The sequence below is a fragment of the Tauraco erythrolophus genome, chromosome 11 (assembly GCF_009769465.1).
Source record: "Tauraco erythrolophus isolate bTauEry1 chromosome 11, bTauEry1.pri, whole genome shotgun sequence".
Classification (NCBI taxonomy): Eukaryota; Metazoa; Chordata; class Aves; order Musophagiformes; family Musophagidae; genus Tauraco; species Tauraco erythrolophus.
In genome coordinates this window covers 5,339,364-5,399,917 of record NC_141475.1, presented here as the reverse complement: position 1 = coordinate 5,399,917, position 60,554 = coordinate 5,339,364, and the positions used below count along the sequence as shown (strand labels likewise).

General features: G+C 42.8%; 2 protein-coding genes across 2 annotated transcripts; one reads left to right on the top strand and one right to left on the bottom strand.

Annotated features, from left to right (window-relative positions):
- Positions 1-5,787: 5,787 nt before the first annotated feature.
- On the bottom strand, positions 5,788-6,894 carry GPR148 (G protein-coupled receptor 148). The gene has a single exon (XM_009984540.2). It carries the CDS (start codon positions 6,892-6,894, stop codon positions 5,788-5,790), a length of 1,107 nt encoding a protein of 368 aa, XP_009982842.1.
- Positions 6,895-37,516: 30,622 nt separating this feature from the next.
- Positions 37,517-40,511, top strand: AMER3 (APC membrane recruitment protein 3). The gene is given in 2 exon segments (XM_009984538.2): positions 37,517-40,437; positions 40,439-40,511. Coding segments are annotated over 2 exon segments (2,994 nt in total).
- The last annotated feature ends 20,043 nt before the right edge of the window (positions 40,512-60,554 follow it).

Here is a 60,554-nt window from a genome sequence, read left to right as displayed (position 1 = left end):
GGACCATCACGCGCTGTACCAGAAGGGGCAAATGTTCAACAGGCCAGGAGGGCCCGAGTCTCAAGTCCCAGCATCTGGGTCAGCTGTAGAGAATGAAAAATAAACATTGAAGAGGTCACGCCCGGGACGCTCTGGGACACTCTTGGCCAAAGGCTGGGAACATATTCCTGTCCCTCCTCCCCTGCCTAGTTGCTGGAAAGAACCAACCCACCATTAAATCAAGACAGAAAACACTATGCAAAACAAATCTGTCCAAGCAGAGAGCAGTGACTCCTTCCAGCCTCTCTCTCTCTCTGTAATGTCTCTGTTTGCCTTATACAGTATTACAAATAAAATTTCTCTGATGTTGGGCTGAGAAAAAAATGTGGGTTTCTCAATTTCAGCATACGAATGTGAGAGCGCTCAGCGGTACGGCAGAGCCCCGGCCTGTGCTGGTGCGTCTGCTGCAACCGCATGGGCTGAGCAGGGCAGGCGCAGCCCGCGGGTGGGTGCATGCCCCCAGCAGGTCTCCACTGGGCCCTCCCCTCAGAAAGCCTGCAAGAAATCCTGTCTCTTCTGCAACTGGCCCCATGCCTTGAAACTCACTTCTGTAATCCCAGTCAATTCCCACATTTTCTACTCTAATCTTCCTGCAGTCGGTCTTTCCATTTTCAACTATTTTTTTAACTGGTTGTCTTTCTTCTTAATGCTCCTGTTGTTCTGCACGGTGCAACACTCCTCACCCTTCCACACTGGCCCAGATTGTCCCATCCTGCTCTACTTTTCAAAGGGTATAAAGAAATGGCCTCTAAAAAAGGGTGTTTCATTTCAAAAGGTTTTTGAGAAGAACAGTTACCACCTTTGACTTGGCTAGCAGTACTGGCTGGTCTACAGGGACAGAGAAGGTGGATGAATGGGGATTCTCCCTTTCTCCTTGAGGAGATGCACATCTGTGTCTTCACCTGTTGCCAAAACTAATGACAGTGGCTGTTGAAGCTGGCCAGTTCTTCCTGCTGGGAATCACCCTAAAAACCAGTAGCCCTCAGGAATTGGTTGCTGACTTTCTCGCCGTGATGTCAGTAGCAAAACTTGTATTTTCTCACTTAAATAACCCACTGAGTTGGAAAAAAGTTGTCCAAATAAACTTCCAAATACAAATTCTTAACTCTACATAGCAGAGACAGAAAACAGCCTCTTGTCTCTCCTGTGGCGGTTCCCCAGCCACACCTGCAGGCCTTGGGCAAGCAGGAGCCAGACCGTCCCTCGCTGACAAACACGAGACAGCAGAACCACAGTTTGGCTCCTTTCCCTCTCCTAACTCATGGAGTCTTTCAAAAATTCTGATGTTTTAACAGCAGTTCATGAAGAGTTGTTTTTGTTTGCTTCCCTGCTCTTTGTACCTTTAAGATTCGTGTTGCAATCCAAAGGACTAGAAGCATATCGAAAAACAAAAACATCCAGGATCGACAGTTTTACGAAGATGTCAAAAATCACGAGGCTTGTGACAAAGTGGCAAGAACTAGCAGTGCTGTGCCCTCAGTTAGGAGCAGCGAGGTGGGGGTGGAGACAGGAGACAACAGAAAACAAGCTTCAAGGAAACTTGTAATTTCCTTTTCCTATCACAGGCTCTCTCTCATCTGTCACACATACCCACCTCCCACAGGGAACGGCCACAATCATGGTTTCTGTCCAAAGGACAGGCAGTATCTCAGTGTACAGAAGCAGTGACCAGCGAAGCAAAGAGCAGACGAGTCCCCGCGGGAGCTGCGTGACCTGTCCCAGGGGCAGCCCGTGCTGTTCCCCAGCGCTGGGACACAGCCCTGAGCTTCTCGGAGATGTTTCGAGTGCAACCAGGAAAATGCCAGTTTCCTCTGACCTATTACTATATTAAACTTCCCCTAGAAAACGACACAGCCAACTGATGGAGCAAGAGTAGACACTCTAATGTTAATTACTAAAACTGCAGGAGGTTAATTAGTTTTACTGAATAATTACTCAAATCGCTGCAAATGAACTAAACCCCAAACCCAAAGCTGTGTGCTTGTTTACCTGCCTGGAGAGTCTCAGTATCTTGTGACACTGAAACTGATCTCATTTGAGGCACAGACCTAACTGCAGATGGAATTATTTCTCCAGTGCTGTATGGCACAGCCCCAGCCCCTGGATGAGGTCTGACTCCCTTCAGTCTGCAGGTTACAGACAGCAGCCAACCACACTGCAAATCCAACCGACGGGGGGAAGAGAGCAGTGGTAAGCGAAGTGACAACGCTGGCACACGAAAAGAGGGGAAAAACTGACCAGGAATATATTTAGACTATAAATTCGAATACCTTGGTGATTCATGCTATTGCAATTTATTAAAGGATTACTGCCCCCAGCTGCCAAATCACATGGTAAAGTCAACTGCTCTCCATCTCACTTTAAATTAAAATGCTGGGCAGGCACAGTGACATCCAAGAAGTTCACTTGCATGACCTGGGAGAGGTCGATAGCTGGGCTCTGGTAAATAGTCTGTTTGAATTTCCAGAGCTTATCTGGAGACATCCTTACAAGGTTGCTAATCACTACAGCCACGAGGTTCTGGAAAAAAAGGAAGCCTAACAATCTTTAAGACAAAACTCAAGACGTTTATGAAAAGAAATATAGGAACCTAGTGCTTGTGATATTGCCCTGGTGACTCCTTGGTCCTGTTCAGATAGATGGAGGAAATCCCAAAAGTGAATGATTCAGGTGTATGGTGTGTTTCTTCTACGCGTACTGTAACATACTGCTTCTGTACCAAACAGCATAGTAATATGACATGGCAAGAAGTTGCCTACAAATGGCCACTTAAGAAAATCTTATCCAACTTATGTTAAACCAACATAAAGAGGATTAATAAAACATCATCAACTCACAATGCAGATGACCTTTTTAGAATTCCATTTGACTCCACGATTTCAGTTCAACTAAAATTTTTCTAGGTGAACACGCATTTTAGGGAATAATTTCAAGGATGGGAATAAAATTATTTAATTCATCTTTCTTAGAAGGTCATTTCCACAAAGCCAGGGTGTTTTTGGCTTGGTCCTTACGACATTGCTGTACATAGATTTCATACACACATAAACTTGCCACAATCATCAATTCATTTTCCTTCACCATAAAGCAGTGCCCTTCTTTATGTTACCAAACTTCTAATTGTCTCTAAATACATCCAGGGTATGTGTATGTAAGAAAAAGTTACAGAATTGGCAATATAATCCTATCCAAGTCTCTGTCCTGGAGACTAACTTAATAATTGACAAAGGTCAGCAGGAAGATCAAGTACTATCAACCTGCAGCTATTCAAAGTCACCTATGGCTTTATATAGAACTACCTTACTTTATACTACTTACACAGTTATATTTACTATTTAGTATGAAAATTTACAATATAGGCAAACTTCAGATAATAAAGTTTGAAAGAATCTCACATAGACCAAAAACCCTATAAGTTATCAGCATCTTTGCCAACAGGCATTGGCATAAAGATATGGCCCAGGATACGAGTGGCCTGGGGAGTCACAGGTACCTCTTCCACTCTTGATCATACCACATGCTAAAGGAATTTAGCAGAAAGCACATGATCTCACATACAGACATTTTCCCCAGCCCTCCTCGTGTTAGGGAAGAGCCCTGCTGTAGGCTGAAACTCAAGTCTTCATACAAACGTAGCTTGTGTGCTGAATGTCTGCGGTACATTCGTCTTGGAGAAAAACAAAAGCAGCCAGGAAAAAGCAAGTTTTAGGTCTTAATGCTTTTATTGAAGAGGATTGAGATGAAATGTGGGTTTTTTTCTTGAAAACAGTTACTCAGGAATTTAATGTTCCTTTGTGTCAAAATAGAGGAAGCACAGCACCATGGTTAAAGCAAGTACACAATAATACAGTTTATTCACCTGCAACAACTTTACCTTAAAGATGCTTTTACACAAGAAATGTCCCTTAGCAGCAAAGCCTCTAAGGTGCCCCCTGCTCATTCCCACCTCTGAACTGGAATTTGTTGCCCCCTCAATTGTGCTGACACAGCTATATGTCATGAACAGGCTATAAAACAGATCACTGAGATTATCTCGGTCAAAATGAAAACAACACCGCTTCTCTCTGGAGAGATATTTTTAACTTGCAACCCCAGAAGCAGTTGTATCAGCAAAGTGGCGAGACCAGACACTGCAATGTGAGGAGAGTAGCAAGCAGTTTGGGAATGAGGAGAGAAAGAGATAAGCAGGAACTTCTCAAACAAGCTTCACTGCCAAAAAACATCTCATGCAACCAGACACCCATCTCCTCCTGGCTCACACTTAGTGGAATTCTTCACATGAGAGTGAAATACCCAAAAGCCACATTCAGCACTTTCTGTGTATTGCTTTAAGCAAACAGAAGGTGGAGAGAGTCTGCATACAATCAAAATACTGCACAGAGTGAAATCAAGCGCTGTTTTCTAATGCCTTTTTTTTTTAAAGCCCAATGTATTTTCATGTAAAAAGTAACAAATTCTAAAAATATTCTCTTCAGAAATACAAAACCTCTGTTCTCAAGTCTGAGGAACGGCACTGCAATTTAAATTTCCAACATTGACATTTACATCTAATGAAATTTTGGGTTTTTTAAAGATCAAAACCACATTTCACTCATCTTCCATAGGTAGGTGGCTGATGGGAAAAACCTAGAAGGCTCTTACAAGGTATCACCTTTCCTGTCCCCGAGTACATCAGCAGGCTCTGCAGCCTCTGCTCCTGATCTTCCTAGGGGTTTGGTGGCAGGTACCCAGCACCAGCTCTGATACGGTGCAGCCATAACCCGGGATCAGGATGCTGAAGATCTATGGGAGACAGGTCTGGGAAACGCTCAGAAGCAGCGTTCGCACTTAGTCCTTTGCTCTGGTTCATGTCAGAGCCATGCTATGAGTACACCTGTGCCCAGCCTCACGCCTCACTGCTCCCACTCTGCTGCCGGGCTCAGCCTTGGCCTGGTCACATCAGTATGGACCCAGCAGGGGATCGGGGCTCTGGGCTGCCCCTGGCTCCCTGCGGCCACCCGCTCGGCTCACCCGGCCTGGGCGCAGCGGGACGGCACCCTGCAAGGGAGGCACGGCCACCCGCTGATCCCGGCTCGCTCTCCATCAGCGAGCAGTCCATCTCTGTTACTCCCTGATGGCACCATGTGCTGGGCTGCCCAACAGACGCTGATGAAAGGTGACTTCCCGTCAGACTGAGATTTTATAAAAATTCCGTGTTTTGCAGATTATCCGACAGAATCCATAGGGCAGCTAATATGCTACCACACTGCACACGACGAAGCACAGCCTTTCACTGAGTACAGCAGTTTCCAGAACCACCTGTGTGTGTTCTAAAGAACAGGGCAGTGGCTACCAGCCTTGCAAGAATACACTGTGAGTGACAGAAATAGCTGTTGCGTTCGCAGCACCTTTGTTTAAGGATCCTCTCTGCTGTACGTGATGCTGTCAAGAGACCTGTGGTTAACCCCTTTGCTTTGCACCATCTATTTTTTATTTTCTATTTTCCAGAAAAGCTTCTGCCACAGATGGGTGAAAATGATCTTGATTCAATATCTCCAGAAGATTCTGCCCTCCCACGTCAGAACAAAGCTTAGAACTTCATCCAGGGTAGCAAACACTGTATTTCCAGCTGTGATGTAATGAAAGATTGATGGTCTTCTGGCACCAAGGAGACGGATCAATCAACCCATGTCTCCTCTGACATGAGCTGATCAATTCTTCTTCAGATCACTTCTTCAGAAGGTGAGCGATTTCCATCAGGCTTGCATGCTAATGAGGTAAGGACAACTCCTTTGCTGCGGCTGTGCTCTGAGTTGGCTCAGGATGGTGATGGGCAAATGACACCAGATGAATATGCTTCCCTCTGACAATAGATTTGAGAGATGCTGAGATCTCTCTGTATCGAAGCCCATATAGAAAAGGGAACAAAACTTTAGGGAGAATCAGCAGGAAATTGCAGACTGCCAGGGAGATCCAGATTCCTGTCTGCTGTCTGATGGCAACTTTAATGCACAAGAATGATTCTACAAAAAGGGCCAAGAGCGGAAAGAAGTGAAAAAGTAACACAGTGTTGTGCATTAAGAATGTTACACTAGCTCTGGAGCAGATGCTCTTCCATATACCCGATTGTTTGGTTTTAAAATACAGAATAGCATAGCAACAAAATATTAGAGACAGGAAGAGAAAGATAACCGTGGTAGAAAGCCAGAAACAGAGTTTCACAGAATTAGTCCCATTCAGAGTCAACATTAGTATTACTGGCACCGAGCACATTTCCAGGACACAGGGTGCAAAGCTGTGGATGCTCAACAGCACCAAGAAGAAAATCCCAGGGAAAGCCCCAGCACACATCCACAGTAATAGGATAATTTTTCTGGTTCGTGAAGGAGGCAAAATAGCAACGTAGCGCAAAGGAAACAAAATAGCTACATATGCGTCCAAGACTATGGCAGCAGCCGTGAACAATCCTCCACAGTACACCACTAACAGCAAAAACAACAGGAGGACACAAGCTTCCTTTGGGAGATGTACATGTGCTGCATTGAGAGCACTTAACAGGGCATAGAACAAAAGGTAGATCAGATCAGAAAGTAGAGCATTTCCCAGCAGCATGTACCTTGTTTCCTGACGGATGCTAAAGCTAGAGAAGATCACAAACAAGATGGTAGGAATGATGAGGACACCTGCCACGATGCAGACAATTGGAGGAATTAAAAACATCTTCATATTTGTGACTGATAGGTCGAGAGCCCATTCCTCCAGCAAATAGTACAATGAAGTGTCATTCAAACGCGAGGAACAGTTGAACTCTGCCGCCCTGTGCCTGTAAGCAGTTGCATTCACTCTATGTACTAAAGCACAGCCAGAGGAGTCCATTTCCTTAGGGTTTTGGGATGAGTGTCTGACTTGGAGAAAGCAAGATCTTCCACTGAGTCCTTAGAAAGGCCAATGAAGCAGAGGATGCAAAAAGCCTGTGGAAGAAAAGCGATTTCCGTAGCCAGTTCCACCAGCTCTTCTCAAGGACAGAAAGTTGAAACTTCTAAGTGAATTCTGTGGTGCTAAAGATGCCTGAAGGTGCCTAAAGCAGAGCTTTTCTTTTCCTTCTGCAAAATCTAATGTTTAGAATAGAGAATGAATCTTTAAAAAAAGTCTAAATCCCTCAGCTAGCTCTTTGATCAGGAATGAGCAGGTTGATAATTTTCAGCGATTTGAGTTTGTCCTCCTCACATTATCAGTGCAACAAGGCAGATGAAACATTAGCTTGATTAAACAAAGACACAATGATATAGAACGACATTCCACGTGTACTGATGCAGGAGAGTCATAAACGTGATTGGGTGATGTTTTGTATCAGTTTGTACGCAACAGCACAATCGATTTGAAGTGATCCATAAAATTGACTCTCGATCTTGTTGTAAAATTGTATTGCAATGGCTCTAGTGAATGAAATGATCTTATTTACAGACAACAAACATTTTTGATTAGTGAATCAGATTGTGCTATTTATAGATGACAAGCCTTCCCCTGCCTTTTTTAATGCATGATATACAAATACTGAATTCTCATCTATTGCAGACTCACAGTCAATCGGTGAATTGTCTGGGATGAGTGACACATGCTATAATGTACCAGCGCACCCTACAGCAGACTTGGTATTTCCATGTCCATTTGGAGGCTAATTCTTGGCTTGCTGGCCAGCTGTCCAGGTATAACCCCAGACAGTGGCTAAGCCCCACACAGCTGCTTGCTCACTCTGCCCTACTGGGACGGGAGAGAATCAGAAGAGTAAAAGTGAGAAAACTCATAGGTTGAGATAAAGACAGTTTAACAGATAAAGCAAAAGCCGTGTGTGCAAAGCAAAGTGAAACAAGGAATTCATTCACCACTTCCCATTGGCAGGCAGGTGTTCAGCCATCTTCAGGAAATTAGGGTGCCATCACATGTAACAGTTACTTGGGCAGACAAACACCCTCACTCGAAACGTCCTCCCCTTCCTTTTCCCCCCAACTTTATATGCTGAGCATGACGTCATATGGTCTGGAATATCCCTTTGGTCAGTTGGTGTCAGCTGTCCCAGCTGTGTCCCCCCCCAGCTTCTTGTGCACTCCCAGCCTACTCACTGGTGGGTGGTCTGAGAAGCAGAAAAGGCCTTGACTCTGCGTGAGCACTGCTCAGCAACAGCTAAACCATCGCTGTGTTATCAACACTGTTTCCAGCACAAGTCCCAAACATCGCCCCATGCCAGCTGCTATGAAGAAAATTAACTCTATCCCAGCCAAAGCCAGTATTGCAGCTGCTGCACTGCACTGCTTTTACTATCAGATCTCATTGTCAGAGCTGGGGGTGCAACAAGACAATTGTGAAGGTTCTGGACCGTGGAGAAGGAACTCTTCAAGTTCTTCCAGGCATGGTCTGATCAGAAGAAATGCTATTTTTTTTTTTTTTATTAGGCTGAGCACTGGCTAATAATGCTTTAGTTTTACTCAAAAAGACTGTATTGATGCAGTTGTTCATCATCTTGCGTGATGCAAAGTGGGCATAGCAACACTATTTTATTTCATGGTCTATGTCTCCTGCAGTTGCTTACCCCTATGTACGCTGCACAAAGCAGCACATCACTGCTACATCACATTACTGTGCTATTTACATGGGGCATAAGTAGCAAAGACAAAAGCTCTGCAGAATATGCAGCTTTGTCAACTCCCAGCTTTAGCTGGCCTTCTCACTAAGGCATATCTTGGAGATTTTAAGTAATTGTAAACATCAAAGGATTACTCCCAGTATTTGAAAAATAGCGTACGCACAAGCCAAAGGTCTAATAAAAAGTAGTGAATGAAATCTGCTGGCTGCTCAGCTCTTTTGAAGTTATATTATTTATTTAGGCACCTAAAAACGTCTAAGCTCAGATAACCTTTTTGGCAGTCCTGGCAAGCCTACCAGGACCTCCCACATTCACCAGCATGGTCAAATCTTTAACTATTGTTTCAAGCATGATCTCCCTTCCCAAGTAATATGGATTCTATTACTGATGGAATAAGAGCAGGGGGAACGTGGCTCCTTACTTAGCATGGCATGACCGTATTCATTATTTCCCCAGCACTACCAGCATATAGCAATGCAGCATGCTTCTGTCCGTGGGAGACAGTGCACAGTCTCACCTCACAGAAAGCCGTGCTGTGCCATGGACATGCTGTCTCGGGGCATGCCAAGTAACAAAGCAGACAGCTTATGAGACTCAGCATCAGTCATCAAATCTTGTGCACATTTCATTTCCATACACACTGATAGTTGGCATCCATGGAGCTGCATGTTAAGACAGTTTGACAGGCTGCACCATATGGAACAAAGGGATAGGAGGAAAAATCAATGATAATTTTAAGCACAGCATTTCAGTTGCTATGATGCCTGGGTAGGCAAAACAGAAGGTGATTATTTTTGCTCACTCAATCCTGCATCCACTGTAAAGTGTGTAAACAACATTGATGCAATTATACATTTGGCTTCAGGATCATGCCCTGCATCTATCAATGAGTCACAACACAGCTAATATCTTAAGCAGACAGTAGCACTCAACCACCCAAACTGCTGAATTACACTATTATTGCAAAATGGAAGGGAAGCATTGAAAGCTCAAGTGTGTGCATATCACCTCCAACTATAATTTCAGACCTCTGTTAATGGTGGAAGTGTTTGCTGCTTCCCAGCTCCTAGCATTCCAAAGACATTCTATTAATGGGCAGATTCTCTCATTTCCATACAATATCACAACTGTATTTTCCACCAGCTGGTTAGGATTAAATGTGAACAAACAGAAGGTTTGTCATCTTAGCTGCGCACTTTTAGTTGACAGAAGAATAAATGCCAATACAATATACAATGATCTGCTGGCATTTACAGGAGTGTCCAATGCAGCCAAGTATTTCACAGTGATGTCATACAGCACTGTAGTTCTGCAAATATATATCTCAAGGTCTTCTTGTTTATGTATAGTTGTTCAATTAACAAATGGTTCTTATTTTTTCAGTCTAATTATTTTTCTCCTGATGCCTGAAAACAACATCTTTATAGCAGAGCTATTCCTTCCTCTTGGCTAAAAGCTAGCTTCTACCATGAGCTAGAAGTCCCAGCTACATCTGGGAGGGTAACAAACACTGACATCCTCACTAGTAAAAAGTACAAAGCGAAAGTGGTAACTCTAGCAACCTTCAACTGACCACCTTTTAAAAATCCACTTCTATGGCCATGAAAGCGTAAATGTGAATAATGTGAAGTAAATAATGTGAAAGGTAAGGAAAGATATGAACTTGTTAATTATTCCACAGTAGCTGACTGCAGGTTCACTCTCAGCTGAGATCCTCATGACAAACACAAAGTAGCTCCTGACTGTCTCATTTAGCCCGCATGCAGAGTCCCACAGAGCCCAGGAGACATCACAAGTCCACAGCTTTGCTTATCTTGTGCTTAACTGTTCACCTGCTGCAGCCTATGGATGGCAGAGTAAGCTCTATGGCATGAACTTGTTCAGCTTTAACTGTGCTACTGGAAAAGTCTTAGGAATGCAGGCAGGCTTTAGTTTTACAAAAATGGAAAACAGCAAATAACTGGAAGTCAGATTCAACCCCATCAGACCTGGGCAAGTCCAGCCAAAGCCACTCTCCTCAGATTTCCACAGGGGTTTACAACTCTTCAATATCGTTCTGCTAGATTAAAAAATTTATAAGGTTGGTGTCTTCACACACTGTTACACACCCAGAATAGGTGGCTCCGGAGGATATCTGGTTGTTGTCTCCTTTCATTGTCTGGAGCGTAGGAGGCATTTCCACATCTAGACCATTTGCAAGGGGCTGGCAGCTCTGAAGACCACTTCTGAGGATACTGAACTTAGACAGCTCTTTGCCCTTGCATCTCTGTGTTCAATATTTTGTGGTGCCAATCTGAATGATTCTCCTGCAATTTCCTGTAAACCTGGCCTTAATGCTCTAGTTATTGATTTTTTTTTTTTTAATGGTCTCTGGTAAATTTAGGTTAAGTGGATGCACTTTTTACATATCTTGCTGATTCAGACCTACAGTATTAGCAGCCTCTCTTCTAGATCTTATTCTGGCTCAACAGAGTCTGTATTGATTTTCAAACTGAATCACACACTGTTAATTATTTTACTCCTCTCCGCTTCAACCAACATCCTACTGAAAGCTTAGTTATCTTAGTGTTGAGTTTGGGACATCTCAGAAAGCATGCATTCAGCCATACTGAACATTGTAAATCCAGCAAAACCCAGACTCCATTATATTCTGTTACTGACTATAAAAGGGTATTGTCAAACTGAACAGAAAAGGTCAGAAAGATTACCGTCTTACAGCAATCGGTATGGACTTAACTGTGTACACACATAGGGAAACTTCCTATATCACAAAGAGTCTAGCCTCACTGATTTAATGAGTCAACAAGCACACTGCTGCCATGGCAGGGAAACACCATACAGAAAAGGGAAGACAACCAGAAAAATGCCAAGATTTCCCCAGCCCTTCATCCCAAGAAACTGTTATAGGAGGAGATACCCAGAGGGAGCGTGTGACTAAATTGCATGGTCATATTCAGCTCTGAGGTTCCCTGGGTGCCATCACATCACTGTCTCAGCATGAGCATGGAGTATTTGATGTGGCTGCCTGTTCCAGCATCACTCACCAGGACCTAGCCTAGACAATGATATTGTGCTCTGAGTCTGCCCCACAGACTGATCTGCCTGGCCAGGAGCCCAGGGAGAAAAGTGTAGAAAGGCCACCTCAGAGTCCACCACAGCTCCTTGAACAGAAGTGTTTTGGATGAGACAGTTGAGTCCAACAAATCAACATTTTCACTGGAATGTCATTTCATGAGGATATTTCCAGCCTTGTTTAGTAACAGAGCCTTGAGATCAAGAGCCTTCAAGTGCTATTGCAGTTTCTTCGACTTCCAAGAATGGCCCCCTTCTAGGCTTATCTAGGTCCAGAAGTCATCTCACTCGCTGATGAAGCTCTCCCAGCCATGGATAGCCAAGTGCCCACAAGCAGGCCAGCTCTTCCCAGCAGGGCAGAGAACCAGCTGTAACTATTTCCACTGTATCCATATTCTCACTCTGGGGAAATGAGCTGCTGTCAGTGAAAAAAACAAGTAATCAGAACAGTTTAACTGTACTGTTTTTCTGGTTGAGCTTTCCCTTTTTCTTCTCCTTTGAATAGAAAGCCAATTAAAAGACAACTATTTCTCTAAACCTTAAGATTCCCTCTAAACTTTTCTGCAAGCCTTTTCAGGGTAAGGATCCACAGGGCAGAGGTACAGCTTGCCTGTCCTAGTCTTATTGGCCTGGTCTCCATGGCTCAGCTATCTGTCTCCACTTGGCTCCAGAACTATTGTTCAACGCCTTGCTCGCTATTTGCTATAGATAAAAGGCATATGCATTGCTCCTGTAACTGTACAAAGTTCACAAATCAGGCATAGCAATTACTAAAGTTAAGGAAGTAAAGAAATGGGTGTGAAAATTAAGCTCAGATTACAATGATTTTAAAGGTCAAATGAAACCTGAAACAAAAGAAAACAGGGACTGGAAAGTGCTGATTTGAAGACACTTTAATAAAGCTCCCAAACAAAAGAGAGAACATTGAGAGAGAGAGGCTGGCAGGACTCAGCATTAAATCCCTGGATCACTTTTTCTAATTCCAAATACCATCAGGCCATGGTGATCGCAAAGCCAAGGTAAATTTTGTACCAAATCTGCCTTGCAGGTGGAATACTGAGAATTAAGCTGGATGTCAGAAGAACGAGATTTTGGAATATTTGACAAATATTTCAACAAAAGGTTACAGTAGTAACACAATCTGATGGGGAAAAAAAAAAAAGCACCTGTAAGTGCCAGACACCACCTCCTTTCCTGCAGGTCACTGCTTGGCCCTGACTGCCGCGAGCTGCAGCGAGCAGGACTCACCCATTTTCATTTCCTGAGCTGGCAAGGCAAAGCGAGACAGGTTCTCCTCCTCTGACACAGTATCTCTCTTATGCTGAAAGGACCTACGTGATTCATCTACTAATATGTTTTCAAGCATTTATAGCAAACCACTGCTAGTTTACATGGTCATTTATGGACAGATTCACGGGACACCAAGAGAAGCCATCCTAGACTGTTCTTTTGATTTCATGTTCTTTCCTGTCCACCTCCTTTTCATAACAATGCAGGAGAAACAGTCTACTAAGTAAGGCTTATTTTGAAATTATCAGCCTTCTTTCCTAAAGCAGTTTAATTTGTAAGGACAAACCTTTCTAAAACTTCAAACAGTACACACCATTGGCGCCAAGAGGAGTGACCTGCAGAAATCTAAGGCCTTTAGGTAAAGAGCAATAACATACTACTCTTATCTGAGGATTTAGCAGCTATCAGAAGACACTAAACCCATATTCAATATCACACAGAATCATGAGCAGAACTAGAAATACACATTTGAATTCATGGCTCCTCAACTCCCCCTTTAAGTCTGGGAGAAAGCTCCTTCTTCTGAGAGAAAGCTTCTCAAATGGGGGAGCTGCATACATCCACCAGTCTCCTAAGAGCATCCTTCCATTTCAGGCTGTCTATCTTTCTGGTCGTGGCTGGCACTGAGAATTTTATGTCTCTGTCCTGTCTCACCAGCAATGATCTCCAACATTGCCTAGGAAGGACTGCTGCAGGCGGGCAAAAGCAGAAGTTACCTGGCATTGTCCCTGTCTTAACATATTTTGTCTCATGTAAAAAGCCAGGCAGTACAGGAGAGACTTAGCATGGTATTTCCTCGAAGGATGATTTGATAAGAAGAGAGACAGATGGCTGGGGAGTGTAAAGTGCATGTTAAAAGGAAATATCAGAAGAGAGATGGAAGGAAAAAAGGGTAGAAAAGACAGGTTGATATATACAGGCAGAGGCTTTAATGGTGATGCAGCAGACAGGCAGACCCCAGCCACAGCTGTACAGTGTCAGTTCCCCTCCCTGACAGCTGGGCTGTACAAGGTAGGGGGCAAAGACAATATAGGAATCAAGGCGGAAGGAAACATGCCAGAAGTGGAGTAGAAACAGAGAAAAGGGAGGAAAAGAGCATTGCAAAAGAAAAGTATGTTATCCCTTCCTATTCATGCCTTTTGATGACAGACTGAATGAATGGGTGCAATCTGTACACAGCATGAACCAGCACAAGGCACAGAACCATCTTGGGGAGGAAGGAGCCTCACTGCCAAAGGTAATATGCTCCTTCCCAGCTCCCAGCACTGTACCTAGGAACGGCAGTGGTTCCTGGGTGGCACAGATACTGAAGCAACACTGATTCTTTGGAATACCTCTGCCCACGGGGAGATGCTGACCTTATCTCACACTGATGAAGCAGGTGCCAGGCACAGCCGCCATATGGCAGAGAGATTAACTGCCAGCATGTGCTGAATGAGAGTCACAATCTCTTATTAGCCAAGCAGGGGACACGCTGTGGGTCGCACACACAGTGCCATTCACAAGCTCTGTTGTCCCTTCCCAGCAGCTCCTTTGTTACTTAGCCAGCACAGGTGCTTAAAAATTAGATTTTCTCCACACGAGGCCTCGCTCTGCCTTGTCCTCGCTCTGCCTTGTCCTCGTAACAGCGGCTTTGTCCCACTCCCACTCATTTCCATAGCAATACCCTGTCCTCTCACACAGGAGATTCAGTCTTCATGGCAGGAAAGAAATGTTAGGGAGGGAGGAGGAGCATAAATGTTGGAACACAAATGCTCTGAACTTGTAAAGAAAAGAGACATTATCTTTTTTTTTTAGGCAAGACTACCAGTTTGCTTTACATAAGCCCACATCGATCTCACCATCCTGGTGACCTCCACAGGCACCAGGCAGAGGGCATGTCACCCCCTGATATGCCCAGAACTTCTCACCAAACTGGCAGAGTTACAGCTCATGACAGGGAGAGATTGAGGCATGGAGAGAACATTGCTGAAGGCAGCCAACAAGCTGAGATCTCCGCTAAACACAGACAATTTTATTTCTAGTTTAATTATTTGTTTCTTCTCCAGTCTAAATTCCAGCTCATTAAAGGATGTGCATGAGGAACACCAGCGAATATACGTCCTCTCTTTTCCTTTGCTATTGTCCTCAGCAGCACCTAGAGCCAACAAAGGCTCTGTGAACAAAGGTACAATGATACCTGATGAAGAACGGAGGCCAGATGCATTTGCAGTAGTTTAACACAAATCATACTGAAAAGCAGTGGCAGAGCCAGAAATTAGAGCTTCATCTCCCGAGTCTTGGTTCAGGGCCAACATATCACACTCCCTTTTCAGTCTCTCTGTGCTGTCGTAAGCAGCACTACCTACCTTCACAGTACCCAGCTGCAAACTGCCACCGGGCAGCTCAGATATAGCTCAGCTATCCACAGGCAATATCTGTCCTGTAAGAGTTCATTATATTTACAGCTACTGGGGGCTACTAGAAACAATTTTTCTAACCCATTCTTAGCATTTTCCTAGGAATTCCTAGGTCCTTTTAATTGAGCTGTTTTTTCCTCCCATGAAGCAGCAGTTTCTTGCTCCAAAGAAAACATTTCAGTGCCAGCCCAGCGCAACTCACAGCAACTAAGAGGAATATAAAGATGCAAAAAAATGTTATAGACAAAAAAGCTGCAAGACAACATATACAGGAAGAAAACTTAAATGAATTAGCAATCCATTTTAACGAGTCATTCTAACGAGCTGTGAGTTGAACCAGATCAGAATTGCACCGTCCCTCCCTGGAGTCCCTCAGGGATGCTCTGAGGCAGCTGAGGGGCACGCACCCCTGGGCAGCTCCCATTCCTGGAAGCGCTACCTCCATTGGATCTTGTGGTGGTCACCCCAATACCAGCTGCCCCATGACTCCTTCCCCTTTCAAACACTTGGCTTCCCTGGGAAGCCCACAATATTCTCTTGCTTTTGGATCTTGCCCGAGCTGTATTCAAACCAGCGCTGGTACATGAGTGCCAGCTACAGCTCTACCACAGCAGCTGTGGAATTATGTGTGCTCTCCCCCAGGACACCATCTCAACCCCTGCCACTTGTGTCTCTTCATTCCTGCCAAGTATCATGCCAAATCCTTCTGCATTAATTTCTGAGCTGAGACTGTCTCTCTACTTATTTCTCTCTCCTGCCTGCTGTTGCAGATTGAAGTGATGGCGAAAATGAGACGGGCAATGCCATGTTTCATCCTCAGCTATCTGTCCTGAAAGTCTCCTACACTGTCTATTTGTGAACCATTTCAGCTCCTGTCAGCGCTCTGTGTGAGACTGTTTCTGATACACACCACTGAGCTGCACTTTTAGTCAAAGCAACCACACACCTAAGGCTGTTTCTGCTGTCAGCAGCCTGAGAAGCTGAGGAGTCAGCATAAGGGGAAGCCCCTCTGCTCCTGTAGCCTCAAATCTGCACCACCAGTAGCACAGGCTTTTCATATCAACCAAATATCCTTGAACTCCTGCTGCCTGCTTGGGCTGACACAGGAGCTGCCTGCCACGTGGTCTACAATTGGTTTCACAGCAAATGTCTCACCTTGACATTTTGCTAAAAACATTACAGAAGCAGTGACCTCGGCCCTAAAGTGAGAGAAACAGCATGTAAGGACAGACCAGAGGAAGGTAAAGGCCCTCAAGGCTACACCTCAAGCTGCTTGCTGGCAAGATTCCCAGGCCCACCCTTCCTGTTCCCCAAATAGAGACACGTCTGTCCCATGATGAGCCATCAATAAACACCAGCTTGGGGACTTTGCCCCCACCAAGCAAAGCCTTTCAACATGTCAGGGAACAGCTTGCAGTGGGTTAACTCCCTCTTTGTCAGACTCTTGATAGGGTCCTTGGAGCCTCACAGGGTGTCTGCAGGGATACAGACATATAAGAAGGTATTTGTTTTTGTAAATACTGGAGGAGGATCAGCTCTTCCTACCCACCCTTCAGACTGTCCTTTCTGGCTTTAGCATGCTATAAATGGCAAGCTTCTCTGACAATTTACGCATAATCAGGACTGACTTCTAGCAAGATGCCCAACAAAAGCAGATCCGAACTACTAAGTAATGGACTGTGCTGGTTTTCAGCTCACTTTGTAGCCTTAGGCACAAGCACCCTGGACTCTTTTTTGAGGCACTCTAAGATCCCTAACCTGACAGAGAGCCCATCAGAGGTTAGGCAGCATCTGGCTTGCTGAAAAGTGGGAAGAAACATTTTCCTATACTCAGGCACCTTATTTATTTTTCTAAGGACCCTTCCTAATCTGGAAATTTTTCTCCATTTTCATCTGCTCTGGAATTTCCCCCTTCTGCCTCCAGACAATCCCTTTCCTCTTCTCAGGGAAAGAGTGCACATGCTCTCTCTGAGCTTTTACTTGGTTGGGTGGGGGTTTTTTAGGGGGGTGTGGTGGGATGCAGGCTAGGGCTGTTCTGTACAATCCTGTCCTAAGAGCCGATCAGCCCAGGCCTCTCGTGTCCCCATGCAGTCCGAGTGAAGACAGCAACAAATGCAATAAGCCTATGTACCATGTCTCCAAATCCACACAGGAATTAAGCCCAATATGAGAGGATGTGCAGAGGAGAGATTATGGCCATCTAAGTCAGTTTGTGCTGGGCTCTTAGGCCAAACAGAACATGGAAGACACCTTCACCTGACCTACTTATGTTTCTGCACTATGATCTTTTGCAGGGACCAGACATTAGGGGATTACAGCTGCTGTGAGCAGCACAGAAAAGCCACATCCCAAGCCACATGCATTTTTTTTCCCCTCCAGGCCAGAGCAGACAGGTTCTGGCAACCAGATCCCAGCAGAGTTGTGACTGGCACCTCCAAGACTCACTTGGCATGTTGAAGTGCACTTTGAACCACATCTACCTTGTAACATTGAAAAGGATGGGCCAGCCTGGCTTGGACTGGGAACAGTTTCACTCAGGATAATCTTTTGTTAAACAGATCTGGCCTGTGCTTGCCTCTACCACAGTATGAGCATAATTACATTTATGATAGAACCATATAATGGTTTGGGTTGGAAAGGACTTTTAAAGGTCATTTAGTCCAACCCTGCTGTGGCAAACAGATCATGTTGCTCAGAGCCCCCTTCAATCTGACCTTGAATGTTTCCAGGGATAGGGCATCTGACACATCTCTGGGCAACCCATTCCGGTGTTTCATCACCCTCATTGTAGAATATTTCTTCCTTATATCTAGTCTAAATCTACCCTCTTTTAGTTTAAAACCCTAATTTTAGTTGCATTACCCCTTGTTCTGTTGCAACAGGCCCTGCTAAAAATGTTTGTCCCCATCTTTCTCATAGGACCCCTTTAAGTACTGAAAGGCTGCTATAAGGACAATCTGGACAACCTCAGGCTGAAAAACCCCAAATCTCTCAGCCTGTCTTCACAGGAGAAATGCTCCATCTCTCTGACCATTTTTGTGGCTGAGCCATGACTGCGTACAGGCACAGGCACCCTTTTTCTCAGACTCAACTTCTATAATTACAAAAAATTTGTGTTAACCCAAAAGCTTGCCTTTTGCTTCACAAATTCACATCAGTAGTGACCCTTAAAATTGTTTTATCTGCAATACACATACTCACATCTCTTCTCAGCTTCTGGTTCCAGCCTTGAGGTTGTCCAGATTGTCCCTTTGTCCTTTTCAGACCTCTGCACTAACCACACTAATCCTCAGTAAGCAATCAAATCTCCCCATCTGTGCTTTTACTATTTCCCTTGGCACCATGGTATGACTTCTCTATTTTAATTAACTCGAGCTGGATGCCTTGTCAAGACTTAGCTGCTCTGATTTCTCATTATGTTATCATAATACCATTTAGCAACACCACCCTTCTCAGCAAGGAAAACCGATTCCAGACCCATGAAGGCAGCACAGTGAAACAAAGAGCACTCACCAGGGCGCCCACGGCAATATTCAGTCGCGTTCTTGTTACCTTGCTGCACTTCGTCCCCAGTGAGTGCACCAGTTCTTGCCTACTCACAAAAGGGCACTTTAAGATATATTTTCTTATTTTGTTTTTCATGGTCATTACCACTTAATTTCAACTTTTTAACTCCTGTGTGTGTTGCTTGATGAATGCCCCTTACACGTACCTTATTAGTGACAGTTTTGATTTACTTATTACCAGTATCAGTTGTTAGTACCCCACACCATTGTTTGCCCTTTTCCTGCCAAGCAACTCATTACTTCAAATTGTCCTGAGCCTATTTCATACCTTGCAGCAGTTTAAGACCCAAAGTCTGTGGGTCACTTCACAAAATGAGAAGGAAGACTTTTGCTTTTGTTTCAGTACAGACATTTCGAAACCTGCTTAGCTGGGATATCGTTATTAGCAGCAGTGACTGAGAGGACAGCAATAGCATCCACCTCTGCAATGGGCTACATGCACGGTACTGAGGCAGGACAAAAAAAATCCTTCTATCCTGTCCTTTTATTGCACTCTCCAACCCATAAACCTAGTCCCCAACCCCTTCCTTACCACAACCTAAACCACACCCAATCTCAGCAACACCTTACCCTTGGTCTCAGTCTCTTCCTCAGACCTGTTTCCATCTCTTAAATTGTCGTGTGGTTCCTACAGGTGCTGTGAGTTGCCATTTGTGCACAAAGCATCAAGTTAGCAGCAGCGACCTGTTTCGCATTAACTCCTGGTCAGCTGCTTGGTGAAACTCCCTTTGTAAGCACCTGCACACCGGCAGAATTAGACGCAGTCTCTGCTATGCATCCACCATCAGGTTCACTTATAAAGCTCTGGAGCCGTTGTGTACCACTACTGGTGTGTGAGTCATCCTTTGAGAATAACTAGCACTGGAAAGAGCCATATGCGAAAGAAGTTTACCTACAGGGAGCTCATGGCAGGAAGATGAGACTTGTGTCAAGCACCCAGCAATTTAACGCTAGGCAGCATCGGCAAAATGCAAGAAGTGCTGGAAGATGTAATTTGGACAAACAGCAGTGACCTGGAGGAACAAATACAAGGAAGTACTCACTGCCACACTTCCAAGGAAAAGACCTAAAAAATGGCCTCCTCTTGGCTTGTCATAGGCAGAATAATCGGAAGGGATCTCTCTCAAAAATCCTCAACCAAAGCCAAAGCTGAGGTTGATTAATGCAATTCTTTAAACGCTAATAGAGTAATGTCATTTTACATCCCCTGAAAGTTTTTTCTCCCCCTTAGGAGACCCTGCCAGATGTAAAAATTTTAAGCAGAACAGGTGCAACAAGACAAATGACAATGCTGAAATGTCATTGCTTTCTCTTTTGTTCATGAACATGCATGACAACCTCGCAATCTTTGTCTCACATGTCAATTTGTTATACGTGGATGAAAAGAACATCTAACAGCCACTTATCTAGCTCCCATACGTGAGAAGGTGGGATTTTAAGCATATGTATTCTGAGTACGGGTTGACAGTAAAACCAGACAAAGTATTTTAATGCAGGTATTGGGTTGCAGGAATCGGGCTGCCCAGTTTCAGGATTGGAGAAGACTTGAGTTTGGCTTACATGAATCATGGGATAGAAAGTTTGTTGACAAAGCTTAAAGTGAAACTCGAAGCGAAGAAATTGTTTCCACGTGTACACGGGAACATATTCAATGTTTGATGTGGAGGGCCATCTAGTGGAAAGCCTCTTTGTTTGCAACAACAGCCCAAATACAGGTAGTATTTTACAACACTGAACAAAGGCATCTTCACCTGTTAACGGCTATGAAAGGCATTTTACGAGCTTTTCTTTTCAGACGAAAGGCTTCCCTGCGGAGACACTACAGCATTCACAGGAGAGCCTTTGGAACAAGAAATCAAGCCTGTCTTGCTGCAGGATCCTTTGCAACAAAGTGTGCGTTTCCTAAAATTAAGTTCCTTTGACTAATGACTATTAGCTTTGACTAATGACTGAAGCTTTCCTATTAAAAAAAAAAAAGGAAACAACAAAAAAACCCTAAACCTCTACTTTCAGGTTTTTGTTCTTGTTAATACAAGTTCAAAAAAGACCCAGGGACACTATCAGGTAGCATACTGTGCAGAAGGCATTAGTGTATACATAACACTGTAGCTCTGGTATTTGAGTGAATTAATCAGATACCTGTGCCGGCTGATACTCGGTATTTTTTTTTCCACAGAAATATCGAGTGTTCTGAGCAAGATTCTCTGGTCAAATGACTGTGGTAACTCAGAAAACGCTGGAGTCGCTTCAGAGACGTTCAGATTAATCCACCCAGATACCCATCTGTGCAGTGAGGAGGGTGAGAAGTGGGTTTTACAGCAGTTGTAGAGTTACTGCAATTCTGGAAAACAACTAGGATTTCGAAAAAGTATGGAAAAATCTCTCATATTCAGGTTTTCACCATTTTCTCATGTTTTATTTACTACTGCATTAAAGCTGATAAACCATTGCTGCTTAACTGGCTTTTTCTTTTTTTCCTGCCACTGGTTTACATACAAAGTAAATAGTTCAAGCACTGAAATAAAACCTGCTTTTCTGGGATCTTGTAATCTGTTGTTGATTAACTGCTTTTGGTATCTAACATGTTTACCTGCTTGCAATGCTGCTTTTTTGATTTGCAATAAAAGCAGATTTTTTTCCAGCCTTTTTTCCCCAGTGGAGGTACTCATATGGTCCGTCTCTGCTAGCTTGCCACCTAGTTTCATGAAACCTTTTAAAAAAGGCAATATTTTCTGAGAGCTCTCTCACTATCTCAAGTTAGGATAAACGTGTCTAATAGGTGTAGAAGTTATTCAAAGGCAGGGACAAGTAGGCAGGTACAAACAACAAGATTTCATAAATCTTGCTGATTTGAAAATTAAGCTAAAAACAAGTTACAATATTGTTATAAAATTTTTTCTCTTGAAAATGCTTTAAGAGTGTGCAACCAATTACTTCGCTCCATGAAGGCTGACTTTGGATACTTATTTCTTCTTTATTATGAAGCAAATTAAAACACAGTTATATTAAATATATTAAATAAGAATATGTAGTGTTTGAGAGTGTAGTTTGGACTGTTCTCTAACCAACAAGCACATCTCTTATAAGCACAATACTTAATATACTAATACAAATTATGCCTAATTCAACCAGCAAAAGGAAAAAGCCCAAAACATCAATGGGAACTGTAAATCCTCACATTTTCCTAAACACTTTTTCTCTTCAGAAATATTTCAAGTGCTTATTAAACAAGAGCTATTCTTCCTGGCTTCTTTTGACTCTACTTCTCTTTTTTCATTGCACGAGTGTGCTGGATATGCACTGCCCACAAACCAAGGAGAGGTCAAAAGAGACCCCAGAGCTGCTCTCTGGCCTCTTGCTGCAGCACCAGCCCCAGGCAGGTCCCTCACAGCACCGAGGCCCCAGCTGTAGATGCAGCAACTGTGCTCCCCTTCCCCTGCCTCCTGTCCTGGGCCATGTCCCCGCACAGCTGGGCTGTCACCAGTACATTACTCACAGCTCTGAATGGGGGTGCTGGATCACGGACAATCGTCTGTTGCTGGGGTGCTAAAACACAGCGTCATTATGCCCGTTTCCTTCAGCGGTGAATGTGGTCTCCCTGTCCTCACAGAAAGTGCTGATGATTGCCATAGTCTGACAGGCATATCATCTCCACGGAAGGCTTTTGTCCTCCTACGAACAGCCAAAGATGAGAACTCTGAAATAAAACACACATTGCTGATCTGCCCCTCCCACACCCTCGAACACTTGAAGGGATGTGACAGGCACCTCGATAATCAGAAATACGTCAGGCATTTCGGGTGGAAACAGCAGCACGCATCAGGTAGATCAGGCAAGAAATTCAGAACTTCAAATACCTGCTTAGGTGTTAAGATCTTTATGGGACAGGGAAAACAGTATTATTATCAGAGAACCTAAGAGCCCTGATCAGGGTGTCTCGGGAGCATTGTGCCAGGCACTGGGCACACACACTCACCCAGGAGCCACTGCGGGGAAAGCGGGTGACTCCTGCTCACCTGCCTGCCCACTCCTCCCTCACCACCGCCGGCAGCAGCGCCTGTGGGAAGAGGACCACAGCACTTAAGAGCTAGCCTCCTCCCTGACTCGTGTTTTGCTGCCTATTACCTGGGCTCTTCCACTACCTAGGTATTGCACCACCTCATCATTTTAGGTAATTTCTAATTACTGGGGTAATGCTTCTCAATCTGGAGCAAATTAATCCAGGTTTGATCCATGCTGGCATCAGGGGAAACATCTGTAACAAGAAAGAGACAAACGCAGAGAAATCTGCCTTCTCCAGCTCCAACCAGTGGTACTGGCACTCCTGTGACTGATTTGCAGGGTGTCCATCACGGACCCCCTGGCCTACACAGCATGAGGAAATACAGCAATATTTCTTGTACAAAAAACTTCAGGCTAAAGCAACAAATGAGGAAATCGAGGTCCCCATCCCTCTGTCATTCTCATACCATTTCTGTGACAACACACGTACCTATGTGTGAGTCCAGGCTTCATTCTTGACTGGGCAACTCATTTAATGAGCTGAGGAAGATGTTAACTCATTTTGTGGTTGGCTTCTGTCTATTTTGGGATACCACTCTGTTAGATCTGAATGGACCAGGCCCTTTGAAACACTTTCAAGCTCCAGATGACTGACTACGTAGCTATGACCATGCAGTCAGCAGCACTCCCCACTTCATACTCTTTCATATACCTTCCACTCAAATTCTGCAAACTCATCAGTCTCCTGCTGCTTTTGTTTGTCTGTGGTTTTTTTTTGTTTCCCCACAGTAAAATCCCAACATATCAAGGACTTTGAAGCACCTTGAGGTGTCTGATTTTCAAGACTAGTTAGACTCCCTGTAAGGTGTTTCAAACTAGGTACCTAGAAACAGAGGTATCAAAAAAACCCTAGTCCTTTTCAGAAGTGCAGGTGGTAGCAGTGCATTTGCAAGGCGAGAAATCACTGTCTCTGTATTAAAGCTCAAGAATCATTCCTGAATCCTCATTTCCCAAATGAAGGTGACCTATTTCACAGGCTTACGACCCCCCTCCACACACAGCAACAAAGAGCACAGCATCTACTCTATTGTAACACAGCACCACTTGTGCAGCCCCAGCTGAGCTCAGCTCCCAGCATTCTGTCCTCCAACACTCTGTTCTGGTCTCCCCGCCACCACACCACCCTGGCTTGCACTGGCACTCAGCTACTGGTTGGAAAATGGCTACTGCACATTCATAAGAAAAATCTGTAACAGTTTAATGTGCTTGAGTATTGCCTAGGCATATCAGCTAGCTTAGAAACGTTAATAACCCTTCTGTGAAAAATCACACAGCTGAGAGAGACTGTTTTGCTGCAGAGCTATGGTAACAGCCAAAGCCATGAAAGGATAAAGCCCAGAGAATAGTGCTCAACAAATCACCCCTCTCTAAATAGCCTGCCAGCTAGAAGACCCATAAAATACTGTATTTTAAAACCTGCTGGCAATTAGTGTAGCTGCAAACCAAATGATGTCCTTGGCATGTCAATACTCATGATACATTAGTGGAGCACTCTGTCAGAAGCTGAGTTCTTTCAGTTTTACTGCTTTATTTACTGTAACTGCAAAAATATATTAAAGGTTGTATTTCACTACCATAAGAACCTTGTTTGTAATACCGTGTTCCTACCACAAATATCATTTAATGACTTCAAAGAACATGGCCAGAGGTTTTACCTTCCAGCTGTGATGGCAGTCAAGGCAGCAGCAGGCAGTAAGCTTCTGGAGTTAGCCACTACCACCTAGCACTCATGAGGCAGGAGAACAAGTGAAAGAAACACTCCCAAACATTATCTCTAGGTCTGCTAGCAAGCTGCATTTAAAGCCAGTATTTTATTCCCTTCCAAGATGTACAACTTGCCACTTTAAAATGAAATTTGACTGTGACATTGCCATCAACAATGTAAATCCAACACACAGATTTGTTTCCAAAATGTATGTTCGATGGAGTAAATCGACTATAAGCATTTCTAACTGCATTGTTACCAACTGCTCTGCTGGTGATTTCAAAGGCTTCACTTTTCATTCATCTTCCAAATGTTCTTCTCTTTGCCTGTTTTTAAATACCGACTGGCAGCTAAATGGGATTTTACGTACAGCAAGGTGCTGCTTGTCACAGTTTGCCAACTGGTCGTAGTGCTCTTTTCCATCAAGGTCCCACCAACTACATGCTCAGCCAAGAGGTTTCTCCTTTCAGAAAAGGATTTGTGATCTGGTTCACGGCCCCCATACCACTCATGAGGACTGCTTTGCAAGATCCTGTGACAAGTATATTATCTGACGTGTGACCAAGCCAGCGTATCTGTGAAACACAGATTTATTTTCCCTCTGAGACAGATACAAAATGAAAGCATACAAAGAGTAAACGGCAGAGGTGGGAGCAGCAGCCCGTCCTGTGCACAGCTCAGTACCCCCGTCTGTGTTGTGCATGTAGATCTGAGCCTGCTGTGCATTTGTGCTCACCCTCACTTTATCTAATTACTCACTTCTCTCTTATCTAGATCTTTTTGGGTTTAGCCCTCCTTTAATCCCAGCTTTAGTGTTTGAAAGACTATCCCATTAGAGCCACTGAAATAGTTTCTCCCTCACTCATGGTCTGTCTCTGTTATTTGAAGCTGTGTAGCTATGGCTACTTCCATCTGTATCTCTTTCTCGTTTTCCTGACCGAGCCTTTAACAAAGCCTTCAGAACACTTAGTCGTATGTACTGAGGCAGAGAACAACATAAAATTAAGCAGGGAAACCAAGTCATACCAAGCAGTCATTAAAAATTTCCTATAACTTTCCCTGAAGTCATCACACTAGCATCTCCTTCAGCAGAAGCTGAGTATGGATATTGTACTGGGATATCCGTGGAACAGCACATTTTACCATACCTCATGCTTTACGCTGAATGATTATTTTGCCTTAGAGACAAGGAGCCTCTGTTAATGACAGTAGCAGTTCAATAAGCTGGAGGTATTCTTGCCTCATCTGAACAGACGCCTATGACACACAGGCAAATCTGAAATGGAAAAACTTCTGAATACGTGCCTTGGAAACATGTATTTAAACATTTCTGTAGTCGGGACACTGACGTGCCATGTCCCTCCCAGGTGTTGTCTCTCTTCTCTAGAGCCTTGGATATCTTCATGATTTGGTGAAACAATTCTTCTGAAGTAGTTCTACATAGCGTTTAATGCAGCTTATTTTTCCCACATCGATGTTACAGGTAAGCGTTTATTACCTGACAGCTTTTTAAAGTTTAAGGGCAGCCACTATTCTAACATGAGCAGCTGGATAAATGTCCTTATCATTTTGTTTTTTCTCAAAATCGCTTTTCATTCTCCTTCGAGGCAACAAGCAGTTCACAATCAGTCATCCACAGTTCCCAGAACAGCAACACTGAGAACAGGACCAGTCTCCTCCTGGAGGCACTCAGCTCTCCTCCCGGCCCTCCAGGGCATCACATTGGCACCCCTGGGCTGGCTGGCAGGCAGGGCAGCCAGGCTTTTTAATACCAGTACTGAAAGGGGGCTCTTGCAACCCTACCTGTTCCACCTCGTTCCCTTGGCAGCAAATATGGCAACAGCAGTGCCTCACAGGGAAGACAGGCAGAAGATGTTGAGGTGGAATACATTTACAGAAATTGGTGGATAAAAATCTTTCTATTTCTTTTGCTAAGTACCAATGTTACTAACAGCAATTCACAATGCTAAGTTTCGCAGCAGACATTAGCTCACCGAGTAACAGAGAAGAGAGTAGCAATTAACTTAATGTAAGCCCTGGGAAGCAGTCAGATAAGTAGCAAAGATTGTTCCCTTCAACCTAGGGCAGTCTTCTGCTACCAATCTGGAGAGAAAAAGCTCCATATCCCATTACCAATTCTCTACGACATGCAAAACCAAGAAATACTGAAAGAATCCATGAATAATTAAGTTTCAGCTGATGTTAGCAGAAAGCTCAACTGGATTGAGGATGTCAGACTCCTCATTAGTTCACTGGCAGGAAATAGACTGGGTCAAATTCATTCTGTAAGTAATTCCTTGGAAACAAATAAAGCCACCTCAGCAAATGGTTTTGTTCTGGGTCTCGGGATTAAAGAATCTGCTACATTCTACCATGACAAAAAAACTAAAAAACAGTTTAGTTTGCTTTTTGTGAGTTTCTCGTGCTAATAGTTGTGTTCAATCACTCAATGCAAACATTTGCTACCCACACTGGTGATACAGGCTTCCCAGTTCTGGCAAGCTGGGCCTGCTTCATCTAAAGACTCCCTCCCTGTGTTTTCATACTGCCCCTTATGTGGCTTTTCCTCCTCCTTTCCCCTGTCCTCCTCATTAGATACCAAGGATTCCTGCTGCCCTGCCCTTGCCATGTCAGGGACTGTATGCTCCTTAGTCCCTCTTCTCTCAAGGGCCCTCTTCTCACTCCCCATGCCAAGGGCTGTGTGCTTCTGCTAAACAGATGGCAGCTGTTCCATGTGCCCCTCATTTACAGTTTTCTGATTTCCCTTCCCTTTTATGCCCACTGATGCCCAAAACAGTTCTGGACAGACTGAATTAATCAGACAGGATGATTAGATTATCCAAGAAAAAACCTTTCGAACCGAGCTGATCAACAGCCACAGTGAAGTAGCCTGAAGTGAAGCAATAGCAGAAAAGGATAGTTCAGGGAACTATGAGTTAAGAACTATTTAGGAAGGAAAAAAAGCTCTATTGCAATGCATAAGGGCTACCATGGTTCAGCTGCTATTCAGTATACTGTGCATTTACCACTGCATGCAATGAGATTGTCATTTAGACCAACGCAGGCTATGGCTATGGATGGCTGTGGCCATGGATAGCTATGGCTATGGATGGGCAACAGATTCAACCACTTCCCTTGATGAAGGGAAATAAAAAGCCCTAAAGATGGAAATGTTTGTCCATATGGACGTCCTAAAGTAAACATCCTAAAACCTGGGGTTCTTTCATCACGGGAGCTGCTTTATCTGAGTCACCACGAACGGACTTGGGTATCCCATCCAGGTCTAGAGTGATTTCCTCTAACCCCTCCAGCAAAGGGACAACAGGTTCCATTTGTTAGAAATAGGGATGTCTATACGAGAGCTTTCCCAGTTTCTGAGGAGCAGCAACAGACTGTCCTAGAGACAGATATGTGAATGACCTGAAACACTACTGGAGCTAAGAGCTCCTCCTTGGCCAGATTCTCTTCTCTAAATCCTTGAGGATGGCTTGTCTTATTGTGCTTGAGTTGAACATGAAGTAGGCTTCAAATATGATTTTAAGTGCTCTCTGTTGCTTACTTCCTTCTTCGCATGGCATGTTGGGGTACGTCTTTTCTGATGAACCCTTACCTTTAATGCCTACACTTCAGAATTCAGAAACACGGCGCAGAAATTGTGTGCATGAATGATTTTCAAACAAAAAATATAAACTAGTTTTGCTAGGTTTGCTCAGACACTACCTACACTAGCCATCAGCCTCGAGTCAGCACCGGAAGTGACCTCTGACTGACTCTCATGTCCATCAGCATTTCTTACAAGCCTTGGAGTTCTTTGCTCAAAGTAACACCAAAGTTTTAAAGGCTCCTTCTTTCCAAAATAGAGTGCACAAAGTGGAGGTTCTCAAAACCAACATCACTGCAGAGCAAGGATATATTACCTGAAAACTTGGTAGTTTCATACACCCATCATGAAGAAAGGCTTCCTCCTATATTAGTAAAAAGACTTAATGTAAAATAAAAAACATCAAATCTATTTCTAATTAGTGTATTTTCTCTCATGATCGGTCTTAATCTATTTGCTAAAGCAACTAGGATTCACCCACAGCCTGTTCTTTCCTCCCACCACTCTTTTGGTGATGTCACATAAGGGCTTTCTACTTGTTGCAGGTTGGACTGAACCCGGGTGTTTTCCAGGAGGTAACTTTCCACTTTCTACCATCAGGGACACCTGAGTGGCTTACTGGCCAGTACTCAGAGCAGGAGCACTCTGTTCTGCCTCCTTCAAGGCTAACTGTCTGATTTTTCAGCTTTAGAAGCTTAGACAGCACAAAAGTTTGAGCTCCTTCCCTCCCCCATCTCCAATGTTCAGCTAAAGCACACTGTGAAAGGGAAGATGAGAACAGGTAGCAGGTAAAGGCTTTTGCTCCCTTTGTGCTGTCATGTGGGCACAGAAGAGCTCAGCTCTCTGACCGATGCACCTGCTCCAGCTGTGAGGGAACACTCATCTTCAGTTCATACTGAGCTTGAGGATTTTCTACATACCTGCCCAGACTGGACCTGTCTGAACTTGCTCTGTCTCATTCAATCTGAGAGCTGCCTGTTCACTACCTTGGAGCAACCGTGATGTCAGCCCCTACATCGGAGGGGTAAACTGCCCGCAATAATGCCAGTCTGTACACAAACTACGGCGTCACCCTGGCCTACAGCTCACAGGAGAGCTGTCAAAGTGGATTAAGCCACCACTTCTCACCGTACACTTTTGCTTTTAAGAGGCTCCTCTCATGCCCCCAACAGAGGTGTTTCAACGAGCAGGAAGGAGAAGGCAAGGGGTGTCAGAGAGTGATGTAAAGGACTCAGAAGAGTTAATGGAGAGGGACAATCAAGATACAATCAAGTTGGAAGCCCTTCATGGGGAGAGGGCTGGGGAAAGGATGCCAGATTTACACTTTTATGAAATTAAAGCTCTGTTGTTTGCGATGGTAGTAAAACTTACCTATATAACAAAGAATGATGTTGTAACATCAGATGCTGACTTCACTGCACGCTGAAGCAGAAGTTAGACCGATTGTAAGGAGAACTCGATAAATCGTGTTTGTCGAAGGCAATACGAGGCTAACACCAGGCACTCTAACTGGGCAGCAGCAATGTTCACTGTCTCCCCTTACACCACTTTGCTCTCACATGAAGTCCCCTCTAACTTCAGCAGTAACAAAAGCCCTACAAAGGGCGGCACAGACCAAAACTCTGCATACATTGCACAGTGAAGCATCTCACTAACCTAAGAACATGTTAGATCTGCTTTTCTTGAATCTCAGTCAGAAACAAACAAAAATAAATCATTTGAGAAATGAAAGTAATTTGGATGTGTTCCTCCCTATTTAATAAGCACGCGTCTAGAAAGGAACCAAAATGCTGGCTCAGGACTCTCTAGCTTTACCTTCTGGGCTTTTATTCCTTAGCGATGGAGGCATTTCCACAGCATGAAGCAGATGGCTGAAATAAGCATCTTTCCTAAATCAAGCTGCATGTGGAAGCCTAGAATCTATGTAAGGTACGAAAAAGCTACAAGCAGGAGGAATGAGGGGGTGGGGATGAAGGAAGGAGGAGGAGGAAAAGACAGGGGGTGGAGAGTAACAGTGGAGAGCAGCAGTGGTCCAGCCCCTCAGAATCTGAAAAGCATCACAGGAGCCTCTGGATAAAGATCAGCCTCAGTAGCAAGGCTAGGAGACAGAGGATTTCTGCTCAGTGATAAAACATGGTGAGTAGGATTTTTGTGATCTGCCTTATTGTCTGCTCTGGTGCAATGGCATTTCCTTTGCTCTGACACTCACAGCGACTCCGAGGGACTATTGTTTCGGGATGACTGCTTGTCTTTGGAGCATTGCTTTTTACTTACTTTTCCACACATCTGACAAGTGTGTGCCTATATTTCTATAAATGCACATCCTATCTCCTTTTAAAGCAATAAATTACTGAAAGCAGCCAAAGCTGACAGCATTAACACTTTGCTGTCTGGTACCGACAGGCTGCTGGTCAGGGCAAATAAAAAATACCCTGTTTCCTTCGCAGGTACACAGCAGGAATCTCGGCTCAGCTGCCTTCTCCCAGCAATAGAGCGATGATTCGATAGCTCCCTGTGCAGGAGTTTATGTCATGTTTTTAAATGGTGTCATTAGAACATTTCAAGCAGTTACATTTCTTTCAGCCCCAGGTATAGAAGAAAAGCGAGTGAGGGGTGCAGAGGTTTTGTCAGAGAAGGAGCCTCCTTTTGTCATGGTCTCAGCCTCCCTCTGCACGCCCCACACGGGGCTGGAGGATGCAGTGGGTGCTGCTGTTCCCCCGGGATGCCTCCTGTCAGCACACAGCTGGACAGTATGCTGGGAGTAGAAACGTGGTTAATTTTACTATGAAAAATCCTGAGCTCCACGGAACAGTTGGCAGGGCTTAAAGGAAGGCTCAGGCTCCCCTATAGCACATCGCTAATAAGATTAAGCATTTAACTACACATCCTTCCAGCATTCTGCTGGGAAGTATAAGATTTTACTTTGTGTGCTCAGTGGAATTAAGGTTGAAGAAAAACACACCGATGTGCTTTTTGCTGGTTCTTCCTGAGAAAGCCATTGCCTGACCTAAATGTACATGCAAATAATTAGGCATCCTGGGTTACCCAAGAGAGACAAATGATTAAGGGGAATGATGAGATACAGCCACTAACGATGATGAGAGGAGTACTCCTAGCAAGAGGCATGATCTCAATGCAGGTTTGTGTGTCACACAGGAGTCTTTAAAAATAAACATTCTTCTGTTTCCTGAATCACGACTGTGATTACATCCTCCATCCTTCCCACCCTGTTCTTCTCTGTTTTTTTTAATGGAGATGAGATACTAGCAGGGTAATCAGTTTAAGCGAGAAGATGAGCCCTGCTTTAAAATCCTCTTTGGTTTTCACCATAAGAACTGTTGTGTTTATTTGCTTACTAGAAACGGTGTTACAGTAACTGCAGACAGGATATCACTTCCCTCTAGCAAGGAAGCATTTTATTGTTTTGTAATTAAAAATCAAATTAACAGAATGGAATATATGGTCATGATTATTAGTAAGTATTTCCATTATTAACTTTTCTCTTCTGAGACAGACTTAAGGTTTTTGACCATAAGTAAACAGTCTTATTCCAAAAATACCCCCCCTCCCCCTCCTTTCCCTACATGGGAGCACCAGCTGTTCTTTCTGCATTGCTAATTGATTAGATCCTAAGCATTTAAAATTATTATTGTCCACTGATTTTAAAAGTAGCTGTGGTTCTCACCATCTCTTGCTTGCTTGTTCTCACATTTTAGGACTTCCAACTGGTGCGCAGCAAAAATCCCCCCGAGGTTAGCCAGGCATAAGAAGGGAGAGCCTCCCAGAGCACTCCGTTCTTTTTCCCTTTCCCATTACACAATTTCTCAAGAAATATTTTAAAAAACATTTCATTTTAAAGTGCATCCACTGTAAGTGTAATACGTGTTCAAATTGCCAAACCAGACATAAGTTTTCAGGATATTTAATTATGTTACCATTTTTGTTTGGAAAGCAGGGGTAACATTTTCAAAGGTAACTCTGATTCTCAGGATCTTAAACCTGATTGATATGAAGCCACTTGTGGAAAAGCAAGTTTGGACTCATTCCAGACTTGTATCCTAAAACATAAAAGCAGTCCAAACAGAGATCTTTCCTTCTTCTTAAATTAAAAAACCTAAGAGAGTATGCAATGTTTATCAACTCTTTCATTTAATAAAAGGAAAACTCTTGGAGAGAGGTGAAATTAAGACTCCAAGTGGCATGTAGAATTCTGCTTAGCAAGGGACAGCAAGCTACCATCCCCACAACCTTCCAATTTTAAGAATGATCAAAATGTAAAGAAGCAGAAAGAGCACTCCTATCTCCCCTGCACAACGACTGTACTCTGAATTTGGCTTATTTCTATCTCCAAGAGAGACAATTATACATAAACTACATGTCAAAAAAGCAAGTAAGAGTGTCCAAGCCAGACAGCTGATAAGGTTTTGAAATAAATGAACCTAATTATATTTTCTCCTACTTCAGCAAAAGTAGTTTTGAGCCAAACCTGCCGAAGCCAGAGAGTTTATCTAAATTTCCTCTTCATAGTACTACTATTTCTATCCATGCAACCTCACTTGCATGAGGTTGCATGGATACTTCTGCCTTCCCAGTAGGATGATCTTCCTAGAGTCCCATCCAAGAGGACCGCTATTTTAGCTACTGACACATTAAAGCCCAATCTATTTTACTTTTCTTTGAAGATAATCTAAACCAACGTTTCCACTGTGAGATAAGGTAGTGGGATATAAGATAACTTTGACACCAGTCTAAAAAACAAAGCAAGTCTTCCTCTATTCCTCCAGAAAGGGAAAAGTGTAGACAGCTCAGCCTGGCAGAAAGCTTTGGGGGCCATGGGTAGAGGCAAGTGTGACCCCTTACCTCTCTGACCCACGTGACAGAGGCAATATTTGGACAGTTCGCCTCCTGCTTCCACCCATCTTCCTCCTGCTTTCTAATAAATATCCAGTCCAGCTCCACCCCTTTTTGAGCTCCTTGTCTGTTTACCTGGACTTAGGTAGAATTCAGGTCATCTGAATATGGCTCTTATTAACCAGAACAGTTACTTAACTTGGTCTTGTTCAGACTTCATAACCTAGAACTACAACCAACTGCTTTTACTGTTCTAAACCCAAGTCTCCTCAGCCCCCAGGAATGTGTTCACCTTCCCATTCTAAAACTTTATCTTACTTTTTGATGAATCACAGACACAGTAAAACCTTCTCTTTTTATGAAAAGGCTGTCAGACACCCTGCACACATGGTATATGCTAGAGCACGAAGTATCTCTGCATTTTATGAGCAATATTAACCAGATTTAAACCAAAACCTTATATCCATTATAATATAAGCCCAAAATCCAGATCGAATCACCTGCTTAGACACTTGCGAAATCCTAGAAGTGAGCAGCTGGTATGATCAAGACAGATAAGAGTAGTTTACTGTAGATGGGAAGTCTCAACACTGCTGGATCTAAGATCAATGACAGTTAAACTGTAGCCCAGTATAAGATTCAAGAATGTCCGCCTCTATTTGAACATATTCCATAAGTAATTTCACAGATATTAAAAAAGAGGTCAAGTAATATTAACAAAGAAAACATCCAGAGCCTGTTGAAAACAGAGTAACCTAGCCTTAGTAGATTGACTGCTAGTTTCCACAGGTTTCTGTTCGGTACAGTGATTTTTAATTGCAAGATATATTTCGTCTGCACAGGTGGAAATCAGTCTGTCATATACCCTTTATCCCTGTGGAAGAAGAGATATACTGCAAGTTAAGTCTAAAGGAGAATAATTTAAAAGGAGCAGAGACAGACAATAGTGTAGCTGAGCAGGTGGGTCAAGAAATCCCAGAGAAGTTGTACCGGTTTTTAAATGCCTAGAATAATTTTTCAAAGAATTTTGATTAGCTTTACATAACCACTGGAGGGTAGCTTTCCCTTAAAGCACTTTAATCTGTTTCTAACTTCACAGCTTTTGGGGTTAGAGATATAACTTGTGTCCCCGCAGAGAGAAAAGAAAAAATAACTTATCATGGTACAGTCCACTACAACCAAAAGTGTTATAAGTGTTAATAGATATAAAAGAGAGCAGCATCACATAAATATTTCTGTTCCATATTTGGAAAAAGCTCATTGATAATTTATATCATATGAAAAGGAACTCATAGTATGGGATGTTACAAAACAGCACCCAAGCCAATATTTTTTAAAAATCTGCAGACTCTGGTAGTCTGCCCTTAAGAGCCCTCAAAGAGTTGACTGAGGAGATCTTCCCTTTCTTAGTGTTCATTTTTAGTAACATTTTCAATGGAGAAGATTATTCCCGAAGCTGTGTCAGTGTTAAAACAGGATAAGCAAGATGATACAATGAACTAGATACTAATTAGTCTGGCATGAATCCTGGGGGAAAAATGAGAAAAAGAATATATGGGATTAAATATAGACATTAAACGATCAGAATACAAAGTTGGTGATTATATGTGTAGCAGATATTTTAAAAAAACCCACAAAAACCCCAACACTTAACTTACTTTTTTCCTCATCAGAGGAAACTGAAAAGGTAGCATAGGCTACCATCAGTGTACTTTACATTATTATACTATGTATATTTTCAGGACAGATGTTATTCAGGCCATTTGGGCTTTTATGTTAAAACTGTTGATCTAATCTATAAAAAAAAAAACAAAACCAAAAACCAAAACCCAAACAAAAGCGACAGAAGAACGATCCTTGAAGTTTCCAGACCCAGTTATCAAACCGGTAGTCCATTGTGTTTCTTATCAAGGAGATGCAATTCAGATCAAAGATTTCTTTATTCAAAAGATTATCTAATGACGTCCTGAATTCTTAGCTTTAATAAGTTTCATACTTGACAATAAAACAAATCCACCTCTAAAAGCTTTTTTACTGCATCTACAGAAAAACTTTCCAAGTATGCAATTTCCTACAAAAATGACCCTTCCTTAATACCCAGAATGCACAGAAAGAGCTGTAGGACTTCAAAGAGTCCTACATAACATTGTTATAATGCTAGCGTTTGCAATGTCACAGACCTTTAAGGAGCTTCTCAGAAGCAGGACTTCCCACAGGGACACAGTACCTACTTCTGCAATTGCAAAGGACTGAGATGTCAGACACTTTATTTTGGGGATGTTAATAACTGGTGTAGTGTCAGCTGCTTCCGATCGTTTTCACAGCTCTGCTGGAGTTCTGCGCATTGAATTTCTTCTCAATCACACCTTGCTTTTCAGAAGCAGAGTGCAATCATGTCCCAGTGACCTATTTCTAAATATGCAAAACAAGTTTCCTGCAGCATCAGTGAACTCCAGATACCTGACAGTGTAGTAAAATGTTTACTGGCTTTCATTGAGAATGCTCTGCAACAGTCACATGCAGCCCCAAACACAAATAAGTGTGCCAACATCTCAATCATACAGATAGACGCCCATCTATCACCACCCACCACGTTTTCCACAGCATCCATACTCCTGATGTCGAATATTCACACTTCTGTTTTCTGACTTTTGTCATTGACCTACATTTAGTCGTAAATATTGCTAATCACCTGCTAATTTGCAGTTTCTCTGAGAAACAGGCTGTCACTGATCTGCCTGCTGGAGAAGTGCTGCAGGTGACACAACTCCCAGATATACAGACTTGTATCTTGTGAGGTGTGTCAGTGTTGCTGTTCCCAGCAAGCCCTGGCAACTGGAAAGCCTGTGGAGGCTACAGAGAGCTGTTATAGTTCAAGATAAACTAAAGACTGCTTTGAGTTGTACTTTAAGAGTGTACAAAGGCCAGGCTTGGTGCTGAATTTAAAATCTCCCTGGCTGTCTTTGTACTGGGTGCAGGTCTGGATCCACACATCTGATTTGAGACTGTTCTCTCCAGAGTATTGGTAACTTTTCATTTCATCAGAGCTGTTACATATGGTCTGTCAAGGAGCGCAGAGACAGCACTGTGGTGTTTGCTGTGTGTTGTAGAGTTCAATGGCTCTAAGTGGTTTTAGTTATGCCTAAACAATTCAAAACAAGGTAAATAATTAACTGAGGTCTCATTAAGGAAAGATCCAAGCACATTCTTTCAAGAACTGAACTTGGAGGTTTTGTCCTGCTTCTCATCCAGTAAATATCTGGCTTCTCTAACAGCTTTTAGGAAGCGCTTGCTTCTTCCCTAACCTACCACCATGTAAGTCCATTGAATTACTCAATGTTCAAGTTGATATAAGGCAGGAAAGGATCAGATGTGTCCATGAAATAACTGCTGGAAACATGAAACATGGCTAAAATAATTAATGACTATTTAGATGTATGAAAACCTAAACCAGATTCAATACTAAACCACATAGGCAGAGACAAAAATTGGTATTGATACGGGTAGTAGAGGATTTTTAGAAATAGCTAATCAATGCACAATGCAGATTCAATGTGGCAAGGCTCAGTGTACGACAGTGGTCTCTGTAAATCAGAAACGACACTTCTGTCATAATTAACTGATTTTCAATGTGGCATTTTTGACTTTTTACAGTAAAAGTGGTAGAGCAGAAAATTATATATTAAGCTCAGGAGGAAGCAAAAACAGTAATTCAGTTTCAGCATGCTTCCCAGGGTAGTACCAAGGTTTATGGATTTTCTATTCACAGGTAAGGGTTATTTTAATATTAAAGTGAGCATCACATGTCAAATGTTCAATCCATTTTCTCAGAAGATTTCCCACCTTAAGCTCTTCATCCTCCTCAAAGGTGCAGATTTATGAACTACACACACTTGCATGTTAAAGTTTCTCAGGCACAGCTTTTCATTGATGCCTCTTCTACTGTCAGAAAAGGACCCCCATCTTGTTAAAAGCCACCCTACAGTCATAATCCTAAATCCAAACCCCCTCACTTCTAACAGACAGAACGTTCTCTGAGCCTCAGCTACCAACTCATAATTTGTACTGTCTTCTCCTTGCTGGATCTTCCAGCCATTGCCAGCATACCTTCCACTTCACTTGATCTGCTTCTCATGCAATACTGTGACTCCGTGATGGAAATTTCTGGTGACAAACAAAACTGATTGTGTAATGCTTAATATCTGTCCCTTTGTTCTCCAGTTGTTTTCAAAGGTTACAAGTGCCAGCCACCAACCTCACAATATTTTTATTCTGCTCTTTTCTTTACAGAAACAGATGTGAGGAAGCAGTATGGAGCTCAAGAGAGGAAAGACCTTCATAAAATCCAGTGCGCAACATGAGAAAGTGCCACCAGTGCACACAGTTCCTATTGACAGAGACGATGTGGGGAAAGACAAAAAGGCAGCTCTGGAGAGAAACCAAAGTGTAGCTGAAGTCCAGCTGGCATGTTTGGCCACGCACAAGAACTACAGACTTTCTACCAGAGCAGCAAGGAATGACAACAGCCTGGAAAAATCATCCGAGTCCTCCTACAAACTTGTAAGGAAGAGTAAAACCCATGACTGCGTTACTGAGGCAGACAAAACAGAGCAGAGCAGCCCCAGCAGCAGGGCTTGTGAGGAAGGTTTCGCTGGAAAGGGTAAGGGGCGACTTGTCAATAGCATCAGCTTTTCGGGGATGTCCAGCTCCAGCAGTAAGAAAGAGTGTGTGGTCAGCCCCAGCCAGTCTGCATGCAGCAGTCAGATGATCGATTACAGGAACTTTGTGCCGCAGATGCCTTTTGTACCAGCTGTAGCAAAAACCATTCCCAGGAAGAGGATTTCCCTCAAGAGATCTAAGAAAGGGCTCAGAGATATATTTCATATAAAAAAAAATAAACCAGACGGCCTCACGTTCCTGGTTGAGAAGGACAAGAATCTGTCCTCTCCAGGCTGCAAGAGTGAGTTGTCTGGGCGTCTTGGAAAGTATCTTTTCAAAACCAGAGAAACATTTGCAGCTGATTGCTTGTCACAAGACTGCTCAGACAGTGAACTGCAGTCTGACTCTTCCTACGACTGCTGCAACACCCTGTGTGAAGATGTCGCCTCCCTGAAAAGCTTTGACTCCCTCACTGGCTGTGGGGAAATCTTTGCTGATGAGAGCTCTGCTCACCTGGAGCTGGAGAACAGCAAAGAAATTCTGCTGAGACGAAGCAAGCACAAAGACAGCCCTGTCATGGGCTCTTTCCAAGGGGGTGTGGAGCAGCTGGCCTCTCCTGGCCAGAATGAGACTGTTGAATTTGCAAAGTTTTGGGACAACATCAACAAATCAGTGAGGCTACATCAGAGTGCTCTGTTTGATAAGAAGTTACTGAAGATACCTGATCCTGATGTGGAAAAGGCTAGAAACCAGGCTGTTGCATCTGTGACAGACCCTCAAGTGTCACCTGATAAAGATGGTGACAATTCCAAAGAGAGCTCCACAGAAACAGGAACACCAAAAAGTGACAACCAGGAGTCTACATCCACAAGTGATGAAGGCTACTATGATTCATTCTCTCCTGGACAAGATGATGAAATGAAGGAAGCTCAGACCCCTGGTGTCCCAGGTAGATTTCCAAGAGACAGCTACAGTGGAGATGCCCTTTATGAGCTCTTCTATGACCCAAACGAAGTCAAAATAAACCCAGTCCTGGATGATGACTTGTGCACATCTGAGAGCACTTCAGAACAAGCCATTGAAATCCCTTTGTCCATTTACAGCTTTCATGTTGGAGCTGAGGAGAACATGGCTTCCCAACCAGCTCTAGACATTATCAGCCAGGGTTTTTTCCACAGCACATGGAAAGGCAAAGAATGTTTGCTAAAGCTCTGCGATACTGAGCTTTCATTGACCATGGGGATAATAAACTGGCTGAGAAAACACTCGGGACTTGTTTCCTCCCCTGACTCTCTTCAGAGTCCTCAATCACTGCCAGAAAAGTCTAACGATTCATCAATCCCACCCAGTCCCAGTTCAGACCAGAAAGTGAGCACAGAGGCTGAGCAGGAGAAACCAATAAAGGAAGAATCGTATACATTTAACCTACATGTGTCTTTGGATGAAAGCAAACATGCAACCCAGACCTCTTCAGTAAACGTTGCTGAAAGAGACCCCAGCCTGGACTCTTGTCCTAACACATCTAATTTGGATTTCCAAGGAAGGGAAAGGAGTCACCAAAACCATTCATGTATAGCACCTGAGACTGTGGAAACCACCATAGCATCAAGTTATGCACCACAATCACAGGCTAATGGAGACAATCTGCAGACATCTTCAACTGAGAATGAGAAGGCGACAATTTCAGGAGGACGTGAGACACCCGGAGATAAAAACCCACTGCCAGAAGAGGTGAACAGAAAGGTTGGCTCCCAGAGCTCTGAAAACTCTTTGTTAGATGATAATCACGAAGTAGAATCATGTTACTCCTACAAGACTGCTGCAACCTCACTCCTGGATCCTCTCGAGAGGGAGGACAGAAATAAACCAATGTATCACTCGCTCTCTATTTCCTGTGACAAACCACTGCAGCCTCTTACTCTCAGACGCTTCCAGAGCTACATTAGCCCCACACCAACACAGAGCAGCACTAACATAGTGCAGCTCGTAGAGCACTGTGTAACACAAGTGGCATCATTAAAAATCAGCTATGAAAACAAGCACCCGGAAGACAAATGCATTGGGAATGAAATGAATAATATCATTCGTAAGATGTCTCAGTACAAAAACAAGTTATTGCTGCAAAATGAATGCAATTGCATTGCCCAAAATCCAGAATACTCCAGTATTCCTAGCACAAACCAATACAACTATGAGACAAGTTTCCAATCCAGCAGTCTGTATCACTTGAAGCAAAATGGGGAGCAAACTTGCTCTGAAGACAAAAAAAATAGAGCAAAAATCCTAGATGAGGTCACTAGAAGCACGATCAATTTTGAATATGCCCAGCTAAACGATCAAGCGCTCTCCTATTTAAAAGACTTTGCATTTGATCTCAGTCCAAGTGACTCTACCCCTGCCACAACTCTTAGTAGACCAACATTTTTACCTCTCTTTAACTCTGTCTGCTCAGACATACCTGCAACTTTTTCACAAGCTTCATACAGCACCACCATCTCTCCAGCTGACTCGCTGCAGCCTAAGGAGACCAAGCAGCGCAGCCCAGGGCCCTGGCATGATGCAGAGACCCCGTGCAGGGACCCCTCTGTCCCCTCACCCAGAGGCAGCGACCCCAGACACAGCAGTGACAGGGAGGAACCACCAGTAACACACCTGCATTGAGAAGGTGAGTGCTTATGGGAAGCCTGAAATTAAAAGTGAAACAAGTAACACCTGTTCCCTTTCCACAGAGTGACACATATGGCAGTGGAGTCTAATACATACTCAGGGTTCCTCAGTTTTCTGGTTTCGTTGTTCTTAATCTTCACTTTAGCATGGTAGGTAAGAATAATCAGAATTTAAATTACACAATTCTCTAAATCAGGGGCTACATATAGCAGGTATCGCTTTTATTGAGTCTTACAAGTCCCACACAAAGGTTGAAGCCCCATCTTCCACCCAGGTGCAGCATTTTTCACACCAGTTGAAGCAGGGAAAATTTTTCCTTCTCCCACTCCAGGATCTTTGGGATAACACTGCAGATCTGGCTGCCTGGCCACAGACAGTGGGCAGCTTTCAGCTTGGATTCATCACTACCCAGTCATGAAATCCTCTTGCTACGTAATGATAGCATAAAAATTATGCCCTGCTTCCTCTCTAGAATGATAACTGGGTGGTAGATAGAGATCTCTACTGGAGTCCTGATGTGTGAGCTGCTATGCCAGAGATCACAGGAGAAAGCCAGACATCTGCAGAGTTAAGTCACAGGGCAGACAGGCACACCCTATCCTGCAGTGGTATACATATAGAGCGCCCTCGAGACGCAAGGAAAGCCCATAATACTATGCTGCTGCTGCTAAATGCACCAGAAGGACGTTCTTCCTTCTTGCAAGCCTGAAGTCTCTCTCCAGCAGGTGCAGTTGGCCTCTGGCCAGACTGCGCTGTGGCAGAGCAGGAGCTGAAGCCAAGGCATGCTCCACGTGCAAGGCTTGACAGGCTTCTCGAGAGAGGGATTACAGGGTCTGCGCTGCACCTCAAGCTTTTGAAAATCCTTGAGCCGTGGTTACGTACTATCTGGAGATCCAGAATTTGGTCTCTGACATGGGGTAAGAAAGAGCTTTGCTGTACAACAGGGAGAGCCGACCAAGTACACAGCTATTCTGCTGATTCAGATTTGCCTGTCACACAAGGCTTTAGGCCAGAGCAGGTACTATCTGTACACACTGCTCCAACTCTATGCCAGATGAGAAATCCTCTGTCCTCCACTTGCTGAGAGGAATCTGTCCTAAAAGAGTAAAAAGTGTGCAAATTCTCTATCACGTGCCCTGGTGAATGTGACAGATTGGCTGGACTCTGCTCAGCCCTGGCACTCTGAGAAGGAGCCTTTGGAGGCTGTGGAAGATGGAGCGGAGGCTGCAGCAAGGGCCAGGATAGAGAATTAAGGAGCAGCTCTTTATTGAACAGAGGGACGCAGGGAACGCAACACTTCTCTGGCTTTCGTTGCTCACAGCAGTGTGATGGCTTTCTGGCCATCTCTAAAGGCTTCCCAAGCAGCACAAACTAAAAAGGACAGTGTTTCTCTCTGCACGAGGCAAAAACACCCTTAAGTTTTCAAGTCTTGCGAGATTCAGGCACCCACTTTGCTATTTACATCTTCGTGCAAGTGCCCTTCCCCACTAATGAGTCTCCCAATGCAGGGAGAGATATTTTTCAGGGGTGTGCATGAAGTTGAGGGCCAGAGACTGTCAGTCTTCAGTGCTCTTTACTAGCACATCATCTAGTTATAACCTGTTCAACAGTGAGCTGTGTCTTCCTCTAGTGAAAGAAGTGATTTTGATTTTTTTTGTTTTTCTTGCAAACAATGCTGACTAATAAGCCACATTCTTGTGTCATGAAGATTTTTGGGCAGAACTTGCCACTCAAACACACATCAACACATCATAGTCCTTAGAACTATTTGCTTCTATGAGATTATTTCTGAAATTAAAACAATAATACAAGCAAGAAAAGGTTTGTGATCACAGAGAGTATATGTAAGAAACCAGTGCCAGGCACAGCTTTTTAGGGTTAGAGCAGTAGATCGATGTCTGCATTGGCCTGATATTTTTAGTTTGTTGTGAATATTAATCCACAGGGTACTGCTAAGAATATCCCTGCCTTTGCAGGCTAGGAGAGCACAAAGGGATTCTAATTTTGAGGAGTCGCTTGCTTCGTGGTAGAGAGGGAGAAGGGAGTCACAGCTGCCGTGACTGTCAGAAGTGGTAACAGACTGTGCCTTGCACTGCACAAAGCACATCGCAAGTGGACAGTACCGGACGCGGGGCACTTTCTCCTGCTTTGTATCAAATGGCAGCTGCTGTGTGCCACCGTGTGCCAGCACCGGCAGTACCTGCGGTGTCAGGGATGTGACACAGTTCACACGATACCACCTGAGTCCCGGAGAGAAGAGAATTCATTTTTTTTTTTTCCAAAAGAGATCTGCTGCTTTTTCGTAGAGGTTTCTCTAACAGTAAATGAATGGCATTTTAAAATATAGATAGGATTTGCATATTCATAAAATGACTTTGAGGAATGGTCTCATTTCAAGGACTCATTTCATTACAGGCTTGCTGTTTATCACAGATTTCTTACAGAAAAAGAATGTAGGCAATAAGTGAAATGGCATTTAACATGGTTAAAAGAAATGGCTGTGGTGACAGATATAAACACTGCCATGTGACTGAGTTTTCCTACCCACTATCTTCTTCCCTGCCTACATTAACAGATGGTCTACAGGTTTGCCGGAAGTTTTAATGTTTTTTGAAGCTGACTCAGGATCTTTGCTTTAATCACGGGGGTGGTATGTTAAGAGAGGCAACATACGAACACAGTGTCACCTCTGAATCCATGGAGACAGACATCATCGAGAAACACTCCTACGCTGGACATGACTGTGCAAACCCCAGGAGCTTATGCATGAAGAATGCTCCAAGGTTTGCTGTTTTAAAATGCCACACTCAGGAGCTGTGAGAGAAGTGACAGAGCCAGAGGCAGCTCCTGCTTTGTCCCTCAGAACAAACACTACATAAGCAGCTCTGGTGCAGCCTCTACTCTTCCCATGGACTCCCGGGCCTGACCTGGAGGAGTTGAGAAGGAGAAGGTCAACTTTCTTGCCATTTATCATGCAGCAGCCGAAAAAGTGATATCAAAAGCAACTAGAATCTCCAGGTTTTGTCACTCATCTCCACATGTCCCAGTACCCACAGTAACAAATGAGCCCATCCTCTCTGCTCCAACTAGTGTGCAGGGTTCCCCTGAGCCACGTCTGGTACAAGAAATGCCAGTCTTAGCTTCTCTTCCATTTCTCCCTTCCCTGGCATTTTAGGGAAAAATTTGCAAATGCCTCATATCCAATTCACCAGGAATTTGAACCCTGATGGTAAAGGAACTCCAGTGGCAAACGACATCCTTAACATGGGGATATCGAAGTGTTATGTAGAAGGTGGAAATTATCAGTAGGAAGTGCAGTGAAAGACATAATTTTCAATCTTCAGTATCGAAAGGCTGGGATTTAAGAGGTGAATGCAGTCCATGCCCTGAACATGGGGAGGATTCCTACATTTGTATGTTCATGGCTTATAGAAACCAAGCTGGATAAGTTTGTGCTTTTCGACCAGATGTTTTCCAGCGGGAAACTCTTCATCCTCAACAAGGGAACACTGTTCTAGAGCAGTGCATTGGGATGTCTTTTCCTGACTGTTGAAACCTCTGGAACTGACCGAACAGGCGGACAACACTGCATGTCATAGCAACCAGACACAGGTAGAACAAAGCGCTCTGCAAACCACAGCGTTTTAGACCACTGAGCCATTTCTACCACTTAACACAGTTTGAATTGCCTCTTCCGTTAGCTGGTGGATGTGGCAGAGCAACAAAACCCACATGTGCTCTCAGCAATATGTGCTCAGTTCATTCAACTCCTGAACCACCACATTATGCACCAGTTGAAGCTTTTGGACGTGTTTCAGTGATACAAAAGAGCTCATTGCAATAAGCTTGCCCTCAGGTCAGAAAAAAATAGATAACTGTCAATCAAAGAGGGATTGCCATAATAGATAGGGCAGCTGTAGATAAAAGCAGACCGTATGGCATACGTGATTGCTATTATCAAGGAACTGAGATTCAGAAGCAGATAAAATACAGCCTAGACCCTGCAAAGTGACAGAGGAATGTGTTTCTGATCCTCACCAACAGAAGGGCTACTGACAGCCTAGGATATTTCTGTAATGCTTTTTATTGCCCCTGGTTCAACTTTATTCCCTCAGTATTAAGTAAGGTTGCGTTTCTCCCAGACAGATATTTCTCTATCTGCCAGGCATAGGAAAGGCAGATTGCAGTCTTTGGGTTTGATAAAAGGGCAAGGCGGAGCCTTATCTGCATATAGGCAATTGTCTGATAAACTGTGGTATTATTTCTCAAAAGGGCCAGAGAGATGGCTTAATAGGTGAAAAAATAAAGGCAGGATCCCTCTGCACACATCAGGGAAAGAGTATGGTAACACATTCAAAGCCTGGGGTAATGAATCCATATATTTCCATGCTCCCTCCATGGCATAGCAAAGAGGTCCTCTCTCAAGTCTCACATGATGAAATGTGAAACCAATAAAATGCAGAGACAGCCAGCACATTTTCTGCATTGGAAATGCCTCTGGCTCTGAAACATACACCTTTATAATGTGAGTTGCCCAGATCATCTTGCACTGAACAAGATACTGAAATCTCATCTGACAGTCCACCAGGCACACGCGCACACACGCACAAGCACATACAGAAACACTCCTGTTCAGACAAATGCATCACAAATGTACTCTCTGTCGCACAATGGTACCACAGAAGCAAAGAGCAGGGAAACAGAGGTGACAGGCCACTGCTTCTGCCAATACATTTGGATGTTAGTCACCATGTGCCCAGATACTTGGGCTAAATGCTAAATTAAACAATTTTCTCCTTCATTAAACACTGTTGCTTCTGGACTTGGCTCTGTCTCACTGTGCTGTCTTCATGGGACTTTGTCATCAATGCTTACTTTACCCCAAATCAGAATTCTATCAGGAGGAAAAAATGTTCTTGCCAGCTTATTTGCTAGAGAAGGGTTTTTCAACACAGTTATCAGCACAGATGATCTCTTAAATGGCAGATGCACTATAACGTTGTTAAATGTGTTTCATTTTAAAACTGAAGAAATTGATTTGCCGCTTTGCCTGCTATTGCAGTAGGATGGTTTCCATGGATACAGTCTTATAGGGACTCTATTTTTCCCCTGTCGACAACAGTACAGAAAACTAAATTCTCATCTTCATTGCACCAGCATAAATTTGAAGCCAGGGGAATGATTCCCAGATTTAACCCTGAGAGCAGAAATTGGCTCCCAGCCTCCTTCAGCCTTGAATTTGAGATTTTTAGGGGGATGGCGATGGAGACAAAAAAGAAAAGGAAAACAGTTTCTGTGAACAGCAGCATGGGATGAGGGACAGGACATATGAAACAAACAGTGCCTTTGTGTGAGAAATGGGGAGAAGTCAAGGCAGAATGCAAACAGATTAACTGTTTATTCAGAGGCTTAGCTTCTTACCTGACGTTTGACTGCAGGAATACAAGTCAGGTTTTGGCTATAGAAGACCTTATAATTATCCGCGTGGGACTGGGCCAAATATCACCTCATTTGTTTAAATGAAGGGATGAATCAGTTGTTACCATTCTGAAGGAAAGCTGCTTCACTCCTGTTTTGCTGTGATGGCCAGGAAGCATAAGGGTGGAAAGAAGTGGGAAGCGAGAGACTAGTATTCTGTTACAGAGCAGGCTCCTTCATTGAGACAGGAGAGAATCTTGCCCCATCTGGAGTACAGTCATGGAGGCACTGAATGCACAGCAGATCCTCAGCTTGAGAATGCTCTGTACAAATCTGATGGCATTCATACCCACCAGCCAGCAAGTAAAAAAGAGTACGAGGAAGATCCTGGTAACCTCAGCTGTTTGGACCTCAAGTGTAAAATCTCTTATTCTGTTCTCCCCATCAGAACACGCAGAGAAGAGGCAGAACCAGAGTCCTCCAAACAACACTGCATCCTGTCTCTGCCAATGGGCTGCAGTAGGTGCTTGGAAAAGAGCGTCAGAAACAGGACAAATGGAGAAAGTTCATACGCTTAATCTTCAAAGCCTTCTAATTTGTGTTACGAACCTTTAGTTTGTTTAGTGTGTCTTTCAGGCACCTTTTAAAATCTGATGTCTATTGTGTTGTACGTATCAATTTTGCTTTGTAAAACTTCCAAAATCTTTCTCTTGAATTTCCTCCTTTTCTGACAACTCTTTTTCCCCAAACCAGGCACTGTCCCTTTTGTGCCCTGGCAACACTTGGGAGGTTACAGACACTGTTGTGGTTGTATATTCAGGGCAGAGGCCATGCTTCAATATGCAAGTCTGGAGTCTCTGTAGGCAAAGACTAATAGTCCATGGAGATAGAAAGCACAGAAATACTCAGCACCAGTAGATTTTCTGCATTTTTCTCAAAAAAATGTCACAAAAAAACCCAGACTAAACCATTTTAAATCTGGCTAAAGTAAGAGCAAAAAATTTGACCATCACAGTGAAGGGCACTGTTGTCATCAGCCAGTGCTCCTGAACAGTAGCACAGGGAGCCTGCACTCTTTTAAGGAAATGTCCAAAACGATCACAGTTCCCCATCAGGTCTTATGGAAGGCTGCTCTGTTTTAAGCAAACCCTGCTTGTCAGTTCTTCAAGAAAGGCTAGACTGTGTACATCTGGTGTGGCGAGTTTCTTGTGCCATTCAAGTCATGAGGACTGCATCTCATTTACAGCATTTGAAGGTGAGAAAGATGCTTGCAGTGCTTGGATAGCAATACAGTTCAGGATTGAGAGAAGCAAAAAAGTACTGTGTGTTAGATTTTTCCTATGGAGTAGGCATTAAGTCTAAGCCTCTCTACATGCACTGTGGTAGGCCTCTTCAGGTAAAGCTTAAAAGATCTTGTGGCACTCAATGATAGTGGCAGGCAGTGATGACAACTGCACAAACGATACGATGATATTGCAGTCAGCAAGTTTCTCTCTTCCCACAATCAGCTATCCTCTCCTTTGAGGTGATTATATCACCCAAGGGGAAACTATGAGTCTGCAGGTCAAGATACAGGGAAGATTCCTGGAGATCTAAGAAAAAAGGAGGTCCTCTTTGTCCTTATTTCTGATTGAACGATTCTCATTTCACAACAGAGAACAAGGTAGGAAAATGCAGATCGTACTGCCTCATCTCCTCTTAACTAGTCTTCTCTAACTGTGATATTTTCCTTTCCAAATCTACCTCTTTTTCCTTTATGACAACTTTCCCTCTAACTTGCCCCAAAAGGCTCAATTCTTCCCTCTCACATGCTGTACATTCCTTCTGCTCCCTCTGGGCGACTGAACCTACTTCAAAGGTGCTTTCCCTTTCCCACATGCCTGCCAACCTGACACCTCCTTGCAGCTCATTACCCCTTCCAGACAATTCTCCCCACCCTCAAGAGCCTGGAAAGCCCTCTTCAGGCAGGCAGCCTCCTCCCTGGACTCATAAGATCTCTGCATCCCCTCCTCACTGTCTGAGTCTTAAGCAGTGGCGAACAGCTGGGAAAGGAATTTCACACAAAGGAAGCAAAGCCATAATTTAGAACTGGCCCTTTGCTATCACAGGCTCCTCTCCTCCTCCCTGTTTCATTCTGCAAAGGAAATGTGCTGACTCTACAGAATCCCAACCTGCAGCATGTTGTAACTGATTATGCACAAAACGAAAATCAAGTGTTCAGCACAGTATGAGAGCAGACAGGCTTGCACAGCACCCACAAAAGCCAGTCAAGCTCTGTTTAACTCCAACAGCAGCCACAGAACTGAGCCTTGGGATCTGTGCTTTGGTCACATTAATAGAGGTGAAGACAGTGACTGAAAGACACAGAGATGGGAGATCACAACCTAAGATTCGTCAGGATTAAGGATTTTTGTCCCCCTCCCAAACTCCTTGTTATGTTTTTCCATCTCACAGCCAACAGAGGGGAAAGCCAAGGTGGCTTCTGGGCTGTGATACACACCCAGGGAGATGTTTGCAGAGAAATCAATGGCAAAACAAATCCCGTCTGACTTCAACAAGGATGGAGAGGGAGCCTTATTTACAGCAGGAGACACGAGACAAAACACCACATCAGAAATTTTCACAGCTCCAGCTTTTCAAGAGAGATTGTGCCCTCTGTTTTCAGCTGCACTTTTAGGAAATATTTGATTGGGTGTTAGCCTTAATTAACCCTGGTGCAGTCACATTGCTGAAATAAGGGAAGGTTATATTTTACACAAACATCAAGTGGGGCTTGTCAGCAGCAGGAAAAACATCAAGGAAAAGGAGCAGCTCTCCTGTCTGTGTACTTCAAATAGAGGATGCTGTAATTTGTGACTCTTGGAGAAATACAAGCTCAATCTCCCTTCCTTATCCGTTCTGTCTTCCCTCAAACATATAGGCAAGTTGGGTTTTGCTCTGAAAAAAGCACTTAGGCTGTTGCTATAGCAACCAACTCCCTGAAACCCGTTTATAATTAAGATGATGGTCTAACCACCTACAAAATGCATCTTGCAAAAACCTCAAATTTACAGCTTCCCAAATAACAACAGCATGTTTTTACAGTGAGTCTATCTGATCAGGGCAAGGTTGGTTAGATCAGTTTGCAAGAGTGATTAGGTATTTGGAAGGAGTTTGCTACTGAGATAGCAAAAAGATACCAGGAAACAGCAGGATTGCAATTTTTTTTGCTACATTTCTTAAGGCTTCGCTCAATAACAAGGCAGTGCTTGAACCATCTCAGCTCTCAAAAGTACTCTTCAATTATAATCTGTAAGATTTCAGAACATCTAATGAATTGCACTTACGAATTTAAAAATGTCCTTAGCTTTTTTTCCACAATTCAGAAGCTGTTTTACTTAAAAATCATGTAATAAAACTAAGAAATAATTTTTATGTTAGAGAAAGGTATGTTAGTTTTCCCCTCAGTGTTTATTAAAGGAGATGACTGCTATACTGTATGATTGACTGCAATCCATTAAACACAAATTAAGAATAGATGAAGTTCACTTAAAAATGAAATTTATTGCTGATTGAGGGCTGTATGATGAGAATTATAGAAACGTGAAGGCTTTATGTTATGAGATTTTATAGAGATAAACATATGTGCAGACACTTAAAAGAAAGAAAAATGTAAAAATAATATAAAATATGCAACCCTTCTTCAGGAATACAGCAGGAAAAACAGGCAGTATATGTGTTCAAGAAGTGTTGGTTTGGCATTCCTACTCATTCCAGACCAAAACGCACACATATACAGACCTTTAGATTTTAGGTCTATGATTTTGAAGTTCAGAAGGTATTTTAGGAACGTAGATGCCCCAGTTTACTCCTTTACTCTTCCTTCTCCTTTCAAAAAGGTCTAGGTAAATCTCTTTGAAGCACTGGTAAAGCATCCTCAACAAAATGAACCCACTTTAATTACTCTCTCAAACAAAACGTCTTTTAAAGTTCCTAATGATGTTGTAAATAGCCTTGTGCCCCTTAGGTGAAATTCGTGTAGTACTTCATCGGCAGGAATGAAGTCTAAAAACAAGGGAGAGATTAAGATTAAGTGAGAGTTGGCACTAATAAAATAATACCAGAGAGAGACTTTAAAGGCCAACTCCACTGCCTACTGCATTAAAGATTACATTTCGGAACCCAGATTCTCTCTATTGCTTCCTTAACCTCTGAACCTTACACATTTTATATGACTAAAGACAAAGGTAGTGTAGAAATTGTAATGCCCTTCACTCACAGCGGTTCAATCAAACAGCCATCAAACTATACAAACACAAAATGCTGGAGTAGCTTATTGCTTCCCAAGTAAGACCAGTCTCTGTTGCAGTGTGTTGCAAACTTACTTCATTAAAGGGCCATTCAGTCTTTAAAATATTAAAAAAATTCCAAAGATGAAGTAGGCTTTCACAAGAAGTCCAGAGACCAGGCAACTTCCATTTAACTTAATAAAATTTAGTCTAAATATTGATCGTTCATACTTTTCTTCCATTTCCCCACTTTGCGTTTGTTTCCTTGGGAAAAAGTATGTTTTTCTCTTTGTTTTGTCAATTGTTTTACTAGCCGTGTTCTAACATTTTCTAGACCAGTAGTAATCCCAGAACCCCAAACTGCAAACTGCTGCTTTGCAGGGTACTTCTGAGCCCTCCAAAAATTCTAGATTTCATGATCGGAAAAGGAAGGTTCCACATTTCATCACCTGCCAATAAAAGCTGCTTCTTTCTAGCTTGGTTCTGCCCCTTATCAGTCACCATTGTTGACCGTAACATCGTTGCCATTCTGCTGTTCTTCTCTATGCCTTAACTGTGTTTTAGAGAAGCTGTATTTTTGCAAGGCCAAATCCTGTAGTTCATTTTCAGCCTAATAACCAGTAAACACCATTAGGAATTTGGATTGATTTAAACTGATAGGATATTGTTCTTAATACCTGTGGGGTTTCCTCAGAAATCAACTTTGCTAATCCCCATCATGTGTGTGCTCATGTGAACCACGTGTGAACATTGAGCTGTGTTCTATCTCCCCAGATCAGCAGGGCAGGATTCTTCCCTGAGCTGAAATGTGACCTATGTCAAGAGGTATGCTATCTTCCTATATTTGCTAAAGAAAAAAATGAAAAAGTCTGTAACTGCAGTGACTATTATTGAATAGTAACTATTATTGGCCTAATCCTGGGTAGCAGAGTGACCTCAGCTATATTTTGGCTTCTCTACAGGTAGATGATTGAACTTCCAAGTTGCCCAAGCTGCCAGAAAGTGCTGGCAAAAAGAAAAAAATAAAAAAAAAGAATAACAACCAGTTTCTCCATTTCTTTATCTAATGTTATACCTTACAATCTACCAAAAAAAAAAAAAGGAAAATGAGACAATTCAAATGAATGTACATAAATACATAAATCACCTGGCTAGATATAGACTGTACATATGGTTTTTCATCTAGCAAACATAAAAATCTTTATGCTGAACATCAAGAGTGAATAATAAATCACTATATTTACCTTGGTTATATACTTCAAGCTTTAGAGATAAATTCTGGCAAGGTACAACCAGTCTCCTGTAGGAATGCACTCTAAAACTACTTACTTTACTACTGCCACCCGAAAAAGGCCAGGGGCATAAGGGCAGGAGACAACCATAACAGAACAGTTGGGTTACTCTTCACCTGTATTGAAAACCAAGTGAGCCAGCAATGAGCAATCAGCAAAGGAAGGACCACAATCCCCTGCAAGCCAGCACCACTTGGCGTGAGCAGGATGAATGTCGTATACCAGATGGCCTTTTTGGCAGCTCAGGAAGCCACTGATACGATTCCAAAACTGAGGTGGTGGCCAGACCTGCTGCACTGAGCTACAGTTACTGCAGCTGAGTTGACACTGAGCTAGGAAGTTAAAAGAATGTTGCAACCTGTATAATCTTAAAAAAGGGCAATGAAAATTTTTATGAAGTACTGATACCTGGGAAACCTACAAGTGAAACATTGGCAACAACCTAAGTGGCATGATTTAGCTATCCTATAGACGCTTCTTTTGATTGCATACCTCTTTCCTGCATATGCCCAGGATACAGGCAGTGTGTAAGACAGTTAGTGCTCCCCAGTCAACACAACATCTGTTTCTGTGTTCCTGTGAGGCACAGGTTTCTTCAAGTGCTGACAGCTCTCCATTATTTGGGCTTTTCAGTGGGTTGGGAAGACCTGGATAGTGGAAAAAACATAGATAATCAGGGCTCTCGGGAGGGCACCGCAGTAGGACCAAAAGTTTTTTGAATGGGCAGATTCCATCTAGGCTGGCCTGCTACAGCAGCTAAGAAATCCAGACAAACCTACATTGTGGGAGAGCACAACGTCAGACACAGTACGTTCCCACGCGTTCACGTTGTGAGGCACCTTAGCTAGCCCTGCGTGCGCAGTCTGCTTAACCCACGCTCTGAGTGACTGCCCATGGACCATGGAGCATTAACTGTAATTGCAAATCCACTGGTCACCTCCGACTCCACGCAGTGATTTGCTGAAAAGCGCTGTTCCCTACAGTGCACAGGCCATGCACCATCCTTTCACATCTCCCTTTCCCAATCTGCTTCACTGCTCAGCCATCACATAGTTTCTTCATGCTAGCATATCTGTGGGACAGAGTGGGCACAGACTTTGGCCCAAGAATCGCAGTGCTCACATCACTGAATTGTTTAGTCTTTGAGGCCAGTTCTATTAATAAGTGCACTGCTAGTCACTGAGATTTCTGATGGGATGCTACATGTGCTGAAAGAATGAATGCTTCACGTAGCTTCCAATTAGCTTGGAAACGTTTTCTGGTTCTTTGCCTAGAAGGACTTAGACAACGGTCGCATTGTTAGCAATGAACCGCCACCTCCTAATGTTGAGTTACAAGGATTAGTGGGTTAGTAAACTACCACTGACCTTCTTTTTTTTTTTTTTAATTATTCATTAAGCTTTTGAAAAATGCTATAAAAAAGATATTTTAAATTAACAGAAATTGAGACAGTATGTTTTTAGAATAGATGAGTTTATTTGCAACTCTGTGGCATCAAACTATTGTTCAGAGAAAAAAAAAGACAAGATTCCTAAATATGTTTTAACCTGGCTTCCCCACTGGTCTGTAACAAATCAGTTCAGCAAAACCAATCCTTTTTAAAGAAAACTGCCTTTTGGCAATTGTAGACCCTGAGCACTCTTCATCAGGATGTGGTGCCAGATTTTCTTACTTCTAATCATCAGACTCAACCTCTTCACTATTTTGTTGTACTGCCCTGCTTCTGCTGCCTCTTTCACTTTTCCTAGAACTGATTCCTTTCTGCAGGAGGGGAAGAGATGCAGGCCTGAAGATGCTGTTGCTAGGAGCAGCACTAACTTTATGTGCTGCACCAGGAAAGAGGTTGCAGACAGAGAGAACAGTTCCTTATCTACCTCCCTCTGTCTTTTCTTGTATGTCGTTTGGACTTAAAGCCGCAAGACTGCTAGGAAGGTCTTCCAGGAAGGGACTTGAAGACCCTCTTCTGCTGCTACTGGTGCATCTGCACTCCTCTTAACTATATGTCTCTTTTCTTCAAAGCAGACAAAGCACCTCACCCTTAACCTGACCTGCAGGCATTGTGATGTCTCAGTCCTCATTTTATTTAATCAGCTTGGGAAATCTATAGAAAGTATTCTGCTGCCTAATAAGAATGTCATATGGCAATCATCCGCAGAATAGAAATCAATAAACTTCCCCTAACAGCAATTTGTCACTCATCATACCACACAGCAATCCACTTAGTGTTATAACTAAAGGTATAAAAATTTAAAGTGAGAACAATATAAGGATGAATAAGGCCCAACACGAACCATTGCATAGTGGGAAAGAGTCCTACCATAAAGAGAGCTTTCTGTAGGACCCAGGAAGAAAATCTGAGTCAATTTAGGGCCTAACAATTATCAAGTTAAGCGACATCAACATTGAAAACCTTGCTTTACTATGCTTTTAGACAGGAGATTCCAGACTTTTTACAGGAACCAGTTACTTAGTTCCTTAGACATAAGTAACATAAATATCCAAAGCAGCATAATCAATTGAAAAAAATTCTACTAAGTTATTAACTGACACATATTATATTTCTGCATGGTTTTGAGGCATATGTGAAAAATCCATCTTGGTGAAAATAAAAATACATGCATTCATCCCAAAAATCAGAAAAGTTCACTGCTGTAACTAATTTTTTTCTTCACTTTTCCACCTATGCAGTTCCCATATTACAGTATTGGGAAGACAATAGGTAAAGTCTCATTATTAAAACCCTTTGCAATTTTTCAGGTATGCTTTCAAATTTTCCTTCCATTAATTGGAAAAAAAACTAATTTCCCCAACGTTATCTGAAAATTAGAGATTTTTCAAATGGCTTATTCAGTGGGCAGTGGTGTTACATCTGCTTCTTCAGTAGAACTCAGTTCCACGTTCCCGTGACCACTGTTTGATCTCCCTTCATGCAGGTTTCCACATTTAAAGTTGTTACTGGTAATGGGCTAAACTCCCTTCTACCGAACAATGCTAAAGATCAATCCAATGTTAGGGAAAAGCATAAACCAACTGATGATGGCTAACAAGAGATCTGATTTTGCTTAAAGGGCTCAGGCCTTTCTTCAAACACAGTCTTTTAAGATGGGAAGGGATCACCGGTGGGACTGATTTCCTTCTGGTTTGTATACCACTGAAGTTTTCACCTAGCAGAAAAACCAAGAATGGCTTAACTTCTTTAGCACTCTACAGGATTCTGCAGGAGACACTCATTTCCTTTCAACAGGAAGGGAAATGAGCTCATCTCTCAACATAAAATCTGCTCCACAGTTCGTAGCCCTTGTGATCTGTTGTAGCCCATCACTGGCAATGCAAGCTATTCAATCTGGCAGGAACCTAGAAGTTACAAAGCCCAAAGGAAATAATTCGGGCATTCGTCCTTTTCCTACCCTGAGTTGTTTGCCAAGGCATGTCCTAGACTGACTCACTGTTTTTCCTTCCTGTTTTTCTAAGAGGTTGCTATTAAGTTAAATCCATATAACAGTACACTCAGTTCTAAATAACAGGGTCGTATAACTTCAAGAACTTACTACAGTCTTCAGATCAATTGCTGTTTTTGTGTCATGAACACTGCTAAAGATAGCACAGGAAGACTTCCTTCTCTCCTCCTCCCCACCCCATGCATGGCTGACAGCTACATTTATCAGATTCCCAGCTCTGACAATTAAAAAAAGAAGTTAGCTTCCAAAATTAAAATCATCTCCTTCAGCAACGTGAACAGAGTCACTTATACCAGTTAAGATGTAACTCTATATTAATCTCTTTAGTTACCTGCATGACATATACTGAACCTAAAAGGAAGTTTTGAAAAGAGATCTTTTTAAAATAGACTGAAAAAGAAGAAATTCTTAGAATAAAATCTTAGTTTTATAGGGGTCATCGTTTGCTTTTTTTAGCTTGTCAGAGGCAACTGAATTTCTTTAACAAAGAAAAGCATGACCTATTGCTGGAGTTTGTCTAACAATATAAAAACCAAAAATACAATGCCAATATTTTAGAATCCTGCAGAAACTGTCTTTTAAAATAGACCCTGCCAAAATGGATCAGTTCTAAACTGCAAGCTCAAAGCACAAGACTTCAGCACCATCAGTCCGTTTCCTTATAGACCTTACCAGACCATGCAGACTAAAATTTACAGTCTTACGTGCCTAAATTTAGATTTTAAAGCAGATCCAAAATTCTGACTCATCCTATATATTTCAGCAATACATATTTCCATTGGGTCAGTATATCAAGCTATAAAACAGGGAAATTCTAATTACATTAGTCCAGAAATGGAGGAATAGTTGAAATCATCCTGCAATTGAACTAACTGCAGGCAACAAGGAGGGCATTAAGTAGATCAGCTCATCAATAATGGAATATGGAGACTTTCAACACTAAGTAGGTCAGTGGTACATATCTCTGTTTTACCTTTGGATAGTCACTCAGCAGCCTACTCACAGGGAGCTCAGACTGGCTCCTTTCTCTCCTTACGAGACAGCCTTCAGTATCACAAAATTTACCAAATCCTTCCATCCCTGTTCAGAACTCATGATCTGAAAACGCATGGGGAATTGAAGCTGGATAGTTGAGGGCTGTCATCCAGGAAGGTTGTGTTGAGAAGTGCATTGACATTGCTTGGTCTGTATCAGCTGGGGGTGTGTAAGGAAACAAGCCTGTGTGGCTGCTAGAAACGACAATTCTGCATAAATCTAATCCCAATTTGCTGTACTAAATGGAATGTCTCCCATCAACAAACCATGCAGAGACTGTTGCAAATCCAGGGAGATTTTTCCAGAGATTTGAATGGGTTCTAAATCAACACCTAACATGACTGAAACATAACACTTTGACATCTTTATGTGAAGCGATGCTGATAGCTGTTTTACTTTTGGTTATTTGGCTAAGGAAATACTAACAGGAGAATGGAAATGAGCTATTTTGAAAGTCCCACTTTTCCATAGAGGCTGTAACAAATGAATTTGAATAATTTCAGTTAAAGGAAACTTGCTCTTTCTTCGTCTTTTTCAAACTGTTGCCAAAGGGATATAAGTAGAAAGTTTCCCAGTCAGCCTAGCAGATACTTGCTGAGTCTGTGCTGAAAAAAATTCAAAGCTGATAGAAAAGACGCTGCCCAGTTCAAAGTCAAAATCATCCAGCCCTGCAGAAGAGTAGCACAAGTGGAAATGCAGAAGCAACTGTCTATTCAAAATTCAGGGCAACCATGACACCTAATACCTTCAGTAAGAATCCTGTTGATTGATGAACAGAAATCTGCAAGAGGATTCTTGCTGGGTGCATTAATAACCAGCCAGGAGATCTGATAGCCAAACACAGTGTAGAAAGCCAGACAGATTATTAATCCATGAAAAGATTTAATAGGCATTATTTTTACTGCAACCAAACTAAATAGGAAAAGCAAAATCAAGCAAGCTTATTATTTGTCTAGGGCTACACAGATGTGTGGCATACCACACATAGGAAGACTGAGGAATTCAATAACATAATAATTCTAAAGACCAGATATTAGTCAGTCTGGTAATTTCCACTGTTAAATAACATTTTTTGTTTGGGTTAGCATGGGCACCAGCTAATATAGAACACATCAGTTGTTCTCTATTGATCAGTTTCACTGACAGTATCATAGTTACATTCAGAGAAAACAAAGTATATTCCTATCTATTAAACTATAGAAAACATTGCTTATTGCTTCTGTTAAATCAAAACATTTATTGGAAGATACATCCAAAATGAATAAATACTCTAGAATATAAAAATTTTAAGTCTAATATATTTGCCACCCCAAGGCACTTTTCATTTGTTCTCCTTACTCTTTTTAACTGAACAAGTTGTTTATGTGAGTAATGAAAATAATTTTATTGTGCAGCTTTTAATCTATTATTCAATAGCTAAAAGGAAAGTAAAAATCACCCTTTCTATCAATAATTCAGCTTCGGTGCTAATGCAGCCATTCAGCTGCCCCCCTCACCAGGGTCTCATACATTTTTAATGCTTAGTCTCGTTGTTAGGAGGTCATGTGTGTGAATTGTTGTTAGAAACACAGTTACCAAGAGTAGGAAGGTCAACTAAAGAAAATATTCCTATTGCCAACAAAACAAATTAGACTGGCAGGACTATAAAGGAAAACTGCACGGTAGGGTCCTCAATGCCTGACTTCACTGAAGACCAGAAAGATAAAGTCCAGCTGCTAATGGTGCCCTGACAGCCCTGGCTGGTAAAGAACCTGGAGCTCTCGGTGGTGCCAGCAAAGTGCCAAACACACTTCAGCCAGCTTGGTCTGAGGGTGTGATACAGTAAGTGTCCTAATTCAGCTTCTACTGCAGTTACTGTTAGTTAGTCCCTCTGGATCCAAATCCAGATGCTGGGACAGATGATCTCTCCAGAGTGCTGTAGACAAAGATCAAGGATCTGATGACAGTGATGTTTCCCTCATAGCCAAATTTCTGCTGGGTTGGGTCATAATGTAGTTTGGACACCTGTCACTAAACGTCAAACCTGGACTGCCTGGACCAGATCTCAGCATCTATCCAGTCTACCTCTTCTCTTTAGCTTTATTTTCAGAGAAGCATTTTTTGACCATTGCTCTTTAAACACCACAACAATTTTTAAACCCCAGAGGTACAGATGGCTTCCTCAGTCTACATTTCTGCAAGTGTGAATCAGGCACTTACAAGAAAAACAAGAACTTCATTAGCAAGGCTTTTTCATCTGCTAATAACCCCTTTGGGAGTGTAATTTTCTCTAATAGTACAGTTATTTTATTCAGAAAAGATTAGCATGTCAAAAAGTCTCTTCATGAGGGCTCCACAACCACTGAGCTCAGACAGGCACCAGCTGCTCTCAAGGCTGGCACAGAAAACTGCTCTGCATTGAAATTAGAGAGACCTATCAACTTTTAGACCTCTCCCACGAAGAGGTACATGTGAGCCTGGCATCAAGGACATCAAGGAGTTGATATTATCTTTGCACACCTTCCCATTCTGTCGGACAGAGGGATTCTGGTACAGAGATGGGAACCTTCCCATGTGTTCCTGGAATAAAACTATTCCTCTCCCAGTATGAGAGACTGCCCCAGTCAGCCTCATTCCTCTGCTGACTGCTCTACAAGTTAGCTGAAGTTCTGAACTGGGAATAGTTCCAGTTTATTTTTACCTGTTTGAAAACTCTACATGATCCAACACTTTCTATGACAGAAGAAGTGAAGGATTTGCGTTATTTGATCATGGCTCAAAATGAAGCTAATAAAACTATACATAACACTTGGCAATTTCTCTCTAGCTCTGTTTCTTGCTGTTTGGTCTTCTTCAGTAAGAGGAAGTGAAATTCATTTGTTCCCAACACTCATTTTAAATCTGGAATTGTTCCAGATGGAAAATCAGGCTTATTCCTCTATGTGTCACATCACTCTTTCAAGTAGATTTCCATTTCAGTGAAGCTTAGCAAAAACTTACACAAATCTATATAATGGTTGCTTACTACCAAAACAATATCACAACAATTGGCCTTATAAAGACATTAAAGAGGTAAAAATGAGCAGGACTTTGTAAGGCATAGCATCAAGGTTAGTTGACCATAGAGAATACTCAGGCAAGAGTCAATTTCAATTTCAGTTTTGCAAAATCAAAGAATAAAGATGATGTAATAATTTCTGCTGCCATGCCCACGTATTCCAGACCTAGATGTCTGACTTCTTCCTCTTTACCCTCCATCTCCCCTCATGTTAAGTGCTGTATAAACAAAGATCAGGTTTTGAGTCTGTACTACAAAGAGCTAGAAATGATGTCTAGAAATGACAATGCAAAGCAAACACCCACAGATGGGTACAGACAGATGGTAGAGTGCAAGAAACAATGAGAGAGTACTAGTTGGCCCATCAGAAACGGAAATGTCATCCAGTGTTATCATACTTTTAGAGATGGACTTCCAAACACAAGAAGCCCCATAGGATAAAATATTACATTTCTTCTTTGGAAACGTAACAAGGAGACAATGCAGACTGGTATTGTTGACTAAGCCTAAGCAAGAATCAATATTTAGGTGGACTAGGATACAACTGACAGGATAGAGATTGGCCTTCAGAAGCCTTGGAAGGGAGGTTAACCACCAAATAATGGACGTTATAGAGTAAGAGAAATGAGGGAAAATATGCAAAGCAACAGGTATTTGGGTTAGTATATCCAGACAGAAAAATACCATCTTTGTGACAACGTTCTGAGTGGATATGAACAGGCAAGGCTGTGCTTATCAAGGCCAGAGGAAAGGGAAATTTTGATACCTTGGAAGCAAAATGAACAGAACACGAATTAGAGCCTTAGTCATATGGATAAAAGGATTTTATGCACAGAATAGACTAGATGCAGACACAGTCTGGATGTGAGAATGGAGAGAGAATTTTGAGTCAAAGAGCACTGCAGTAACTTGCAGGATAGTGGGATGTACCCAGAAAAAGAAATTAGAATTTAGGAAAATTAATTGCAAACATACTTAGACCAGTTTAGCACTTATTAATGATTACTAGGGTCTTGTTTGCTGACCCTAACTTTGACAAGTCAGCAAATATACCACAGACATGCAACACAAAGATGACACAGGATTCACTGCAATGCAGACTGACTGCCCTGCAGACACAGCCAGCTTGTACTTAGCAATCAATGAGCCAGATGCAATTTTAACACTGCTAACTGCCTGTAAATGATATCTTGTTTTAAAACTGAAGAATTTGAGAGGCTGTATTGCATTCATTACCATTTCAATCAACAGCAACACAATGCAGCACTGACAAGATTCAAATGACTATGCACCATAAATAATCTGAAAGGCTCTTGATAACTAGAGGAAGAGATTATTTACAGACTATTTTATTATAGGCTTCCTATTCGGCAAAGATTTTCTCATGCAAACTTGTCCCAGGCATCAGACATAGGTCTGTGCAGGGCAGCTCTTTCATAGAGAGAGATAAGAAAAGAAATAAGGCTGAGGAAGGCGCAATGGCGGCATGGAAAATTGATTTTCAGACTGTCTGTG

Coding starts and splice junctions, on each gene's coding strand:
- GPR148 (XM_009984540.2), bottom strand. CDS start 6,894: ATGGACTCCTCTGGCTGTGCTTTAGTACATAGAGTGAATGCAACTGCT.